Genomic DNA, 64,028 nt, shown 5'->3' with positions numbered 1-64,028 from the left:
GAACTAAACAAAAGAATGGATTGTGCTTTCTACACAAAAATCAACTACTTTTGAATATTTGTATTGAGAAAACTTTGATGTCATTTAGCTTGCATCTGTACAATTGATCAGGCACCTCTTTCTGTACGTCTTGGATAAGATTTTGGTGTGAGATAGTTGGGTCTTAGTAGACATGTCTATATTCAGGGAACTGCGACAGCATGTCATAATTTGAAGGGTATTTTTTCAAGAGACCCTAACACCAGGCTTAAAAAAAAAAAAAAATCAAAGTCTAATAGCTGCCAATAATGTCTAACTTCTCAGCTTGATGGGCACTGAAGTTTCAGATACTGTATGTTTCTGTAGTGAGCCTTTAAATGCCAGTTACAGCATATGAAAATAAAGCACATCTCCCTTTGGCATCAATCCCTGTGACATGACATATAAATCCAGCCTTATTCACTCTAGGCTTTGTTCTGCTTTTGGAACCATTATCATCCTGTATTTATTCTCCAAATAGTATTTCCTTGTTTTCATTTGTTCTGAATTTGTCTTCCTGATGTCAGATGTCATTTATATTGCAGAATGTACTTCCAACTAAATTAATCTTCCATGTTCTCTGTTACTTGGATCTTTTGTGAAACACTGGCCAACATAGCAGTACTTTCCAATGAGTTTTCAAGATTGTGGTTCATTTTTAACCTTTGCAGGAGACTTACAGTCAGCTTACAGGGTGACATATTCTATCTCTACACCAGCACCACTGCTTTGCCATGTGACTACATCATTCATGGCCTCCAGCTTGTATTAGTATATTTGGATATGAGTTCCCTAAGGTTATGAACTTTTTTGATTGATGTGGTTTTGACTACTATCTCTGTACAAAGCTTCAGCTCCTTCTGGAGGAGTGTTTCCCTGGAAAGGCCTGTTCATCATGATACCCTTCTCTGAGTCATTTCTACAGAAGAAAAAGGAGGGTTTTATCCCTGTCAGATTTGAGGAACTTATTTGCAGACTTTAATTGCTTTCTGCACAAGAGTTTGTCTCAGTACTGTAATAAACTGCAATAGAAATATCATTTTATAAGTAAACCCACAGGCTACTGCACAACACAATTGAATACACCCTTGATGAAGTTGGGTGTGATTACACTGTAGTGAGGTGGCACTTGGAAATCAGTGATGAAATACAGAAAGGGTAATCTTAATCAGTACTCATCTACTTGAATTTAATTTCCATCCGGTGCCAGTGACTGAGAAAGAGCATTGAATGTGTGCTGATCAGTAATCTAGACAATGTCTTACCTCCAAATATCTTCTGTACTAGGGATGGAGATGGACAAGCCAAGGAGTTATTTACAAATTAGCATATCTTCTCTCACTCCCTTCCACCCCACAAAGTGTTGCAGGTCAGGAATAAGATAGAAACATGGCTTTACTTGCCATTCATCTTTTTTCTTTTTTTTCTTTTTTTGTCTTCAGGTTGACAAACCTTAAGAGTCTAGTTTTTCTTCTCTCCTTTTCCTCTCACAAGAGAAAAGTAGGGCATATTCCTTACGGAACTTGAGATGCCAAAGCAGGTTTGTTTTGTTTGTTTATTTTCTGATTGTGCTGTCTCCTAATAGATGCACCAGTTCCCAGTAACTCCCTCTTCATTCGTTAGTCCTAGAAGCATTTTAATTTGGGGGTTTTGGTTATTAATGATGAAAAGTGACATCCATGTTTCATTGGTTTGTTTTGCAATTTAGTGCTACTAACCACAGCGTTTGATTTCCTTGTATGTATATTGACATGGGATGGTTTAATAGTCTGGTCTTTGACATTTCCCCCGTCTCTTTTTTCATCAGAGGACTAGAGATGACATATCTATGACACATGCCCACAAATCTGTGGTTGGTGGGAGCATGTTGCTGTGTTTGGTCTGTTTTATGCAGTTGTTTGTCTTGTTGTTGTTTGGAAGGAAGAGGAGCTACCAAAGACAGGTATGTTTTTGAAGGACTACTTCCTTGTCTTGGTCTTTCTAGAAGGAATGTCACAACACATAAACTGTCTCTGCATGGCTCAGTTTCTGAAGCTACAGCCCTTAAGCACAGTCATGTATGCTGGGTTTTTCTTAAACAAAGAAAAATTGTTGTTATTTCTAATCAACAGCTGAAAGTAAAATGGAATGTGGTGCTGAGCATACACTGACATTTGAAGTCCAGAGGGATCATGTGTTCTTGGAGTCTCTCCCTTGTACTTGAAATTTGCTCCTGCCTTCCTGACACTGGGGTTGTTGGTGTATTTGACTAATTTAATTCTTTCTCTACAAAGGTGAGTCCTTCACAAAATGTCTATCTCTATCAAAGTTCCTGTCAGTAGAGCTGTTACATCAAGAACTGACCAGTCCTGAACTCTGGTGAAGTTGTCTGCTTGTCTAGATCTGCCCTTTATTGTTAAGGGTGGATTATCATTCAGCTTTCAGGAGCTGAAGGGGAACTTTCTCTAAACCTGATTTTATTTTGACAGCTAGACTGTGGGAAGCCCAAAGGTCAATTTTAAAGTAGGAGAGGGCTAAAGTAGGAGAGGACTAGAACAAAACAACACAATTTTTGCAGTTGGTGTTAGTAAACAGAAAGCTTAAAATTGTGCAAATGAAGATGTAAGAGTAGATTTACCAGAGGGTTTTTTTTTTTTAAGAACTTAAAGTATTAGTGATAGTTCTTCATCTGGTTGGGATACAGATGAAGGTCAGGAAGGATGAACATTTTTATACAGAAGTCAAGGGAATAGACAAAAATATGAGTAATCTGGACAACTGGGATGAAGTGTCCAAATCTGTTTTATAGACATCATATAAATCGGTTGTCTTTCAAGCACAGCACATTAATGGTATATGTTGTTCAAACCTAAAGTGCTGGTGCCAAAGGAGTCTGGGCAATATGTGAGAGTACTGAGGCCCTGAATAGGAAGCAGCAGTCTGGCTAAGGATTGACTTACGAAGGCAGAATTCAGAGCAGCAGTACAAAAGTAGAAGGTTGTATTTTTGTGAGCTAAACCTTTTAATAAGCTGTAAGAAGCACCTGAGGTTGAAAAGAGCTGGGTGTTAGGCCCTTTGTGATGCACTGGCTAACTAGCACAGACTTCAAAAATGCCGGTATAGTCCTAAAATGTGTGAAAAGAAGTATTTATAGCAGAAGAGTATTTATTGATGTCATCATAAACAGCTTTACTGATACCTCATATGTGTATAATTCTGTTCAGCTATGAGAAGGGCTGTCAGAAGTGTCAGATAAACCCATTTTTTTTTAGAGAAAGCTAGGATGCTTTGACTGACATAATATGATGAGGGCTGAGAGGGGATATGATTGTGGTCATAAATGAGGTTTAACATCAGGTTTTAACTGAACTGAAGGACAATGGCTATAAATAGGCCATCCATAGTTTAAGACTGGAAAACTGTTTAAACAGTCTGAGGCCAAAAAGACCCCAAACAAAACCAAAACCAACCAACCAACCAGACAAAAAATACCCTACAAAAAAACCTGTGGTTAACTTCACAATGTAACTCACTTAGCTGATGGAAAGATGTACATACAGCAGAGAAAAGATGTTACAGGATATCATTCAATTACTCAGAATTCCTTCAGTTCCTGTGTTCCTAAACATAATGAAAGACATTTTACCTGATGATAATGGACACTAGACCTATCTCATATTTTTGACAGCTATCAAATTATGAGGATATGAGATGTTGCTCACAGCAGCCTGAACAAAGCATAGTGCCTAAAAGCTGACTGTGCAGGTCTAGGTCGTGATTTACACCACAGTTCTAGGAAGCTTTTAAAGCTGATGGGATCTCTGTGACTGATAGCAGGTCTTAGTAGATGGGACTCTGCCGCATCCTTAGAGGCTGAGGTAAAGGCAAAGTTGCTGAACTGTGTGTCCCTGTGCTCTCAATACTGTGTACAGCTCTTGCCCTTGCCTCTCACCCTGCTCCTCTCCAGCCACCTTGCCCAGCTGGAAGAGCTGCCCCAGTACACTGGAGAGGTCCTCTACAGCCAGCTCCTGGGACTTCCCTGATTCTCTCTTCTAGCTGTGCTGTCAAATAAGGGGCTCCTAACCATGATGTGCTGTCTGACTCTGTGTTTTATTTGCTTGGTCTTCTGTCAGTTACTTATTGTCTCCTAAGTTCCAGTTATTGCCTGTCCTTGCTACAGACATGTGCTCCTCCTTAATTACATTACACTGCTTTTCACTGTACTTTTGACTGCAGTTTCCCTGTGCAGAACTGACGTTATGAGTACTGGAGTCATGGTCTGTTGTAAAAGTACCTTTTAACACTTCTTGTGAGAAGGTAACATTTACCTTAGTTGTAGAGATCAATCTACATAATCATATCTCTCTTTCCCTTGAGATAACTGATATTTTCTAGGAAATACTACCTATGGTCATAAGCAAAACTAGTTAAAATGCCTAAGATTGACAATAGTTGAGAAGAGCCAAGAAAGAACACAGAGTATGTCTCGTAAGTTGTTTCAAGACCATCATGCTGTTTATTTTATAAACAAACTAAAATTCTTCTACAGACTGTGAGCATCCCTCTTTTTCTTGTCACTGTCTTTATAGAGTGTTGCTGTCTACCTAATTTTACTCTTTCCCTATAATCAGATCTGTTAATGGAAATATACTGGACGCAGTATATTTGATGGATGCAGACAACCATATGAATTAAAGTGAACAGCAGGGTTTGTAAAAGAAATACAAGCCTCATTGAATGTGGTAGAAGATAAATGCCAAATCTCAGGTTCCTATCAACATACGAATGTACTTGAGATAAATTATCAAATATTGTGGGAAAATGATGGTTCAGATTTACAAAGGCATTGTTGGGTCTTATTAATCGATGCCTTTAACTGTTTTGTATAGAAAAAAATATACCCTGAGAATATCAAGTTGAATTTAGAATTATTACACTAGGTTCCACTTAATTCTAAGAAAAATTTTGAAGATCAAGTTCCTGTTGTGAAGTTGGTGGGGCTGGTAATGGCAATAGATTATGAAGCAGTGAGAATAATTATCAAAAACATTAATTGCCCACTTTTTTTTAACTAGGATTCTATTTCAACATGTGGCATTATTTAAATGTCTTTAAAAAAGAAAAATATTTCTTTATGCTAGCTGAAATCCATGGGAGAAATTCCATCTTCATTTTTTCCACCACAATCTAGAACCCTGTGGCTTGAATCTTTAGCATCAAATGTTGTGATTTAATTTCAGAAAGATTCACTTTGTCAAACTCATCCAGTGTGGTTTAGTTGAATATATAATTGTATATTTCCTTTTTTCATATGCTGTTTATGTATTTAGTTTCATTAACACAATCACTCTTAAAAATGCTTAACTCTTGCTTCTATTAGAAGTTATAACACCGATGGATAGCACTTCAGTATGTGGCTAGAACATCTTTAATGCACCTTTTCTGTCTTTATGAAAGTTCTTGAAATGTTGTTATTTCAATACATGTAAAGTTCTTGAATGCTGTCATTTCTTACAGCAGTATTCTTAATTTAGCATGCTTCCTGCTCTCCAGAGCCTCTCATCCCAAGCACTGTCTCAGAGGTTACACTGTCTCTTTTTTGCCTCTGTCTACTTTACACACATTCAGTTGTTAATGGTAACAGTTATGAGCTGTTCTCTAACCCTTTTTCTTCTTATTATATGGATTTTTTCCCAAAATGATGTTTAATTCTTTCACAACTTCGAAACACTTCATTTTTTTCGTCTGTGACTGCTTTCCCTTGCAAAAAAAAAAAAAAAAAAAAAGAGTCCTGGTCTTGCAAATTGATTTTTGTGAACTCTTGTTCTGTTAGAATACGGTAAAATTTTCGGTTTAAGGTTTTAGACACAAAATGCTAATTTGAATAAATTATAGTATTTCATAAGATCTACTGATTTGTTAACTTCTGCAAAAACTTCTCAGAATATTTTGAAAGCTAGAAATACTGCTTTTGAAAAAAAAAAAAAGTGTCTTGAGGTTTTATTTCTTAAAATGGGACTTCAATATTTACCTGAATGTGCATATCACATTTTGCAATATTAAAAATGCAGATATATCTCTCCGCTTTGAAGGTGTCATAAATCACTCATCTTGTGATGCTTTAGCTTAAAGCAATCCATAACTGTGAAAACTTCCTTCACAAGCCTGAAGCCAGGTTAATATTTCACCAGGGAATTATCAGAGTATCTTTCACTACCAATGTGTTCAGTAAACAATGCAAGTCATGCCTCATTTGTGTTTTCACTTTCATCCTTGTTCTAGGAAAGCAATTTACTTATATAAGTGGGTTTGGGTGGATTTGTTTTGTTGGAGGGTTTTTTTTCATTTTAGGGAAGATTTTTTTTTTTTTTTGTGACTCATCTTGACTCTGTCACTGTGAAGTTGCAAACAGATTACTTATTCTTTCCTCAGATTTTGTATGTGGGTGGTTGGGGGGATGATGTTGATTTCATTATTCCTCATTCACCTTTGGATGTCTGGCCCAGCCAATTATCACAAGTCTGCAATTCAGCCTGGCAGCTGCTTTCTTTACAGTAAGTAAAGTTCCCTTGCTAGTGTTTAACTTTAGTATTCCCTGCAGGAAGTTTGCTTCTTGACTTTGTTCTGCTTACAGTAACTAATTGCAATGGTCTTAATCCGTTAGCTAACCACCTTTTTATATAATTGTGCACTAATATAGTGTCTGTCTTTTCTGTGGGTTGAATGCTTCTGGTTTTATCAACCTTTGATCACATTTGATTCTATTTTCTGCTTTCTGTTCTATTTACGTACAAGTGACGCTCAAATAACTTTTCAAACATGAAGTTGGACCACACAGCAGAGAGTGAAATAATTCCAGTTGAGAAAGCTAATCGAATATATAGAATTTCCACTCCAAAAGTATTTTCAGTGTTTAAAAGGCTGTTAGTCTTCCCAAAATTGAGATTGAAGAAATTAACATATTGAATGCATGGCCGGACTGGAAACTTCTAGAAAATATTGTTCAGAGTGTGAAAAGCTGGCCCTGAAATGTGTCACTGGAGTAAAAGGAGACTTTTCTTTGTGCCTGAATTTCACAGAATGTGCCTTAACTGTCTAAAATCAGCCCTACATGTCCAAATTAGTAAACTAGACGCGAGTAATTCAAGTGCTTTTTTAGGCCACTTTCCCATTTCTGAATTGTCTACCAGACAGATCACTTGCACTGAGTTAAAATTCGTGGTGAGCTTTAATAACACAGTAATATCAAAAAGATAGTGCCAGGAAAGCAAGTCAAGCTGTAAACAGCTCTGCCTTTGCTTCACAGCAGGCAGGACCAGTGATGACAAATGTACCCTGCTGCTGACTGAGCCTTCCCCTTTTGGCTTCTTGACTCAGAGGATAGCAAATATATATGGGCTCGCCCACATCGTTAAGGAAGATGATTCACACAGCAGATCTGAGGGGGGAACCAGTGCTCAAAGGCCTGAGATTGGGATAGAGTAATGGTGAAGTCCTCCCCTAGCTAAGATTTAGCTACAGCAGGATGCATGGCTATCCCTTCTCTGCTTTCTTCTCCTTGTTGAAATGTAACTTAGCGCTTATAAAAGTCTTTGTGTGATATATCATATTTCTTCAGGAGAAAAATGCAGATATCTGCCTAAAGAAGGTAGTTTCTAACAACTAGGATGTTCTCATTTCATAATTCAGGATGATTTTAATACCTAAATGAATCAGTGGTTAATTAAAAGAATATAAACCTCGCTATGTAGATATTAATCTGAAGACAATTTGTTGAGATTTCATCATCTCACTGAAATCATTGTAGCTATGAATGTAAAAAATTGCATCTTCTCATATAGCTTCATGTGCTTCATATAACCATATAGTTTCATACAACCTTAGCTAATGAAAAGCCTGGTTGGACCAGGCTGCTTTTTTCCTCAAAGACTGATTCTGAGGAAAATTATTTCAAAGTATTTTTATTTAGTTTTTCTTCTCAGAGGAAGAAACCCTGTGAGAGAAATAATGCATCATAGTAATTTATAATCTATAGTATTTTTACGACAAATCTAAAAGGATACTTTTGTTGCCACCCAACCTTTGTTACATTCCCAGTGGGAAAAGTTCAGGGTAATACAGTCAGTAAACTTTTCTTTGTAGCAGCCAACAGCTGGAGGGCACATTTAGTTTCTTCTAAATAGGAGGATACATAGTGTTGCTATGTTCTTATCTCTCTGAGTATTTGTTTTCCATGTTTAAATTTGTAAGAATTTGCAAGCTCAAAGGTAACCTGGGTGTGGAACCTAAGAGTCTGGTGTCTGTGGAGATGAATTGCCATTTGATTTATTTGCTTTGCATGAATGGATGATATGTTTGTATTTTAATACTTGCTTGAATGCCTGGTCTGTCCCTTTGATTCTATAACTAGACAGTTACCATCCTTTGATGGTAAGGCTGGAGCTAGCTGTAATTGCAAAAAATTTGGTGTGTTTCTGACAGATGTAAATGGTATCTGTGTAAGAGTAAGAGGAAGTGTGGTTCCCTCTGGGCCGATTATTAGAGACAGGTCAGAGGAACCTGCTTTTAGTACAGTTATGTACCACCATACCAGGCCATACAAGCAGAAATAAAATGAGTCTGAGCTGCGTGTGGGTTTGTTTTATTATTTTCATATAAAAAGAAATTATAGGTACTGACCTCCTGAGCATCTTGGTTTCTAAACTGTAATTTGATTACTCTTGGTCTCAGAACAACAACTTGCTTAACTAAATGGCTTCCAAAGCAAGCATCTCATCTGATGTGCAAACAAGAGATGCCAGATTTGCTGGAATCATTATTATACTGTTTGATTTAAGCACTTAAGCAAATTAGGCAGTCAGCTTCACTGAAACTTTAATTGAAATCCATTTATTCGTTGCATTTCTTCTACATTATACTAAAGAACTCTTTAAAGTTTTAGTATTCTAAATTCTTCTGCATTTTCTTACTATAGAATCAGATACTGAATACTTAGAATTATAATTTGATTTCTCTTTGATAAACTTTAAGAGTAGAAACTATTAAGCTTTCTCTGTAAGAACTCTTTACCGCAAGTCAGATCACTTATCTGTAATTTCTGCATCTTTCTCAGTTGCCTAGATAGTTAGAAACTGGCAGTCAGAAAACATGAAATAAGGAAATTGCATTTATGCCAAATTTTAAAAGGCTTTTGAGGAGGAATATAGTTAAAATACTAAAAGCATGCATGTTTTACAGTACATTTTGATGTGAAAGGTCTAAAGCAAGTAAATCTCAGGCTTCATGAAGTTCTTTAATAGATGCATTTCTTCATTTTTAGGACATACAATAAATCTTGCTTCTAATTATGTGTACTCAGATGCAAATGGCAAGAATGCCGTATTGTGTCCCATTTCCTTATCTCAATCAAAACTAGCTGTTCAAATACTTTGGGAAAATGGTTTACCAGTTCTCTGGTTTTAACAATGCAGAATCTAATGAAAATGGTTTAAAAGTCTGTACTAATCTATCCATGATATGAAAGTAATAGAGGCTTTTGTAACATTTCTAAAGAGAAGAAATTGGCATCCTGTTCCATTCATATGAGAACTGTAGTGTCAGCTTCATGTCAGGGACAAAAATAAAATCATTTGTCAGACGAATGCTGTAATGAAATATACCGGATAGCACAGATTTAACAAGTTGGAGACTGACAGAGGATGACAGCATTGCACACTCGTTTTCTCCACTCAGTTCTGGTTGAAAGAAGCCAAGCTTGTGGAAAGGGAGAGCTGGGGTGGGGGTAAAGCCCCTCTGCTCAAGAGCAAACACCTTTTCAGAGACAAGCTGGCAATACAGCTGTCTTCCCACTGGGCTGTATCTCCTGTGACAAGCTGAAGAATAAGCAAGCCACATCCTGAGCTGAAGCGCACCTAAGGGAAGCAGCCTGCACCCTGGTGGCGACCTGGAGGGGCAATCCAGTTGTGAAGCAAGGTCTGCAGGGAGGAATGATCTGTGACTGAGGAAAGTACATGCCCCCTGTTTCTCTGAGCTTACCAGAGACTTTGAAGCTCCATAAAAAGCTTGCTAATAAACATTGGCAGATTTAACTTCATAAACCATGGAAGTTAATTCTGTTGAAGATAATTCTCCATCACATAAGAAAGATGTTGTGAGCATTCAGTGCCATACGTGAAAGGCATATCCATCCCTTGCTCTACTTGGTCCATAAAATGCAGTGCTGCACTTCACACCCTGCTGGGTGCTGACATGGTTACAATCAGATGCCCCTTCTGCATGAGAAGGAGTAGCTTGAGAGCTATCTAGGCTGTGACCTAAAATCTAATTATGCTTATGCTTTGTCTTGACAGAGCTGACAGCAAGCTGAAGCCTTTGGCAGAGTGTTTCATTTCCATAACTATCTGCGTGCTGCTGTATGTTTCCTACTGAGTACACACAGTACCTGCCTTTCTGATGACTATAATGAGAGTGGCCAGCTGACATGTCTTCAATGTCTTCTGAGATCACTACTGGTGAACTAAACAGCCTCACATATGCCAAGCTCACTTTCTGCTTGTTTGTGCATACTAGTAGGGGTTTTCTTGCAGGCAGGAAGTTAAATTCCTAGGGTGACAAGATAATTTCTCTAGTTTACCAGCTAATATAGCATAAAAAAAAAAAAAAAAAAAAAAAGCTTTTTTTGGGTGTGGACACTTAAAAATGTAACTGGAATGAATTAGATGGGATTTATCAGCATTATTTCTAAGAAAGGGGCAGACTGGAAGACAAGATGATGTGAAGGATGCTTTTCTGAGAATTCTAGTTACTCATTCTAGCACACACTGTAGTAATGCATATAAGAAAGTAAACTCTGTTTGCAGCAGAAACACTGCAGGCTGCCATTTGATATTTTTGGGTTTTCTTAGGCACTCTTCTTGGGGGATAGGAGGCAGGGGCTGACTTTTCTCCAAATGAGCTGTTTGCAGTAAAGAACCAGACAGCCCCAAAGAATGTACAATTTAGTAAAAGCTTTCTGTTCTCTCATCAACAATCTTTGCAGGGCTTTGTTTGCTCTGAATCTTATAGGAAGAAGCAAGTGCAACCCAAGAATGGGGTGGAGGCAGTCAACCTGCAGAACTCCCTGCAACTCAAGTGATTACAGCTTGCTCTGCAAGTGTGTGGCAGTGACAGCCTAGTTACGTATTTAACAGATTTAGACTGTTTAAAAATTATCAGGCAATAGCAAAAAGGGGTACTTCTTGCTGGTTGGTAGCTGAGGCCATTCTATGTATTGCTACTTCAGTACTAGATGGAAAAACGGCAGTAGAGGCTACCCTGATACAAATGCGGTGAGAGAGACCATTTAAATGCACCATGAGGTTCATTATATTTCTCGTCGCTTCCTCTTCCTTCTTAGCAGGTCTGATCTTGCAAACTGCAGATGGCTGCATCTGATGAGCTAGCAAAAACAGGTGATCTAGTGCTTCTAAGACTGGCTGACAAAGTTATAAAGAGAGAGTGTCAATGTGTCGACACAGCTTTGATTCTCTGTAGAAGAAAGATGGAGATGATATCCCATAACTCTGTGGAGAATCAGCAGGGGTAAGTAAACTGATAAGAAATTCTAGGAAAATATTAGAAAATTCTGCCTTTTCTCAGAAAACTATTTTCTAGTTGTCTTGAGGAACTTCATGTGTAGCGTAGGCCCTTCTCCAGACCTGCACAGACAGTTGCTGTTGTTGCAGCTATCCAGAAAAGATATGAAGGTTGCCACGGCTGCTCCAAACAGCAGAAGCATCTTGTGCAAAGTGGGCAAAGTAGAGATAGGTGTTCTGGAAGTGGGAGTTGATATCTGCTTTGACTGTCCTGCTCTCTTTCTCTGCACGACAAATTACCTACTGCTGCTGCCTTTGCTTGAATCTACTCTCCCCAGGCTGTCATACTGACCACTGGGACTGTAAACCACAAGCCCCAGAGAAACCTGGGTAGAGAGGCTTTGAGGGAAGCAATCAGAAAGAGTGGCAGCAGCTAGCCAGGGATCCCACTGTTCCTGGTGCCAGAGGAGCCTGGGCTGAGACAAGCAGGTAGTCCCAGGGTGACACTGTGACCATGCCTGCAGAAGCTCCCACAAATTTGCTCCTTCCCACAGGCAGAGACCTGCCTGGGTTACTGCCATCAGTTGTATGGTAACCCAGGCTCATGAGGAGTTGCTCAAGAAGGTTGTATCAGGACACCACCAGCACACTACTCCCTCCCCTCCCTAACAAACTGTCTCTTCCCACACAGAATTGCTAGGAAGGAAGATGAGGAGTTTTGGATGATAGAGCTATCCTCATTTAAACTGGTGTTTGTAGCTGGAGATATCGGTTTTGAAGTCTGGACTATCTTTTTTCTATGCATAGGTTGTCTGCTCTTCTCTCCTCTTATCCTTGCCTTCCTGTTCTTTACTTGTTTTATTTTTTGTCCTTTGGTATTTCTCTTCTTTCTTTTATCCAAACCAGCTTCTGCACCCAGAATAAAAATCACTGAAGGGTTTAATCTGGGGAATTATGTTTACTTGGCTTGCCTGTTCAGATAAGGCATATACAGTTAAAGAATGCTTAGAGCTACTGGAAGATGCTTAACACTGAGGATTATTTCTGGGTACCTTTGAGCTGCCCTTAAATGAGGGGAAACAAAAGTATCTCATTTTACAGCTGCAAAAATTCACATGCCATCCTTAGGCTAAGAACATTCCTGGGATTACTTCTGTATGGAATATATATGCTCTGTCAAGCGAACTGCAGGTGTTGGGAGAGGGAGCAGCAGACATAGCCATCTACACTGGGAAGCAATCTATTCAGCTCACAGTGATGCTTTCTCAGAGAAAGGTAGTTGGGGGGGGGGGGGATTTTTAGGGGGTCTGGTGGGTTTGGAGGTCTTTTTGAGGGTTTTTTTGTTGTTTTGTTTTTGTTTTTTTTTTTAATAATAAAATATGCTGCCTTCCATTTTGGTAGGACACTGGTCTCAAACTCTTCCTTCTACTGTTCAGGTTAGTAAGGCTGGAGGATACAGTCTACTACTTCTAAGCAGGCATTGCAAGTCCTTTTCTGTTATGGTTGGTAAAATATGAAACGTTTCAGAAAATCAGACAGCTTACTTGACTCCTACCTGTCTCCTATTGAGTCTCCTACTCCAGTAGAGCCAGCATAAAATTTCAGTTTTAAGATGACTACCTTGACACTGGACTACAGCCTATGCCTTACAAAGGTATTCGGTTCGAATAAAAAGATTTTGAGTAATGATAAGGCCCTTGTCATAATCTGTTCTCGTGTTTATCTGCCTTCATTGTTGGAAATACTTGTCTTTTACAGTAGCAAATGTTTTAGTTTCAGCCTTGTAGCAATTGTTTTGTGTGCTAGATGGGCATCCTCTGAAGTGCAGTGTGTATCCTCCTGTACTTGTCATCATTTCATTTTGTACCTCATTCTTGAAGTCTAGTGATTAAATCCTATCTCCCATTTCAATTTCATACACTAATATTGAAAGGTTTCTTTGAGTTAGTGTAATTCTGTTTGGTCAGATGCACTATATAATAAATTTCAGGGAGCTAGGAAGACAAGCAGAATATGGGAAAGTTTTCTCAGAACAAATAAATGTGCTTCAAATTAGGTCTATATCTGTTTTGTTACCATAGCAATGTAATACCATAGCAAAACTCTCTATAGACATTGTTCCAGGTATCCTATGTTTGTGGTGTCTCACGAACACTGAAATCCACAATATTTTTCCTTATCTCCTTATACTCCTCCCCAGAGTGTGGGAGTCAGGGAGAAAGGAAATTCCACATGCGTGATGCCTTTTGGCATTCCTTCTTTATAGGTGTCTCTATTAGTAGCTTCAAATATTTTATCACAGGTCATAGATATATGCATGCTTTGATTTCATTCTACACCTATAGCTGGTACAAATATGTAAAAACATACTGAAATAAAGTAGAAGGCGTTAAAACCATGAAAGGAAACTGCTTGTATCACAGATACAAGTTCTGGGGAGCTGTGATATTATTGTAGACTGTGAAATGCCGCTAGATCGATCAAAATGTGCTAAATAAATTCAATGGAAAGTCGAAGTGCTGGCAAGGTCCAGCACTTCAAACAAAATAGGATGTCAGACACATCAGTGCAAACCTGGTTATTCACCAAAGCCAAGGTCAAAAGACAGTGATCAGCTGAAAGGTTAGGGGTATGTTGACAATCTGGGAAGACTTCTTGGAACAGGAAGAGAATGTTAAGCAAGGCTGGCTGTTGTCACAACTTGAATGAAGCAGGCCTATCGCACCATAGAGACAGAGTCACCAGCATGGGTCAGGCTGAGCTCTGGAAAAATGTACCGGTTGGATTGACTTGCTCTTGGAGAACTGTCTGTGGTGAAGTTCTGCATCAGTGAAAAGAGATGTTTATCAATGGAACTTATTGTTCTGCCAAAGGAAGAACTGCAGGGTAACATAGCTCTGTCATGATTAGAAGCCTTCAGCTGAACTTCAGAGCACCTTATGTTAGCCTGACCTTTGTTTCTGATTTGTTTTAGATGAGAATGCATAGGTGCTAGTAAGTCAGCTTATTGCAATTAAAGCATCCCAAAAAGCTCATAAATGCTAGTCTTAATATGTTGAACAGTGCATGGCTCCTTAGTAACAAACTGAGTTGTCTGTACAGCCATTTGTGTTCTTCCATTATGCTGAAAACTGGTCCTTTACCATGATGGACAAACCCTCAATTTTTTGATCTTGCAGCTCATCATTTCAGCTGTCCCCATATAAACTTACAATAAACTAGTTCTCTAGAGCTGAGTCATCTTTCACCTTCCCCTATTCCCAGCAACCAGACATCAAAATGTATACTTCAAAAAGTCATAATGGAAATTGTCTTTCTGACTTCAGTGCTGAACCTAGAGTTGCCTTTTCATTTTCTTTACCAAGCTGAGCATGTTGTTGGAATAATATTTTTTTTAACATGTTAAAATATTTGTTTTTTAAGTTTAGACATTGCATTTGTACTGATTTAAGCACTGTGTTTATATTATGACTGTGATGAGTCCCGAATCCAGTGAACTGAATCTCTTGTATCGACTTGTTTTTGTACAGCATAGTCTGCAAAGGATTTCTGTCATCATCAAGGTATGCGTGATGAAAGAGGCTGGACACTCAAACAGGCAAAGTTCATGTTCCACAAAACTTCTTATCTAAATTACCACATTGAATAGGGGATACAAATAAACGAACTTAAAATGTTCTGTGCTTGAAGTATGAGCCTACTGAAAAGTGTGCGAAAAAAGAATCTTCTCTGTTCTTTTCAGACCAAATTAGGCAGCTGGTAAGCAAGCTGTTATCATGTTCGCTTTCATAAAAATGTGAAAACAATGGTTGTTAAAGTTTCTCAATGACTACTGTAGTAGATTCACATACTTCATATTTCTTACCATCAGTCAGACAGGGCTCTTTTATTCCTATGTATCTAGACTGGTACTGAGAAGAATATGAAACTGCCACTTAAAAAAATGTTTTTGTTCTGTTTGTCTTCTAGCATTCATCTACCATTTCTTAAGAAAACAACCTACAAATGCTATCATGTCTTCATGGCAAAAGTCTCTACCAACAGAGCAACTCAGCATAGCACACTTATGTGACAATTTATGCAGCCAGAATGTTCTCAGTCCCTCATTGCTGCACTACGGGCTCAAAAGAGAAGAGCTGTGAGTACTGCAGTGCAGAGTCTTCGCCTTTCTCTTTTGAATTCATGTATGTCCTGAAAATCTTCAGTATCTAAATATGATAAGCTAAAATTTGTAAAACATCACGTAAAAGCAGCCTAAGCTTTCGTGACTCAGGGGATGTGGACGCCTTCTAAGAACATAACAACAGAACACAAGAAAAAAAAAATCACAAGAAAATGTTCATATATGAGACAGAATCTTTTGTTCTTCAATAAAAACAAATGTATATCCATTAATAGTATGAGGGGTAGATTTTCAGTCTCATCAGTTTAATGTACAGATAGCAGCTGTTCTAAGCTGGTTGTCATAAAGCTAGATGAAGAATTATTAGAGAGGGAGAGGAGAGTAAGATATATTTTCAAATGAGTTTTTAACTTGCTACCTAGTTTTAGTCTCTAAGATATACCAGCTGTGTATTTCAAATGCTTCTTCACAACCATCTTATTTGGGCAGAGAGGTGGAGAAGAAAGGGGAACCTATTCCTCCCCTCTCTTATCTCCTTTCAGAAAAAAGAGCTTCCAAGACCTGGGTCTTCTATATATTGCACAGGTGCTTGGATTTACACAGTATTTATTTCTTCTGCTTTACAAGCCATCTTCTACCCACAACTGGTAGAAAGAAACAGAAGAAAGCTTTTTGCTAGCAGAAGACAATTGGCTGCATTCGTACCTCTTCACTTGCATACTGATATAGAAGCAGTATATCTGTGGGGTATATATTTATGTATACATATATATTTCTAGAAGAAATAAACTGTGGAGGTGGTGAGGCACTGGTACAGGTTGCCCAAGGAAGTTGTGAATGCTCCATCCCTGGCAGTGTTCAAGGCCAGGTTGGACAGAGTCTTGGTTGACACCGTCTAGGGTGAGGCATCCCTGGGCATGGTAGGGAGGTTGGAACTAGATGATCTTCAGGTCCTTTCCAACTCTAACCATTCTATGATTCTGTGATTTTATATTAAAAACCTGAGCAAGACAGCATGAAAATAGTAACTTGCTTCTTGAAAATTTAGGGCAAAATATGTATTGAAGAATATTTTTTAGTTGTTTCCTTCCTTCTGGTCATCCATCTATGAACCTGACTACTTTTCCCTGCCACCTTTTCCTGCTTTGAGGTTAGCATTAATAATATTGGCTTTTGTAAGAGAAGCAGAAAATGCCAAACTTTGTTCTTTACGCTTCATGATTATAAAAAATGAGACCAACAAAAAGTCTCCATGCTAGGCTGTTACAACAAAATTTGATCTTATAATTCCCACGATGCTTAAAACGTACAGCTGCTATCAGACAGTGAAATGAATGTTTTACTTTCTGACTTATAAAAGAGAAATTGGATTGCTATTAAGACCATGAAGCTGCCATCAGCTCATCTTCCCTTTTACAAGACTGAAAGTGAGTTATACTTCTCTAATAGCATTTGGATTTTTTAACAAATGACAGTAAATATCCTGAGTTTCAGCTATAGGACCCAGTAAAAAACACGGACAAAGCCTGATTTCAAAGCTGTAGAAAACTGCAGTCAGATGCTCAGTGCAACAGCACCCTCTAGACCCTAGCGCATCTAAATACATCCCTTGCTCCGAGGTGACCTGCATTCAGGAGACAATATTGTTGATACACTTTCTGGGTATCTGCTGGCATTTTAGTCTGACCTCAGTGGAACACAAAGATTAATTACCCTTATGTCTATAATTTTATTTTAAAGGCACAGAGAACAGAGTGAAAAGGAGCATGAGTTCACGATCGGGAGGAGCCTGTTTATCTTTCCGCTGTTTCAAAAAACCAAATTATCCAGGCAAATTAATTGAGACAGTGTGATTCATGCGGAGTTCAGTAAAGGATTTGGTGTGACTATGAAAACTTAGTAGTTTATGGAAGATGAGAAATAGTACAAGTACTCGGACAAAGGGTCAAAGGAGACAAAACCATAGGTTTTGCTAAAAGGAAAATGGGATGCTGGAGGACAGTTACTTAAGGAATAAACTGTGTATGGTAGTCATTTGCAAGATACAGACAGAGGCACATGGGGGGAGGCAAATGTCATTCTAGGCTATATGATACATATTATTTCTGGGGAAATAAGGAGTGTTCAAGTGCTTTGCCCTTGTAAAAAACATTGCAAATACCTCCTCTGTCAGACAGACTATAAAGAAACAGTGCAAAACCCCATGAGGTCAGAAATACAGCAGTTTTGAAGAGACAGTTATTATTGAGAAGAACTGCTGGTAAGCCGTATGGTGCAGGACTTCGGTAACACAGTATTTGTTTGCTTATTCAATATACATAGAAGTGATTTTTTTGGTCTTCATTAATTCCTGAGTTATTTTAGAATACCATCTGTTTTTTTTTTTTAACTGAACTTTTTTAAGCTGATTGTATACACATTCTGTGTTTTGAATCCAAGCTTCAGAGTCCTTGCTCATTTTGCTACTTGTGCCCTAGGTCTGATCAGTGTGCTCCCAACTATATCTGTCTCTTTAAGAGTATTTTTAGGAGATGCTCACAAGGTGGTGCTGTATGGTTTTGCATGTCAGAGTTGAAACAACTGCTCCAGACACTTTAAATTTCAGTAGACCAGCTTCTGCCTCTGAGGCTGTTTTCCTCATCTTGTTGTTAGGGTTTGAATTGATTTTATTTTTTCTTGGAGCAGAAACCTCTTGGAATTGTTCATTGGTACAGATCTATGAGGAAAGGAATCAACTTTTTTTATAAACTCTGTAGGGATGTATATGAAAAGCTAAATCAAGTTGTGTTTGGCATATACCCAGAAATCTATGCTGATGTCTCCTCTCCTCCAGCAGACACGCCTGCTCTTAGGAAAAACAGCTTATCCAGCAACACTGGACATACAAATGTGCCTGCAGAGCACCTGTATTTCTAACAGGTTCCCCAGACATAAGGAATGCCTTCATCAGTGAGCTGCTGTGCTTTTGTCTCTTGTCTTTAAGAGAAATGCAAGCCTAGATCTGAGAAGCTTTTCCAGCAAGTTTCAGTTCCAAGAACCCTTTCTCCAAGAACTGGCATCCTCCAAAAATGGAGGGAAAAACTTTAGGCTTTAAAAGATTTTGTTTTTGTTTGGTTTTTTTTTCCTAAGTCCCGATTGATCCTAATCATGGTTTTAAATGCATCTCAAAGGTTTTAACAGAGATCAAAAAGGAGCTAGAAAACAGCAACCCATTATGATCTTGATTTCCTGTTCTCTTTCTCTATTGACTTTACTTTTTTTTTCTTGGCTGCTACATTGTTTCTTACATTAGGCTCTCTTGCTTGAGACGTTGCTCCTTCAGTCTACCTAGAGGTATAGCTGAGGAATAAAAACAGGGAACAAAGCAGAGGCAAACCCAGGGTAAATCAGCTTGCAGTCTCTTCTGGAGGCACTGCAGTTCTGTGACAATCCCTAGCTAAGCACTTCACTTTGTCTTGAATTATTAAACAGGGTAATTAAGAAAAGTAAAGAAGCCATCTTTGCTTTGGGCTGCAAGAAATAACTTTTGATTTAATTTTGTCACTCAATAAAAATAAAAGTCCCTGAAGGACTCTGGGCTCAATAAATTTTCAGAGGCAATATCCTTTTAAAAATGAATACTCAGAGAAAACTACAGTTATACTTGCAAAATGAAATCTCGAGTGCTCTTTGGAGTCAATATTACTTAGAAAAGTAGTGCCAGCTTAAAACATATAAACTACTTTTTAAACAGTGTATGAAAATGTACACCTTCCAGTACCTAAAGGGGTCCTACAAGAAAGCTGGTGAGGGACTTTTTAGAAGCCCATGTAATAATAGGACAAGGGTGAATGGCTTTAAACTGAAAAAGGGTACATTTAGATTAGATATTAAGAAAAAGTTCTTTACTATGAGAATGGTGAGGCACTGGAACAAGTTGCCCGGAGAAGTTGTGGCTGCCGCATCCCTGACTGTTCAAGGCTAAGTTAGACGGGGCTTTGAGCAACCTGGTCTGGTGGGAGGTGTCCCTGTCCATGGCAGGTGGTTGGCACTAGATGATCTTTAAGGTCCCTTCCAAACAAAACCATTCTATGATTCTGTGTTGTAGTATTAATTGGATATGTTTTCTGTAAACAACGTTGCAGAGATACCTTCATGCACTTTGAGTCTTTGTCAGTGAGGAAAACTAATGAAAACACTAGAACTGTTGACCAAAGATAAAACACATGAGAAATTATTGCAACCATTTTTTCATGTAGGGGGACAAAAATTAACTTGAGCTTTTAAAAAATGAGTAATAAAAGACAAGCTTATTTTTAAATTACTTTTTCTTTACAAATTGAGCATGATTGTCACAAAATTATTTTAACCATAACATAACTGAAACAAACAATTTTAGTTAGTATTTCAAAACAGAAGTTTATGAAACAAATTTTATTACTTTTCATTCTGACTTCTGTTATAATTTTTCTTGCATGTTTATTCTAATATCATCCCCAGAATAAGAAAAAATATATTAATTCAAGGTAAAGTCTTCTAAATTTCAATCATGATATTTAAAATAAAAAAATTATTTTAGTTTTTCAGGAAGAAAAATTAGGTGAGGAAAATTCATCCATTGTTTTTTTTTCAGTTTGGTATGGAAAAGCAAAAGCAAACAAAATAATAAAGAAAATTTATTAAAACTTGGTTTTAAAACACTTTGTTAAAAAAAGTAGTAAAAATGTAAAAATATGTTTATCTAAACATCAGAATAGTAGTTTTTCTTTACACCATCATCTTTTCATTATTCAAACTAATTGCTGCCTTACACAGCTTGGAAGACTCATTATTCTGTGAAGCCTATAGATTGCCTGACTTGTTTAGTTTCAACTGCATTTCAAAGAGTATTTTAAGCAAAAGCGTTATGGCTGTTGCTGTATTAGGAAAGTTGTTTAACTGCATAAATTACTGGGATTGAATGGAGAATATTTCTGGGTACAGCACACATTGTGTTTTCTCTCTAAGCATAAAAGATGTTTCACAATATTCCTGGGGATTTACTTTTTAAGAAAATTATAATTGGAAGTACAGCTTTATCATCCCAACAATTAGGGGGAAAAGTGTGAAATTATTTTACTTATGGAACATAGGGGCATAAGTGATTTACTTAAGATGTATACCTTTTCCTAAAAGTCTGACTACTATGAGCACCATAGGAAAATGTGCAGTTTTTCCTTGCACAAATGTTTTATTTATTAGTTGTTTCATGTATCTCTGTCTGGTGTTGCTGCTAAGTCCACATTATTATAAAGAACATTTTTTTCTTTCTATCTCACTTCTGTAAATGTGTGATTGGTGGCTTTGCCTTGTTATTTTCAGCTTCTTATGGTAGGTATGCGCTGATTGAATTGAGATAATTCATACACCAAAGAAAAAAATGATGAATACTGACATCCAGTGGGCATCCTGTTTGTAAGCAATACTAGTTTTCCAAATTACTGTGTTACCAGTGTCATTTTCCAATGGTCTTTATGAAGACCTGCTGCCTCTGTCACATCTAACTCAAGTATAGGCCAGTTACTGATTTCTATAATTTAAAACTCCAGAAATGTGTGAATCAATAGTTAAGTGCATCAATAAGAGAGCAGCTCTGTAGTATTTTCACTTCCCTGCATGATCCATAGCATCAGCTAGGGAGCTGATTTTGTGGCGAGTCAGGTTGCTCCCCAGGAACATTCTGGGAATAATAATGATTCATGGGGAAGGAGTGTACCTAAGTGCACCATCCTCTGCTGCCACCAGTAAGGAGTCTGGATAGCTTCTTTCCATTTGGAGAAACACACAAAATGAATAAAAGATAGAAAAACCCCTTGGGGTGTAAGGCTTACCTGTTGAAGCCAGTACTGCTTGTAGTTCCTAGTCTACAAACCGTAATTATTTGATTTAATACATTCGTAGTCCCTTCTTGTTATTACTAATCCACTGTTGCTTTGAAATGTCCAACGTGCATTTAGCCCTAGATGTAATCCTTCTGCATTTAAAAAAGGTTAGTTTTTTCTTTATTTCTTCTGTATACACTGGTCTTCTATTACTCAAATCTGCACCCTGTTTTGTATCTCGCCTTTTATTGATCACTTAGCCAACCAAATTTCTACTTTACTCTTTGATTACTTGGGTATGGATCTTTCTTTGATTTTTTTCCTAGATTTTTCTCTTCTTCTCCTCCTCCCATTCCGTCCCGTTTGAAAACTTTTATTCTGTTTCTGGAAAATTTCCCAGTTATTGTAACAAAGCTATTTAATTTCCAGATGAGGTAAATAGTCAAAACTACACAGGACTGATCTATCGCTCAGATGGGATGAATACTTGACTTCAGCAGAAAAATATTAAGAAATGTTCAGCATTCTCCAGAAGTTTCTTTTTTTGACAGCTTCTGGGTAGTGACTGAGTTTTATGTTATGGGCAGCAATAATTGTAGTATCCTTCCTTTTGTTTTCCATATTTCAGACTTTCACTTAATGCTTTTTATTGTTTGGTTTGGCTTTGAAGCAGATGGCTGTGGTGCAGAAATAAGAGCTCCCCTTTTATGAATTATGGAAATAGCATCTCCAGTACCAGTTCAAAAATGACTCATCTGGTTTTTATCAAGGACATAGTTATGTGAAGAGCTTTGATTATCTCATCAAAGCTTGAGGATCATATTTAAGTAATGAAAAGAGCCTTTCTATCGTCTGTTTTTTGCAATCTGCTGTTAACGGCACAGTTTTCTGGATACTAGCGTAAAAGGCAATACAGCAAGACATTTCATATAGGCTTGATCTGTAGGCATGAATCATAACTGAAACTGTATGTGTGTCACTCATATGATTTGCTAAAGATTTCAATTTTGTCTGCATTGCAGTTTGTAAATTTCAAGGCAGAAGCTGTTTTTCTGCAAACAGGCTTTGAATACTCAATTATTCTTAAGCAGCAGCAGATAAGTCCCAGATTAGATTAAAAAAAAAAAAAAACAAACCAGGAAGGTTTCTGTAGGGTTGTCAGTTAAGACAAAGAAAATAGTATGGTCTATTATGTCTGACTGCATCCATTTGTGTAGGCATTGCTTACACAAGGTGGTAAATGCAACAAGTGATGGTTTTGCAAGTGTTGTGACACCTTCCAAGGGAGACAGTTTAACAAATGAAGAGCTGAGGAAGAAACCTTGCCTGTGTACTGTCTCTGTCCTAAAAGGGAACCCATTCATGGTGTTATAACCTCCCTGTCAGCAAGAGAAACAGAAGGAGGAATGGCCAGGATTTGTGCAGTAACTTAGATCAAGCATTTGGCATGGCCTGCAGAGAGTGGTGGGACTGTGATATAATGAGAGAAATAGATGGGTGCTGTGGGTGTTACAGAGCTGGTGAGACCATGTTTCCCAGATGGAGAAGCTTGTAGATGGGCACTGGGTTAGGAGGAAGAGCAGCCAGTTTGCAGAATGGATACTGTTTGACCTTGTTAGAGGAAAAAATGAAGATTTGGTAATGCAGAAGCCTGAACCACTGCAGGCCTAAAGCAGTCCACTCCTTGGTGCCTAGTGAAAAGACAATGTAGGTGCAACTACAATAAGTTTTGCAGACCTAGAAAAAATATCTAAGCAAGGATGATTCTCCTGTGGTCAAGTAGGTCAATTTTAGGTCCTGATAGGGCATTGCAGGTAAGTAATCTAAAAAGCAAGATGAAGGGGAAAAATTAACTTCTGTAAAATAACTTTGACAAAGGTGAAGAGCCAATGCCTTCAAAAGCCCTCTTCAGTCCATTTGTTTTAGCAAATTAAGGAATGGGGTAAAGAAAGAAAAACGGCATACCCACTAATTTTCAAGCTCTTGGTAGGCTGTTTTTTTCTAGGGAGTTAGTAATTACCTCCTTGCTATCCTTGATCTATGTAAAGAGGGAACAGGGACAAGCATTTTAGAAGCTGTAAAAGCTTTATCTTTTGATTACCCTTGTTGAGAACATGGAGTGCTCAAAGGAGTTGTTTAAAAGGAAAATGTAGCTTTTACAGCTTTCAAAATTGTTGTGACAGGCTTTATTGTGGTCCTTGTCTTCTCATTTTCTGAGGAAATTGAAAGTAAGTAGATACTTTAAAAGCTTTTTTCCTGTCTTTTTCCCAGCCTCCCTCCAATGTGTTAAATGGGATGCTAGCTTTGTGCCTCAAGAATGATGTCTGATCTGAGGAGTGTTTTGAGCTAAGTGCTTTTCTCTTAACTCTCCAAGCTCCTTCTATACAAATGAATTCAGAGGGAAGAAAGCTTCTTGATGTTATTTTGCATGTCTTTCACACATGCAGGTATGCTACTGATGCATTATTCCAGTTGTAAGGATAGCAGGATCTCCTAAGCCATGAAGAAAAGGCCTTACATGGGAAGTGAATGAAAGAGAGGCTTCATCCCACTTTCAAATGATGACAGTGATGTGAGAAAAGCATATGCTTCTTTTTATGCCTGTTTCCCTTATTCTTTCTCTACTGTGAGACCAGCTGCTAACTTTACTGTGTTCTTGTCCTCAGGGGAATTCAAGGCATCTGTCTGCTTGGTGTTTTGCTTGGATGTGTAAAGAAAGGGCTGTGTAGCACCCAACACACCAGTTTAGGACCAGGTGGACTCCTGACTGTGCTGTCAGGCCTCTAGGCTGGTAAATATACTGGCTGAGAGAAGAGATGTAAATGTCATGAAAGTTAACTTTACAGACGAAAATGGTGTAAATCTTCTGGGACATTCTAGTCTGGTCTCTTGAAGTTTTGACAAATTCCAAAAGCAATGTTAAGATCCAAAATTATATTTCAAATGCAGAGATAATTAGTTGCACTGCTGATGACATAACATGTAATTTCCACTGCTGATAATCTATACAACCATTTAGCTTATAAACTTATAATTGCCAAACTAGAACTCAAAGATTTTGTAATCTAGGCATCAAAAATCTGGCACTTAATATTTCTAGGTCCTTTTCCACAGTTGCTTTAAATCCGTGTTAGTCATGTTTAAAATTAAAATTGGTATTCATAATCTGAAAGCATATGTCTTGCTGAAGAGTTGTTGGATTTTCATATGCTTTTTTCAAGGAAAGAATAATTTAAAAAATAAATGTGAAGTTCAGAAAGTCATGTTTTAATTATAACATAAAATTTATTTTAAAAGAAATGACTGAGAGCAAATTTACTAAAAGTAAAGGCTGATGGTTACATTTAAGTAAATTTTAATGGTTTTAATTTTAGATAGTCATTAAAGACAAACATTTCATCTTTAGGTATGTATACTCATTTCCTGCTAAAATTAATGGAAATTAAGCAGAGCTAGCTAACGAATGAAGTTTTAAAAAGCAAAGTCTATAAAACCTGCATGTGTGGAATACATGGTTTTGAAAATGCATGGGCAACTTCTGCCTGACAGCATACTCTTTCACTGCGCATGCAACAGGAAGCATTTATGTTTTTAGGGTTTTTTTGTTTTTTCTACAGTCATATTTTTGAACTCTCTTTAAACAGTTCCTTTCCAAGCCAACTCTAGAAGGAAAATTATTAAATTGTGCAAAAAATGTATCTGTGACACTTTCGTATGTAGGTGGCAATGGATTCCAACAGATAATATGAAGATGAAGTAAATATTTGAATGTGTGTCTGAAGATGTTGGCCTCATTTATTTTTGCATAGTGATGGAGGACCTCTTTCTTACAGTAGTAAAACCATCAGAAAAAGAATTCAGCCAACTTGCTGATCGATTAATGCAAAATATGAGGTGCTAGTTCCTTTTCATCAGTTTATGTTTTTAAAATAAGACCAAACCTAGAAGGAGGCATATCAGCAAGACTCTGGTGAAATAAATCTTGTGGCTTAATTCAGGCATTATCTGAAGGCTCTTAAGTAAGTACAATGTTGGCTGGCCCAAGGGATCCCTATGCTTTTGTCCAAATAATCTGTTTCATCCACACAGATGGTATGTATAAAGTAGTATGGCTTTTCCTGTAGAAAGCTGCTTTTCACAGAAAACCCAGATATCTTTCATCCTGAACTTGAAATGAATCCTGAAAATCCAAATCTCTTACTTTCAAAATATTATCGTGCCTCTCTGAAACTGCACTTTCCTTTCTCATCTCCCTGCAGTTGTCTGTAGGACAGGCAATGCCTGTAAATATACTTATACCGTAGACAAAGAAAAATGAGGCAGGAAAGTGATATCTTCCAGGAGCTAAAGTTAGACAAACAACCTGCACATGGAGGGGAGTGTGCAATACTTCAAGTAAAAAAAAGAAAAAAAGAAATATTATGGGGTTTAGGAAAAAGTTTACTTTAAAGTAACGTATGTATTTTCCTGAAAATTTTTAGTATGGTATGGGGAGCGAAGGCAATAAGATCAGCATGAAAAAGAGTTTGGGGATAAGCTCTGAGGCCTTGGTGTTTTGACAAGCCGTGGGGCGATGAGTTGGAAGGTTGAAGGACAGGAAAGGTAAACAAGCAAGCCTCGGGAGGATGGGCCAGGATGTAGTTGTGGCGGGAATCTCAGTTGTACGCCAGAGGATGTGGGAGTTGTGAGAGGGTCTGCAACATTGTGATTGGACTGCTTACCTGGAGAGTTTCACAGTGGCCAATGAGATTGAACATTGTATGTATGTGCAGGCTGGGAAAGTACCAAACAAGGGGATAAAAAGGGCTTGGTTATAATAAATGAAGATTTGCGTCTCTGCATCAACTTGAGTCCGTGTCGTGAAATGCCACAGTACAGGAAAAGAAGTGCTTTTCTAATCATTTGTAGTCCTTAATTATAATGGAGAAGAGAGCAAGAAAATCAAAACTGCATGAAAGAGTAATTTTGTTACTATCATCCATTCTAAAGCACAAGTGTACCTAATAAGCATTATGATACTAGCACACAGACATCTCTACAAGATAATATAATTACAGAATAAACTATTAGGATCTAAAAGCTATGATTTTGTCTGTGCATATGTTACAAGTTGCCCATCCAGGGTAGAAGTCTGCAAATTTTTCTTTCCTCTCTGTAGTGAGTTAAAAAAAAAAAAAAAAGAGAAGAAATTAATAGCATTTGACAAATCAATGGGAAAGTAAACAGAACATCTATAAAAAATCTAGAAATTAGTGAGTTGTAAATGGCAACAGACATTTTCCATTTTCTGGTGAGAAATATGGCTCACTAAAGAAGGCTGGGGGAAAAAGAAAAAAGAAGGAAAGCAAGTGAAACTTTTTTCAAGTCTCCTCTATTCTCCTTTTAATGAATAAGGAGTGAAACAGAACTGAGTGAATCAATATGGTTATTACTCTGAATTTGTGAAACACTAATCATGCACTTCAGGAGAAAGTGGCATATGTTTCTTTTGACAGCACACTATTTGCTTCTTTGCCTCATTAATGTCCAAGATTTAAGTCCTTTATTCTGCAAAAATGTTGCTGCAAAAGGTGCTCTTAATAAATTGCTGTGCCTTGTAACTGACATTCTGTTCCTATAGTTTAGTGGTAAATATGCTTCTCTTAATACCTACCTGATAATGGATCTACTGATGTCATGGGTATACTAAAAATCTTGCATGTTGAGAAAGCTATTTTTCTTTATATATAAACTCGCCAATAGGAACTCTACAAAAGTTAGATATTTCATCAGAGCCCTAAAGAATGGAAGAATTTTAAGGCTTTCAGGAGGTTTCATCTTTGGTGCTTATATAACCTTTTAATTTAGTCTTCATTATCATCACAGAACTCTGATCTCTTACCTAGATAGATCTGTACATGAATGGAGCTACTTCAGATGCTTCACTGCATTTCCAACTACTTTATTTGTTTATTCACATCTTATTTTGTCTTTTCAGTATGCCACCTGAAGTATGAAGCTTCTCTGAAGGAGTTGGCACCTGATTCAGGATTGAAAATTGCTTTTGGGAAGTCAAGTTAGTAAAAGTGAGATAATGCCATGTGAAGCATTTCCATCCCATCCAACTGACTGTGCTTGAAGTCAAAGGAGATGTACTGGCAGAACAGGAAGTTGAACAGAGGTATTTATAAACATGGGAATATTCTTCTTTGCAGAACTGGATCCCCCAAATTCCTGAACATCTTTGCCTCCTGTTAAACACATTGAGAACAGAAAGCACTTAACATTTTTTAGTTTCAGCCACAGATGACATTGCACTTTCAAATATTTGTTAAATATCACACATGAGAAGAGCTATCCTTTTTTATCTAAACATAACACATTGGGGGCAGCTGGCAAAAGAAGGGTGCTAAGGAAGCTAAGGAAGCAGGTAAAAACTGACCAGCTCTAGCCACAGTAAAAGCAAAACAAAAGCAGATTTCAGCCATCCATTTAGCTACCACCCATGACTCGAACTTGTTAGATCACCCATTAGATCAGACCCATTACATATAAAGAATATAAAAACTACATGTTGGATATCTCTTCAGACAGGTAAACCTCTCCCATTCAAAACTGTATGTGGATCCTACCATTTCGTGCTCAGCAGTCTTATCCGAAGAAGCACAGGTGTGATTGCAAGGCAGCTGCTAATAAGACAAGTAAATTTAAAGATGTCATTAAACAACATTAAATATTTAGTATTAAAGACTATTTAAAAGTGATCACAATCATTTGTGCCACTCAAGTCAAGTAGGAAGAACATTGAAACTTATTGTTACTTTTGAACATGACTTAAGCTGTGTGTATCTGTATGATGGGTCTCTCACCCTATTAAGTTAATAGGAAGAATCCAAACAACTCTTTTGAACTGAGTTCTTTCTTTCTAATACAGTAAAGTGATACAGATTTATGTGAAAATCTGGGGTTTACCAAATGTGTGAAATTTATTTTATGGCAATTCTATACTTCCAGTAATGTTAATAATGCTCTGAAAAGGTGTTTCATTTAGGGGTCTCTGCATGGCCAGTGGAAAAAAAAAAGCTTCTAAATTGGGTACTCTAAGTATTGCTTCCTTGCTTAGATGATAAAGTTTGATATGTATCTATAAATGCAGGAAGAAAATGCCCCACTTACTCCCTCATTAGTGATAATGTTATTTGAAACAGTAATGCTTTTGCCAGATTGGATTGGTTTTTGCATTGTTTCATTTTCCCTCTCTTCATTAAGGCATTTCTTATGGCATGCTTGGCTGACTTCCATGTCCATTTTTTTTCCTCTATATCTTTAGCTAACTTGTTTGCTGTATTTACAGAAGCGTTAAGTAAAGCACAGTCCTTAACTCAGCACAGTCCAGGAAGCAGCAGAAAGATGTAAACCCATTTGCTTTTGTTCAGATGTTCAGGGTCATAGAGACTTCTAGCTCTAAAGAAAATAGGTTGCTTCTAAGCACCTGGCAAAGTGAATAACTTCAGCAAACATTTATCCATCATATTGATGTAAAATTTAAATTTAGTTGATAAAATTAATTTTATTTTTCAATGGTGCCCTAAAACTTTCTAGTGATATCCATGATAATGATCTATAAATCTAAATATCTAGATCATAGATAATGATCTAGTGATATCCATGGGATATCTAGTGATATCCCATGATCTTTTATTCAGGGATGTCTGTCTTTCCCAACATTACCATGAAACATGCTCTTTCTTGTGTCTCATATCAATTTCCGTATCCTTTTAACTAATCACAAATGATAATAGAGACTGTACTGAGAATACTATATATGACAGAATCTGGTTTACTCACCTAACATTTTAGGACATCCTCACTACTTCAGTCAACTTTCTAACAACATTGACATCATTGCTTTATCTGGGAATGGCTCACAGCTACAGCAAATACTGACATCTATGTTACCATAAATACCAGCCTTTTATAGCAAGTGAAATTATAGCAATTACTCCTCTATCTTGACCATTAGGTGCAGATTAACCCATGGCGTGGTCATACATTTGTTTCTTAACAGTGGTGGACAGCATCTGTTCAAAGCATTCCTTTCTTGACTATATTCCCACTTCTCCCTTTGTCAGCAAGGGGAATGACAAAACAGCACAGGACAGACCTCAGCCCTGCCAGCACAGGGCAGCCAGCCTTAGCTGAGAGCCTTAGTCAAGAGCAGCAGCTTCTGAAAGCACTTCCCATTCACTTCCTACAGGATGCTTGCTCAGGCTGCTGGCAGAACACTTGTAGACAGTTTCATTAAAATACTAATCTCTTACATTTTGCTTAATAGAAACTAATCTTACATGTTAGACAGGTATGCTACCCAGAAGAATTACTGTGTGCCTTTGCAAATACACTGAATTAAAATCTGCTGTTGATGCAGATAAAAACTTCTAATATCTCTGTGCTCTGCCCTGTGAAACTGTAGGTGCAGGGCTAAGACATAAGGAATTAATATTTTCAGGATGTTTGACCAGGACTGGATATCTGTGTGAAAGATTTTATTGACTGGAGAGCATTGATAGACCCAAATAGGAGGGAACATAGCAGGTTCAGCAAAGGGCAAACTGACCTCCTGACATAACTTTCCTCAAGAAATCTCCTAAGAAATCTAAACTACAGTGTGTATGTAACTGGTTGTGCTGTATTTTTGTACTCTCAAAATCTTCATTTAGTGGATTCCCTGTAAAACTGCCGTATAAGTATGGCTATACATAGATGTGTGTGTATATAGGTATACATACAACCCCACCTTCCCCAAAAGAAAACATTTTTGTAATTGTAATATTAGCTGCTGTTTTATCAGAATGATATTTTTGGCATAAGGCTTGTTAGGTATTTGCTCTTAACCAATTTTCTTCGTGTTTTGTTGTTGTTTGTTTGTTTTGGGTTTTTTTTATCTCCATGAAATAATAATGAATAAAAGGCAGGCTTTTGTCAAAGGTATTTTGATAGGTCTCAGGACCAAAATGCCAGTTTTTCAGATGTGGGGAATGGGTAAGAATAGAGGAGTGTCCTAGAGAGCATTAGCAAATATGTTCTTGCAGCGAATAAATAGTGCCAAGAGGTTGGACTAATACAAAGGAGAAAAAGAGCAACGTGTGTTTATGTAAGAAATTCCAGGGTTAATGAGAAGTACTTCCACTGTTGCTAAGGGAAACAGAAGAAAGAACTGATGGTTGCAGGCTTAGCTCTGGTACCATCAGGAAATTATGTCCCTCCTGGAATTAGGTCTTAGGTTCTTGGACATGTAACTCAAGAGAGGTCATTAATATATTGCAGTGGAAGACAATGTGTGTACTCACTTTCCTGTGAGGAAAGATTTTGTGTTTGGGTTTTTTTCTTGTTTTAATTACTTTTGGAGATGCTGGAATAAAATTTTATATTTACGGAAGTAACCGGTGTTTTTAAGGCTTTGATAAACAATGCTCCTGCCTCTTTTTCCCAATCAAAATATCCTCTTAGCTCTTCAGTATGTGTACAAAAAAGAAAAGGAACAAAATAGAGAAATCTGAGTATTATGGTATACACGATTCTCTTTGGAAAGGGTAGGTGGAGAAAGAAGTATGCAGAGTGTGTGTATGTGATAACATTTTTATCTTCCTTAAGGCTGTTGATGTGGTTATTTTTAATTAGCAATGTTAAGCTGTCCTATGCACTTTGAAAGGGTTTTGAGGCTTCTCATCTATACCGCAGTTCTTGATTAGTATCAGATGGGGTCCATAGACCAAGTCTGCTAGTTTTATTCCATCATAGATTTGAACATGTAAGTATTCCTCCTTCTGTGTTGAACTACCTTCATTTGTATAGGGAACTTTTTTTCAAGAATGGACTGAAAAAGTCTCTCAGTCCCCACTCACAGGCTATAGTGTAATTGCAGGGGAAAATAAAGAGAGGCCGGTGTCATAAAGGGCATGAGCCACCATTTTTCATTCCTGATGCTTTCAATTAAATTAAGCATGCATTTGGCTTCATTGGTGATAGCAAAGCCATTGTTTATAATTAATTTAAACATCATTCTGACAACCTGGCATGCAAAGATTGTCAAATTGCTTAATAGCCTAAATTTCTGCAATCTAGGCTGAATTGGCCATATGGAAAAAAAAATTGCACAGAAAGAATGCTAAAGAGCCACGTAGAATTCTGCCTAAAGGTTTTGGGGGGGGTTGGGTTTTTGGGGATTTTTGGGGGTTTGTTTTTTTCTTTTACATTCTGAGCTAAATTTATAGGACTGTGGTGTTACAGACTCTGGCTTAACTGGAAAATAACAGTACTTCAGTGTCATGTTTAGTGAGTCTGTATTGAATAAATTTATTATATCGAGTTGGTTGTAGTCACATATTTTAAAATAATTGAAAGGCAGAAAGTTTATAGGAAGGCTTAATTAAAGAAAAAGCAGAAAACATTCCCTTGAGCTGTACTACCAGGCAATAGTGCAAAACTATACCTTATAAGTACCCCTCACAAATCTGTTTTCAGGTAAAAATCTAAAAACAAACAAACAAAAAACCAACCAAAAAACAAAAGCTTATAAAATCAGCTTTGTTGCCTAATAGAATAGTGTAAGCTAAGTAAAGCAGGTTTCAGTTGCATGCAAGTCATCAGATAGTGCAGCATTTTTGCATGTTACTGGATTCACTTTTTCCAAACAATGTGTCGTCCTCTTCATCACAGCTGACAGAAGACAGCCCACAAGTCTTTTGCCAAGCCCATGTGAATACTTGTTACTGGTTAGGAGTTGTGTCTATCTTCAGACTTGTTTGGAGTTGCGTAGTGAAGTGAGCTGGGTACTACATGATAACGTCCTAAATGGACTTTATTAAACAGTATTGGTTTACTGAATGTCTAACAGGTCAATTCTGGTTAAAGGATTTTAAACTCCCTCTACCACATGTGTCAGGTAGCTGTCAAGCACCCTTGCTCTACAGAGCATAAATTGACTGTTCTGTAATTTTACCTTAAATCAGTCCTTGATGCTTTGGGGTTTTTGTAGTTCCCCAACACCACTACAGACCCCACAGAGAATGCCTCAAATGATGGTATCGTACAAAGACTGTGTTACACAGTCAGTGTAACTTTTCAACAAAAATAACTTTGAAATGTTGGAATATTTCCGTCTAGCAAGCCATAGTTCACAGCTCATAAATTAAGTAATTTCTGTAGCAAAAAACTGCATGTAAACTATAGTTCTTAGAAGCAGTAGATGCAACGGCAGGCTGTACAGTGATCCCTTAACACGTCTGTCTACCAGAAACACAGCATCTTTCTCTACAGAAAGGCAAATATTAGTGCATTTGGACTTGCTAGATCAAAGCCTCCATTTGATCATGTTTCTCCTGCATTATGAAACACTAAATTAGCTGCCATTTTTGTTAAACAAAAAAATTTACATAAGAATTGGCTCCTGTGTTCACTAGCATGAAGTAGATTTTTCTGGAATAAAAAAAAAAATAAAAAAAATGCATGAACTGATGGGACAGAGGGAATTTTAAGCAGATGGCATATTTTCTCCAAGCAAGTAGAGCAAGGTGATTAAACCTATTTATGGGTCATTTCAGCCAGTGAAGTCTTTTAACACCACTGAACTGGGAAAGACTGTACTTAGATCAAGCTTTAGAGAAGGATGAATTTCAGAGACAGTAAAAGCTTGCGGTGAGATAGTAATTTTAATTTTAATCTAGAAGCAAGCAGCAATGTAACTGTTTTGAAGGCAGGTAACTACAATTATATATTTTTAAAATACCGTTTTATAAGTTCAACACAAAAATTGTCATGTAGTCTAGAAATCCCTGTTACCTGAAGGCAAACCCCTGAATTCAGCCTCTTTTCCTGCCTGCTACTGCATGGAAGGAGCAATAATATCTTGCTGACCTGTATTAGCAAATTAGCCTCAAGGGCATATAGTGATTTTATTTTACTTTATTATTTTTTTTTTATTTTTTTTTTACCTAATCAGTGTAATTTTGGCTGTTTTAAAGAGTAGGGGACAAGATGGTAATTTATCAGCCAAACCCAAATATGTCTACTTTCTTTACAAATTAGAGTATCAGTCTTCAGTTTGAATCAAACATTTCATTTCAATAAAAAAATACTTCTAGTTTTTCTTTTACAGTACAAAGACCTAAAGACATTTAAAAGAAAAATCATTTACAGCTGAAAGAGCTGCATATGCAATATGAATATCAGAATTAAGTGCAGGGGTGTTCTTTTCAGGATTTTCTCCTGGCTGATAATAAATAACTTCCAAAACTCACAATTGTTCATGAACCCTGTGGTATCACTAAGGTATCACTAAGTCTTTTTTTTTTTTTTTTTTTTTTTAATTTGTTCTTTTAAATTTGAAAAGGAAAAATAGCCTTTGTTCTGATTAGGTAGCTAGAGAAGCTCTCAGTCTTTTGTTACAGAGAAGCATGGAGAGCACAGCTCACCTGTACCAGGGGCAAAGATGAGTGAGTATGCAACCAGACTGCTTCTACTCATAGCCCTGTGGTACAAAGTACTGGTAATGTACACAGAGGGCATCTGGGTGACACTGCTCTGCCCCGCAGCCACTGTGGCTAAGCCAGAGTGCTTGTCTTGTCTTGCTGCTGCAAGTAACTTTGAAAGAGCTGTAGTGTGCACTGAAAACAGTTTCTTTTGAAGGATGTGTTGCTGCTCCTGCTGAAGGCACAAACCAGCAGAATGCTGGTGAAGTTTAATAGGGCTCCTCTTTAATGCTCTCATTATAATGGAACTGAGTCATGCACAGCGTAGTTCTTCAGGACAGAAAGAATGAAGAGGAGCATATACCATAAGTGAATATATATGTATGTATATACAGCATTTATGTTTCATATATGTACAAATATACTTGCAGCTCCCTCAAACTTTATGTTCTTTATATTTAAGAGCTTATATTCACTGAAGAAAGCAGACGCGTTTCTTAGCGTTGGGACAGATAACGTAATTGCAGTGAAGTGTGATAAAAGCTAAGACATGCCAAGCCTATCAAGATTGTTTTGTTGCGCTTAACTTCCTCTGAGGCAGAGTGCCTTTGGTTCTGTTTCCTAGTGGGAATCCATTTTATAAAATGAACTCTTACTGTCTTGAACAAATTCACCGTCCATAAAAACAGGGTTTAGTTTCACAAGTTTCTTTTTTGTAGGTCTATATTCAAGTCTTACCCTCTGCATTTAAGTAAAAAGTGGCTGTTGTGCCTGAGGAAAAAATGGAGTAAAAGGTATTGGACTCTCCTAGATATATTCCACAATCTCATTGCTTATTTGCCTCTAGGAGATGGTGCTTTTTGCTGTAAGTCACAGTGGCACAAACTGTTTCTGTTGGAGAATGGGATTGGGTATTCTTGCTATGATCTGCGCAAAGAGCAACCTATTGCTCACTCATTTCAGGAAGTGTGGGAAGAAAGTTGATGTGGGATAAGATAGACTCCTCCTTTCTCAAGGCAGCCTTTCCAGGGATGTGCTAATTTTGCAGGTGCTCCTGCCTGTAATACATTAGTTACAATGGGACAGTAGCAGCCCAGGAGGTTGAGGCAGGGTTGGAGGCCCTTGCCCATATCAGAATGTCTCCTTGTGGCACAGGCAGGAGTGTAAAAGACCTGCCTTTACTTTCCAAACAAAAGGATTTGCCCAAAGGGGTTTGGGTACACTGAAACAGATGGTGGGGAATCGTCCTCTTAAACTATGTCAGCCTTGTCTAGAGTCTAACTTCTGAGCTTCTGTCCAAGCACCCACTACCGTTTTCAGTCTGTCTGAATTACTTTCACTTCAGACCTCTACTGTTTTACTGTTTCGTTTAAAAGGTTGTGGGTTTTTCTTTTAATTCTCACTGGAATGTGCCCTTCTGTTCTCTGCATAAGGCTAGAGGAACAGATGTAATAGCAGTTTCAAGGAGAGATTAACAGACACCTGTTTTCTATTAATTTTTCTTGTAATATGTGCAGGGGTTTGGGGCACATCTCTTTAGTTCTGTATCAGGCTTCTTCTTGTTAAAAGAGTATTTATGTTGCATTTAACTGGGAAAAAAAAAAAAACAAACAACAAATCAGGCAACAAAACAATACCCAAATCACTAATACTGAACTATGACTTCCTGTCCCTGTCAAAATTAAAACTGGGAGTCTTGCAGAGGTGAAACCCCTATCCTTGCTCTCTTTACGAACTGTGTGATGTCCAATTTGCTCTCAAATTCTGGTGAGAAGCAATATGAAACAAAATTAGAGGGTAGGATGAGGGGAGGTCTGTTTGTTTCTGAGATCTTGCATAATAGATGAGAAATGAGTGTTTGTGTTTAAACTTTGATACCTTTCTTCACATTTTCTTCTTTGCTTAATGCAGCATCTTATGAAAGCTACATAGAGCTCAAGTTTGTAGTATCTGTATATAAAAAGCAGCATTCTTTTCTGTGGAGCTTTCTGTTTCAAGGTTTATCCTTTCCTGCACAACCAGGTCGAGATGTCCTAGATGTTTAAGAGGGCAGCTCCCACTCAACACATACATACATACTCCCACACCACCTCCCCTCCTCCCAAATCCCAGAAGCTCAAGGCATTGGTGGAGGTTTTCCTTATCTCCTCGACCCCATTCATTTCTGAGAGAGCAGAGCAAACTGAAGCATTTCCAGATGTTGTATTTCTCTATGTTTTGCTGCTCTGCAACATGGAGGATGGTCACAGCTGCATGACATATGATCATATCATGTAACATAACAATGAGATTGAGCGGACAAAGAAAATTCAGCTGAGAGTGAGTGATGTTGATTCTGTTCATGAAAGTGTGAGGTGAAGGGGTATAAGTATCACTAAGATGTCTGGAAAAAAAATGCAGCATTCCTTGTAGTGTTTTATTTTAATATTGCTGTCTATCATTATTCTTATATTTGAAAGATAACAAATATATGATGATTCCACTCCCTATTGCCTCTATTGACTCAGTCTCTTCACTTTTTATGAAAATTTAGGTAGCTCTTGGGTGAAAAGAGGCTGAGGAAGATGTACTTGGGAAACAGTTCTTCCTCTAGAGCTGTTTTTTGTCTTTCTCCACAGTTTTGATGATGACATGCAACTATGGCTGGTAAACTTTGAAGATGACATGAACTTATCATGGTGAATGATAAGGAGCACTGAATGATCTTAAAAGTTGATACCTGATTTCTTGTATATTTACAGAAGAATTTTTTTTTCTTTTCCTATTTTTTTTTTTTTTTTTGTTAAATATTTCACACTGGGAAAATAATTCCAGCAGATTTGGAGTTTGTAATACTGAAAATCAAAAGGCAGGTTGTTGTTTTGACTCTCATTTTTAATGTTAATGTGGGCTTAAACCTGACAATGCTATCTGAGGTCTGACAGCTTTAACTTGCCTATAATTGTTGTTGATACTGATTGTAAAAGGCAGAGCAAGATATACATTTATTCCCCCTCACCTCCAGGAAATAATAAAATAGCTGAAAAATCTAGTTTTGAAGAGAATGAGAACTGTCTGTTAATTTGTGTCAAATTCTGACCTGCTGTTTCAGCCAGTTTTCTCCAAATGGAGGAAAATTTGAAATGCTTCGCTTTGATATATTTTTAAGTAAAACACGTTGACTCAGTGTTGACTCACAGATAAGTTATTTTAAAAGTAACTTAAAATTAATGTGTTACTTGATGCTTAAATATTTAATTTCAGACTGATCTGAAATGGGAACTCTTTTTACTCCTATTGTTCAATTGCTTTTCACAGCTGCTTATGTGTTTGAGGGAAGAGCCAGGAAAGTTCAGCTACATTACCACCACAGCAGGAACAGGATCTAGATTTGCGAAAGTGTTTAAGAGCTTGTAGGGTCTTTGGACAGCTTCAGATTGAAAGTGATAGAAATTTTCTGGCGGACAGCAATACTTTGATTATGTTTTGTGATGGATATATAAGATTGTTTCATGCACAAATAGAAGTCCTACAGATAAAGTGCCATTATATTTTGGGATTTTTTGGAATTTTTTTGCTGGTTTGTTTTTTTTTTTTTTGTTTTTTTTTAAATATGATCTTGTCATGGTTTAAACCCAACCACAAACCTCGTTCACTCACTCCCCCCACTTCTTTCCCTCCCCCTGCTCCTGGAGGGACAGAGAGGAGAATCAAAAAGAATGCAACTCCCACGGGTTGAGATAAGAACAGTTTAGTAACTAAGGTATAACACAAACCACTGCTGCTACCACCAATAATAATAACGATAAAGAAAAATAACAAGAAGAAAGAATACAACACCTCAACACCAGCCGACCAGTAACTCGCCCCACTCCCCCCAGCCGAACACCGACCGATACCTTGTCCAACCCTGCAGTCCCCAGCCCTTCCGGGTAACTCCCAGTTACATCCTGGGCATGACGTGCTGTGGTATGGAATACCTCTTTGGTCAGTTTGGGCCAGGTGTCCTGTCTCTGCTTCCTCCCGGCCTCCCCTCCTCCCTGGCAGAGCATGAGGCTCAGAAAGTCCTTGGCCAGACCAAACATTTGAGCAGCAACTGAAAACATCGGCGTTACCAGCGCTGTTCCCAGACCAAAAAATAAAAACACAGCACTGCACTAGCTACTAAGGAGAAAAATGACTGCTACTGCTGAACCCAGGACAGATCTCCACATATTGTCTTCTACTCTCATACTCAGTGTTCTTTGTAAATGTAATAATGTACTTTGTTTTTGTTATTTCTTCTTTAATTGAAGCAGGTAAATATCACAGAGTCTTGCTGAGGGTCCTTATGGTAAGATGTATTTTTGAAGAAACAAATATTTGTAACCCTTCTTCCTGTTATTCAACAGTCATTGCTGGCTTTGCAACTAAGAGTAGCAAATGAGGTTAGAACTATTTTTAGTGCTCGGCTGGGAGAAGGTAATTGACTAAGGGCAAGAAAGGTGTTGGGCCTGCATTATTCAGTCAGCCTGGAGGTTATTAAGGCATTTAGCAGCAATTCTCAATATTTTAATCTCTTTTGTTTGCTTGAGTGTAACCGGGATTCAAACATCAGTGTTCAACTGATGTGCAAAGAGTAACAGTGTCAGAAGTAGAAGTGGACAAATCCAAAGACAAATTAAATAAAACCTCACACATGTATAGTTCAAATTAAATCATAAAAATATTTTTTGGAAGTTTGTGATAGTGGAGGGGTTACAGGAGTAACACTATTCTGAATGTATGTTACGCCAGCATTAATGAAATTGTGGTGTGTTAACACAACTACAGTCCTCTCTGACCTTTGACCTTTGTCTTATGTTGCAATCTGAATGACTCAGCCCTGCTGAGTCTCTACCACTATCCTGGATACCAGGATGGTCATAATGATGCCCTTTCCGCCGCGGCACACACGAGGTGTTACCGCTTGGTGCCTGTGCCTCTGCTGCCACCCCAGCGAGATGCAGAACGACGCCGGGGAGTTTGTGGACCTCTACGTCCCTCAGAAGTGCTCTGCTAGCAACCGAATAATTGGTGCTAAGGATCATGCTTCTATTCAGATAAATATTTCGGAGGTTGACAAGGTAATGGGCAGAGTAAACGGCCAGTTCAAAACATACGACATCTGTGGACCAATTCATCGAATGGGTGAATCAGATGATTCCATCCTGCATCTGGCAAAAAATGATGGAATTGTTTCCAAGAACTTCTTGGGATTCTGTGATTCTGTGAATGAGTTTTTCCGCCCGCAGTGAGCTACAAGTGAGAGACTAAAGGCAATTTACCATCACTTTCTGTGGTGTTTTGGTGGGACCAGGAAGAGAGAAGGATATAGCTTCTGCATTCATAGGATTAGGAGGGGACTGCAAGACCAAGCAGAGAAGTGAGGGAGAAACGACTGTACTTGAGTAGGTGACTGCAGTGGGGTAGGATAGCATTCCCATGTCTGTAGTGTCTCCATTGTTTGTTTAGCCATTATTCTTGGGTTTTGGAACTATCTGATAAGGAAATAAAGAGTAATCAGATTAGTCATACTACTGTAATATTAAAATATGACTACTGAAAGCATTAGTCACATCAAATACTCATCAGATAATCCCCAGAATGAAACACATTAATCCTTTATCAAATGATTTCAAACCCAGGAGCTCACTGTCTCTCCTTGTTTTCAATTTACTTCTTCCCGCACCACTGTTCCCAGTTGTAGTTTTTTTACACAGAATTTTTTCTGGCTTCAGTAAAGGCCATATGACATTTGAAACTATTCAATCAAAATAATACATTGCTCTCTTCCTTCCGAGAAATTCTTTCTTCAGTAAGACACACTCCTGTGAAACATTTTGATCTGTCTCGAACAGCACATTATCTTGCGAAGCCCATGTATAAAGCAAGGGAGAAAGAAGCTTTCTTATTTGATTTTTTTTTTTTTTTTTTCCAGGAAGGCTGTTAACCACATCTTGTATGCAGATTGCTCCCAAGATCAAAGCACAGGTGACAGAAGATGGAATGGTGCTGGTTAGCTACCAGCCACAAGGTGACAAAGGCAATTTATTCAGGTTTTTCCCCAACCCAGCTAACAGGAAACTAGATGTTGACTTCTTCCTGGAATAAATTGAAAGATGTGGTAAAGAATTGTGATAATTAATCTCTTAACCTTATAATACAGGAGAAATTCTCTACTTTGTGTTAGACGGACATGGTATTAATCATTCTAGGGCTGAAAATAAGCTGTCGTTGTGCATTGGCATGCACTAGAAGAAGCACAGAGGGTTTTGTAGCTTATAAATGAATTATTTTAGTACTTCAGAAAGCCTGAAGTTCAGCCTGTATGATGCTTCCTCAGCTGGGGACAGGGGTTCACTATTTTCAGGGTGTGTTTGAGCAAACTTTAATTATTGTGAATTGGTGTAAATCTTACTTTCTCTTTGGGGCTGATATTTACTTTCTTGTTTGGTTTGGGTCTGAGCATTATAAATTAAAAAAAAAAAAATTCCCTTTTTCATCAGCAGAGTAGAATAGAAAGTCATAGCTTGAGAGACCTTAAGTTGCATTTCTTTATAGCCAAGGTAAAATTTTGAAGCTGTGTTTGGCTGTCTGTTTTAGAGTACTCTTGGATGCTTTCTGCTGCACTGCATCACATCTTTGTAGGAAATATTGCATCTCTTAGTTTGAATACTTCTGTTCTACTATGTTTTGTGATGTACCTAGTCTGCGTTTTGTTCTCATGTGCAATTTATTTCTGCAATGCTGACGGAGTCTTGTAACTTGTATGTCTGTGTTCCAGCTTAAGAAAGCTTAAGAATTTTCTCCATGATTATCCAAACAATTATTTCTTTTCGCTGGTCAGTCCTTGCTCTATCTACTATGTAGATGAGCAGAGGTATGTCAGTTAAAAACTACTAAGGGGTGGGGAAGAACTCACTGCACAGGGATTAGAGAGATTATTTTTCTCTTTATGTAGCATTAGAAATGCCTCAGAGCTTCATGTTGAGTTTCATGTCCACTTCTGGATATTTCCTATAAAGAAGGTGTGGGCAACCTGGAGGCAAACGAATGAAGTCCTGAGAACAGTCGGACATACAGGTTATCAGAAAACATTGAAATAATTTGAGTTCTTTAGGAAAAATAAAACTGGAAAGAGGCACTATGATGATATTGAAATAACCAAAAAGCTTTTGCAAATGATGTAGAGCATATTCTCTTCTTATTCGTAGTGGATAGGACAAAAAATAATAAGCTTATACTTCACTCAAGGAGGTTTTAGGTTCAAAATAAAGAAGCAGCTTCATGATGGTAGGGACAACTGAGTATTAGAACAGATGAGTTAATGAAAAAAACAGAATTACCATTTCTATTTGAGGTTTTTAAAACCAGATTAGCTAACATTTTCCAATAATTTCATAGATATACTTGATCTTGCCCAGGGGCAAGTAAGCACATTAGTTGTCATCTTGAGGTTTCTCTACCCTTATGTTGCATACACGTTCACCATTATCAAGCAAGGAAAAGAAAGGAGGAGTGACCAGGTTGCTGAAATTGAGGGAAGCTTCCTTGAGTGGACCACAGTCACCAACAAAGACCTGGAATAGTGACTGTGTCACTACTCACACAAAAGTCAGAGCATAGAGTTGTGCAGATAGACAGTAACTTGGAAATTATATGTAAAAACAAAATTGCCCCCATCCACTGTACATTTAAAGTGGTGCTGATAGATCAGTTCAGATCAGTGTGTGTATCCTTTGACAATTACTGGAAGAATTGCTATAAAATATCCTATAGAAATGTATCTTACAGTTTTCCAATATGTGGACTAATTGACCTAAAATGTATGTTCTTCTTTCGTGTATTCATTAAATTACGACACTGGAAGCAAATTGAGTCCAATTCATTTTACAAGTCAATAAGATTGAATTAGATAATTTCTAAAGTTAGGGGAGTTTTTTCTCTCCTGTTTAAATATTTTCCCATTGTAATGGTTTAATGCCTGTAGGGTTTGTAAAACACCTACATAATTTTATATTATACTAAATTACTCTCTCTTCTCTGAGCCTTGAGCATTTTGTGTACATGTAGACAAAAGGTAATCTAATAAATGGTGAAGCACATCAGAAAAATCGTATCTGTATCTGAAATACTTCTGTATCTCAGTTTCACACTTTAGCTCATTAAGCAAAAATTGTAAAAACAATTTTCTGCAATTATAAAGTTTTTTTGTGGTATGTCCTGTCTGCTGCAACTTTGTTATGGCAAAACAAAACATCGAGTAGAAAAACTACCCATGTGTTTGCCAAAAGAGACTACTGCAGCAAGTGACAATTAGCTCCTCATTTTTCCTGCACCACTGAAAAAGATGAAGCCTTTTCTGAGAAATTCAGAACTGTAGCAGCTGGGAGAGTTGCTATGACTCCTTTTCCAGCTCAAAGACCATCCCCAGGAATGAGACAGCTGAATGATTCCCTTCTCTTAACAGGAGGAAGCTTTCAGTCTAAACTGTTCTTGTTGCTTTTTCACTACCTGCTGGTAGGGAGACGCCAGTACGTTGTTGTGACTGATACCTCACGAATGAGTCAGTTTCAAAGATTGTTATGTTTCAATTTGTTAAATCTTACAGACATGAATTTTCAAAGGAAACTTATGTACTAGTCCCATAAATGTAACACGTATTTATTAATTGCCAGGTAACTATTGGCAAAAAAAATAGCTCTCAGTTTCTCCCACCTGATAAAACTGTATGCTGTTCTGCTTCAGGATCAAAAAGCTGAAGAAGCAGGGACATGATGGTGCTTTAAAAAGGTGACTGATCAAGTGTCAAATGAATATCTAAAGAAGAGAAATATCAGAATACGCGCATTAGAACTTGTGCTTGTTCTTACTGGAGCCTTAAGTGGCTTTGAGTTATGACAAGAAAACTAGAAATAAATTAGATTCCCTATTTTTTTTTTTTTTTTAGTATATTTCTCTTGACACGCTTTTGTTCTGAAATGCACGTCAATAGGCTTTGCAGTGACCTGCTGGTGACTGATTTGCTCACAGCAAATGTGAAAAATAAAATTATGCTTCCTACAGAGCCTACAGCAAACTGATTCTAGTTGAGAAAGAACTACTTTCCTCCTCTTCCATGAGTCCTACGGAGATCTGAGACTCTAGTAGGTCACTCTGAGGCAGACATGGCAGGAAAGCATTGGGAGGGCAAGGTTATTCTTACCCTAATGCTATAACAAAATATAAAGCAGGCATGACAATATGGCTAGCATTAATTCCTTTTCTATCTTCTCAGTCTCCACCCTGCTCAAAATGAGAACCATTTATATATTTCAAGAAAATGGATTTACAGGGCTGCTCATGTTCCCTCTCATAGTTGGACTTATATTGTCAGAATTGGTTCAAGGCTTCCTAGCAGTATGGAAAAAATCAAACTTTGCTAATCCAAGACTGAAAGCAAAGTATTGGAGGTTTTGCGGGTGGGTGGAGGGGTGGGGTGTGCGTGAAGAGGTGCTTTTCCTCTCTATCTTCACCTGGACAAAATTCATTAGGGTGACAGGAGCAGCCGTAGCTGCAGAAAGAGAAGCAAGAAAAAGAGATATTTGGTAAATTTACTAGTTCAGAGAAGACCCACACGCAGCTGCTCCATAGCTTTCTTGGTTTTCCAATTAATTTCCAACATAACAGTGACACCAGTGCTTTGCTGCCCCCGAGAACCCAGCCTCCTTCAGGTCTACCCATTGTTCATTCCTAGTCTCTCTTCAGAGTATCTTCTGCAAAACTTACGAACGTTAGCTGTCTTTTACACAATACAAGCAAAGTTATCTGCAAGGAAAACTGTCTTTGCTCTATTTCTCCTGCAATATAAACACAAATATTTCTCCTCAAGTTCATGTTTCCCTGCTGCAGGCTCATCTGAGGACAGTGTAGCAGCAGCTTTGTAGGACAGTCTGTATTTCCAATACTGACCCACTGAGGAGTTGGAAAGCCTTGTCATTTCCATGATATTTGGCAGAAAGATATTCAAGTACAGCTCTTTCTTCGTAGAATGATATGGCTGTTGGATTGCTTCATGTAAATATTGAAGTTACTAGGACTGCCATTGTTTCTATTTTGGACTGTTACTTGCCATCCTCTTAAGCAGAAGTACATGCATGATATGCAGCATGCAGTCACAGTTAGTTTAAGTTACAAAATTTGTGTTGTAAGGAGAAAACAGTAGAACTGAATCATAGAAACTAATGTTAACTGAATTATGACCTGCAATGACCTACTTCATCCCCTGAGCACTCTTTAAATAAGCTTTCCAGGCTCATTTCATTTTATTTCATCAATATAATTTCAACAGCACCCTTTGGGACACAATACCAGCATGATATAATTCTCACACCTTAGGTGCTGTTTTTTCCTGATCTTCTTCCTATGGTCAGTTCAATTCCTTGTACTACTCCTATCATCTTTTTACTAACCTAGTTACTTGTGCTTTAACAGCAAGAGAGCAAATTCAATTTACCAAAATAGGTATAGAAAACAAACCTTGTGTTTTAACAGCTAATTTGATTTAGATTCTTAATAGCAGATGCTCGAAAGATCAAGGGGACAGATCACTCAGGGCCTGGAAAAAAACTTACCACATCTCTTAAAATAAGCCTACAAACAATAAATCATTTTTGCACTGGTTTCCAAGTAAAGGTTGTGGGGTTTTTTCCATGTTGTTAACTCCATGATTCTCTTAACTCAGATACATTTCCCAGCAAAATGCTGTTTCTTGTTAAAGAGTCAAAGGTCTTTAAGGGGTCATTTCAATTTCTACAGGACCACTTACTGGTTACTATGTGCATTTAGAATACAAAAGACAATACTGTTCATATGATATGGGTTAGCAAGAGTAATGAAAGAGGGTGAGGTTCCTTTAAAACTGCTGACTCTTTTCTAAAAATGTGTAATGATTTGTGAAAATTGCATTAAGGGGTAATATTAAGCAAAGTCATTCAAGCAGACTCTCATCGTCATTCTTAGGCACCAGTGAAAACCCTGTTTACCCTTTTGCTTTCAGTCTGAATCTCCACCTGACTTTTTAAAGATGTTGATATAAGTGGTTCTGGTACTGCTCTGAAGCCCATCAGGCTACATCTCTCTCACACTGAAGTTGTTCAAGCTGCAGTAGTGAACAGTAAACATGAAATAAGAGAAGCTTTACAGCCCTACAGCAATTTTAAATACAGCTTGCATACAGAATCATATGAGCTTTAAATGTCACTTGTGTCTTGACCCAGCTTCATCTCTGTCAGGATGCTATCAGATTCCCTTCTCTTTCATCAGTCTGCATCTGCCCCTCAGCACCACTCTTTCCATCCCTCTCTGTCTCCAGTTTATGTCCTTTCTCTCCCATCTTTTCCATCTAATGCATGTGTCCATGATTCAGTTAAACCTCAGCACCCCTCTCTTTGCAATCAGGGAAGGCAAACCGAGGTTGCCCAGTAACTAACTGGAGTAGAGAAATATCCTCTTATTTCACTTACTGCATGGTCAAGGTGATCTCCTGTCAGGCACCCTCATGGTCTGGGAGAAGGTCGCCATTTTGAAGGGTGCTTGTTTTACTCTGCAAATGCAGCAACAAAAAGAGATATAATGGAGCCATCCAAAAAACAAGTAGCCAGCGCCAGAGCAGGTCAGGGGACACCACTCTTGGAGCAGTAGTTTTAGGGGCTTGAACCTCATCAGGTTGTCCAGTGTATTCACATTCTTGCTCATACTGTAGGTGTTGGACTGCTAAGACTCCTGGAGTAACTGAATAGCATGGGTCTTTCTCCAGACAAAAGAAATCTTTCTGGTTGTTAAGACTGGTCAGAAAAAAGCAGACTTTGACAGAGAAATCGTTTTGGTAGTTACACAACTGCCTAGTCCAGAGGTCAGGCAGAAGAATAACCCTCTTCTGACCACAGCCAAATTCTTTAAAATCTTGTCAATGTGACCTTGTTACTTCGGCCCTTTCTTTTGTTTGGTTTGGTTTTTTAACTGATATTTTTTCTTCCTTAGTTGAGTGCTCATTTGTATTCTGCCTTCTAGAAGCTTTTTAAATGCTGTTAAGCCCCACCATACTCTAAGTCTGAGACTCTTCTGAACAATTTTAGTCAGCACTGTTTGGTATCCTGGAATACACAAGACAAAATTAGCCATTCAAAAAGCTACCCAATGAACCCTGTCATCATCATAAAGTATTTTATTACTGTACATCATTAAGATGTGAGAAAAGCTGGCAAACCACTACGTTACTGGAATTAGCATCCAAGAAGATTTCATTTGCTCCTAAATGCCAGTTGTAAAAAAAAAAAGTGGATTCCTTCTCCTCTCTGCCTGTAACTAGGATCATTAATCTCAGCAGGGTAAGACGATGGAAAAGCCTGTTCCAAACCATCATACATGCTATTAAAAACATGTGAAAGATTTTTTTCTACCCACTGGAAGTCTTAATGTGATATTCCTTCTGGTCGTTTATGAGAAATGTTACAATTCTACTTTTGAGCAAACTAATTAAGCTCTTCTGTAATTCAACACATCAAATCCAAAATGTTTGTGGGTTTTATTGTTTGCTTAATTTTTCACAGAATCACAGAATCACAGAATGGTTAGGGTTGGAAAGGACCTCAAGATCATCTAGTTCCAACCCCCCTGCCATGGACAGAGACACCTCTCACTAAACCATCCAACACAAGGCTTCATCCAACCTGGCCTTGAACACCGCCAGGGATGGAGCACTCACAACCTCCCTGGGCAACCAATTCCAGAGTCTCACCACCCTAACAGGAAAGAATTTCCTCCTTGTATCCAATCTAAACTTCCCCTGTTTAAGTTTTAACTCATTACCCCTTGTCCTGTCACTATAGTCCCTGACAAAGAGTCCCTCCCCAGCATCCCTATAGGCCCCCTTCAGATACTGGAAGGCTGCTATGAGGTCTCCACGCAGCCTTCTCTTCCCCAGGCTGAACAGCCCCAACTTCCTCAGCCTGTCTTCATACAGGAGGTGCTCCAGTCCCCTGATCATCCTCATGACCCTCCTCTGGACTTGTTCCAACAGTTCCATGTCCTTTTTATGTTGAGGACACCAGAACTGCACACAATACTCCAGGTGAGGTCTCACAAGAGCAGAGTAGAGGGGCAGGATCACCTCCTTCGACCTGCTGGTCACGCTCCTTTTGATGCAGCCCAGGATACTGTTGGCTTTCTGGGCTGCGAGCGCACACTGAAGCCAGCTCATGTTCATTTTCTCATCGACCAGCACCCCCAAGTCCTTCTCTGCAGGGCCGCTCTGAATCTCTTCTTTGCCCAGTCTGTAGCTGTGCCTGAGATTGCTCCAACCCAGGTGTAGGATCCTGCACTTGTCATGGTTGAACTTCATAAGGTTGGCATCAGCCCACCTCACAAGCGTGTCAAGGTCCCTCTTGATGGCATCCCTTCCCTCCAGCGTATCAACCAAACCACACAGCTTGGTGTCATCGGCAAACTTGCTGAGGGCACACTCAATCCCACTGTCCATGTCAGCGATGAAGATGTTAAACAAGACCGGTCCCAACACCGATCCCTGAGGGACACCACTCGTTACCGGTCTCCAGCCTGACATCGAGCCTTTGACCACAACTCTTTGTGTGCGGCGTCACACAAAAAAACAAATTTTTGTTTGTTTGTTTTGGGGTTTGGTGGGTTGCTTTTTTTGTAAGTATGGTTTGTTTTGTTTTACCCCACAAAAAAAACCCTGCATTTTCAGTAAAATAGTTAATTTACAGTATGACCTTTTCCTCAGTTAAATTATTCCAACAGAGACACTTCTGTGCTCAAACACCAAAAGTAGTCATAAAACTAGATTTCATCTCAGATTTCAAAAATCAGTGTTAGATTTGGGTACTTCTGATTTTGGAGGTGCTGGAAGCTCTGGGGCCTTTTTAGTAATGGGGTGTAGAAATCTAAGTTGCTGCAGTATTTCTGAAAATCCCACTTATAGTCACTAGTAAAAAAAAAAAAACCCCAAAAAACCAACAAAAAACAACTAACCAAAAAAATATCTTGAACAAATAGTTAGTGAGCTATACTTGGAATTTTAATCTAGGAACACAATTCTCACTGGTATTGCAGAAGTATTTAAGGAACTATTTCTAGTGAGTGGTTTAATTTTGCTGGCTTGCTCATCAATAACAGAGTTCAGTGCTTTCACACTGTTGATTTTACCATCTGATAGTAATTAAACAGTTCTACATTACAGTCTTCAAGATGTTACAATACTACTCTCAGAGGCTGAAACAAGGCAGTTCTGGAATAAAATTATAACTCTGACATAAAACATTAATGGAGGCAGAGAGCTTTTCTCTTATGTTTCTCATACATCTCTGGAAAACCTTGGATCACCAAATGAAAACTAAGTTGTTAGTGAGCTTGTTTAACTTTCATTGAGTCTATTTTAGTAGATGTGTTTAAATAATAATAAAAATACAATGTGATAAGATTCCCTAGCATTAAACCTCATCTACTTTATTTCATTCTTGCTAGAATTATCTTTAAAAGAAAATATGCAGCACTCTCAACTCCCAAGTCTATTTATGTATGTGCAGATGTTATTTTACAGCCGTTATTTAGCAGCTGCTACTTCTGCCACAGTCCCACCTCATTTAAGGCAAGACTGGGCCATTAAAGTGGTGTTTGTGACAACCGCTGTTTCTTCCAGAAACACCACATTTGAGAGATTACATGTGATATCTTGCATTATGTCTCCATCTACTTTGTAGAACAACATAGGAGAGATGAAGAGTCCTTCCCTGTTTGGTGTACCCAAATTACTTGGTGCACAAGGGAATAAAAAAAAAAAACCAACAACCAAACAATTAAAAATGTGGTGCAATGGTGGGATAAAATTGAGGCCAATCACCAGCAGATGCTATGATATGATGTATGCTCGCAAGTTTGACATGATGTTGCCCACTCCTCTGTCTCCTCACAATGCTCCTGCAGAAGCTGGTGTGTTTGGGGTGAGCAAGGGTGTTAGGGATGGCCCTGGCATGGTGATCATGCTCTTCCCAGGGATGTGGGGAATAGAGTGACTAAAGTAGAGGTGGTCTCTGGCATTTTGACAGAAAAGAGAACATGAGGGGAGCTCTCTATGCTCTTTCCCTCACCCTGTGCTAGGCTCTTACTAGCAATGTAAGCTGAGACTGAGCACTCTTGGCTCCCATCAATTCCAGCAGGACAAAGCTGGGCTGCAAGATGTGCAGCCAAGAGTCAGGGTCTTTTGTGCTGAATAGCATGGGCCCAAATCTCTGCAGTGATAAAGTAGCAGTGACACTTTGCATGGAGCTGGAGCTTGGGCCATGGCAGCAAACATTCATAGGCAGAGGGCCTAAGGACCCTTTTGGCTTCTGCTGTAGACAGCAAGGATAAAAGAGGTAATAGATGGCTGTTGTGCCATAGGCAACCAGTTTCTGATTGCCTTGTATCAGCATATTGAGGTATGGCACTGAGTCTGACTTGGTTTGCTCAGCTCTGTGCAAGCGCAGGCTGGGAGATTGTCTTTCCCCCATGTGGTTTTCAAACTAAGTAGGTAATAAAAAGGGTTGGATGCAAAACCAGAATCAGTCTTTGGCTGATCAAGGGGTAAAATCTGGATCCTACTGCCTTCTAACTCAGGGCACCAGGCACCAGAGCTCCTGTGCCTCCAGGGTCTCATAATGTTGTAGTTGCTGTGGGAACTGTGGCTGAATTTCCCATGGCACTCACTGACTTGGACAACTTAAGTTCATACTGGAAAATGTATAGGAACTCAACGCTTCGAGAGGTTCAGTTTTCTCTGCAAGGTGCTTACAGCCGTTAACTCCCACCGCTGACCTTTTTTCCCTACAGCATGGGAAGAAGAGGGAAGTGTAATGTCAGTTTTCTAGATTCATTTTCAATTATGGTCTCCATGTCCGTGTGTACTTAATCAGATATCCTCAAATGCCACCTGGAAAATGCTGAGTGAGGACATAAAGGTTAGCCAGATAAAGATGGGCTATTGCATAAGAAGTCAAACTAAGAAGACGTTTAAGAGTATTATTTAAATGTCATCCAAGTTAAGTAAGGTGAAATGACAGCTACAATATAGTGACATTTGCGCACCTCTCAACTTTGGTGAAATACACATAATTCAGACAAGGAGAATGATCTTATTATTTCAACGATAATCAGATTAAATTTTACAGGACCTCATTCACCCTAGGTCTGGATACAATTGGATCAAAGTGTTTGCCCTTGGTTCATGCTGGAAAACTTCAGGACAATAACACTGTCTCTCATTCACTTTCTCTTATCTTCCTCAGGTCCAGGTTGGGAATCAAAGACTTCATCAACATCAGACAATTCTGTCAATAGTCTTTAACCTTTGACCTTCCTGGGAAGCCACTGGTGTCCTATTAGTAGATATTGCAATTTACAGTTCTTCCCATAGGGAGCTGAGAAGATGTTATAACCGATTTTCTTTCTCATGAGTGTAAGGAGCAGTATATAAAAATATATATTCATTTATATATGTATAGATTTGTATATTTGCATATATAATATATAAATATAAAGAACTATGAGCAATAATTAACACAACTAGGTATTGTTTTCCCTCTGGTTTAGATAATCACAGGAGTCTTTGTGAAGGGCTTGAGATCTTTGCTTATTCTAAGGCATAAAAATGGTCTGCATTTTGAATGAGCTAAAGGAGAGAAAAAAAAGAACTGAATGGAAATAAACAACGGTAATACTAACATGCACACAGTTCCTTTTTACATCCACTTCTTTTCCAACTAGCTCCACTGCTGAGTATATGATAGGTGCAGAAACCTTTCTGACATCTTAAACAAACATGTGGCAATGAAGTCTTTTTGGAATGGTATTCATGACAAACTCTCTCCTTTTAAATTATGTGTTAGCACTGCTTAGGTAAGTTGCATTTCCATAATGGTGTGTAGGAAATAGGTGGCTGAAAGGGTTCCCAGCATATTCAGCGCCAAGATGCTCTTTCCTTGTTTTGCATGAGTATTTTAGACTTTACAAAATTCATTTTTTTTTAGTGTTTGTATTTTCTTTCGGTAACTCTGACTACATCTAGTCTCTGAATGGTTTAAAAATGTATGCTGATGGTCCTGAGGTTGCCTGCAACTGCCTGCACCAAAACACAGATGCTTTCCCAGCAACTAAACCGTTTTAATGAATGCGTTTGAGCAGCGTCTGCTGACAGTTTCTCCTTCACCATTTAAAGTTATGAGATTTTTATTGGAGAAACTCTCCTTGCTGTTCATTAGTCAATGGTGATTTATAAAGGATGTGAATGTTTGTGACAAATAAACAGATTACAAGTGCCACAAAGATTATGTATACTGAAATTTAGGAGTTTTCTGAATTTGGCAATGTACTTTTTTTACTCTAATCAATCAGCAAATAAAGCTAAAGAGATTAAGCTTCTTTGACTGTGTGTCATTTGGGGTGTTTCCTTGCAGGCAGCCGGGCTGGCAGAGAGTTGCAATACAGGCCAGGTTATTTTAAAGGAAAGCTCTGGTGAGAGAATGCTGGTTGCAGGTTGCAGGTTACAGGGCGCTCCTGCACTTCCTGCAAACTCCCACTTGATGGCAGAGGTAGTTCACGCTAACAAATGTCTTCATCAGCAGGTGGAAGAAAACCTGGCAATTTTAAACCTGTAAACGTCCCACTAACTAGCTACGGGATTACGGAAGGCGTGTAGGGGTGTTGTCTTTAAATAACTTCCTCTCTGTGTCTTCTGGACACTCCAGCTTCTCCCTGCAGGTACATAATGGCAATGCTAGTTTTCTTTAGGTAAATATGGTTTAAAACTTTAAATGTTAGTGCTGCTTTCTGTGCAGCACCAAATTTTCCTTTCTCCTGTTAAAGTTTTTAAACCTTATCTGTTTTCTTGCAGTTTCCTTTGTTGCTCTGTGAATAGTGTCTGCAAGCAGCCTGGAGAAGAAGTGAAAGAAACTTCTGTAAGTTTCTAGGAAAGGAAGATAAAATTTATATCTAATTCCTTAAATTCTGGGATGTAGGGAAGTCACGAATGCATTGAATGTAGCCTCAAAAGACCTCACATCAACAGGAGCTGGCATTGACTCACTCCTTCGCAATGTTGCTGTGTACTAATGCTATGATACAAATAAACATTGCACGCTGCCAGTACTGCATGCTGAGTATATTTCATTGATATGTTTGCAGCCATCCCTCAATGGTAAAGGTCTTGAGGCTTGAGAATATATAAATTCATTGTCTGTATCTTTATCAGCAACAGGAAAAGAAGGATTGGTGTACAGAAAAAGGTGAGTCACTAAGAAATAAAACTGGAACTCCTAAGAGAGTTTTTCTTGGACTTTATGATCTTAAACCACAGGCCTAGTTTCCACCCACAAGGACAGTTTGAGAATAGGTTGTCGAATTCATGACATTTTTCTTGTGCTGCAAAAACGAGTCAGTAAAAGAAGACAGAAAATTTCTGCATATCCTTGGGGTGGGAAACGCCTCATCCTTTTCCTGCATCTACTCTTCTCTCTGTAGTCCTTACCTTAAAGACATAAGCATTAGTCTGTGTCTTGCCCAGGAAGATCTTGACTTCTAGTACATTTATGAGGGAAGAAGGTCTGGTCTTGCTTTTGGGTTCTTCTCTACACCTGTGAAGTCACCAAGACCAGAATCTCAACCTGGTAGGGGTTTTGTACCAGTTTCAGTCTGTAATGCCCCACCCTATCTCACCCTCAAAAGAAGGATGTGCTAATACTCCTGCCTCCTTGCTCCTGCTACTTGTCCCTCCATCAGAAAGACGGGGATACTTTTCCATCCATCCTACTGAGCCCACTGCCACACAGGCCGTTAGGAGAGTCATCCTTGTTTCACATGGTGGCGATGATAGAGGGAAAAGACTGAGGAGAACAGAGATGGTGAGAGAGGGCAAAGAAAAAAGATCAAACATTTCAACAAAAATGAGTACAAAAAGGTAAAGTACAAAAAGAAAAAAACCAAACCCCACCATCAAAGCAATACTGTGACAAAACAGAGAAGCTAAGGGGAAATCTTTGTTCTTGCTAGATGTTTGTCTCCTTTGTGTGGTTTCATTTCACATGAAATATTCATGTGTCTAATCTAATATGATGTACTGGTTGCTAAGGAGCTATTTTTTCCATCTAGGAGAGTCTTTTAAGGGTTAAGAACTTGAAAAAGTTTCTAAACTGCTAATAAAAATATTAAATATTAAAAAGTTGAATCAATGAAACTGTTCTGATTTTGAAATACTTTTTCATTGCTCTCCTTCTCCCCCCAGTATTAATGTGCTAAAACATCTAGACAAATAGTCATATGTGAATAAAATATTGCCTTTTAAAACTGGGACACATAAACTCTGGGTGTGGGTTTCTGTTGGTTTTGTTGTTGTTGTTATTTTTTAAAAATCTTTGTATAATGTAGAGACTCATTAAAAGTCATCTTTTCCCATCACCAATTCTGTCAACTCTATTAAAATGTTTTGGCAACAATCACCTGACCAAATCTACTTAACACCATGAGTCAATTTAAGATTACCATGTATTTCTGATGTCCATAGAACCTTGAAAAGTGTGGTTATATCTGACAGCTGTCTGACTGTGGTGTGAAGCACCTTCAGAGTATCCTACTCTGTTGAACACTTTGCTACCAAGAAGGAATCACAACTTACCTGGACTTGTATGCTGGGTTTTGTTTGCTTGGCTGGCAGGCCGATGGGTGATATCTTTTCATCTACAGTACATGTCTGCTTTATAAAGACATATTAGTATTTGATAAATGTTGAAGTGCTTGGACTCAGATATAGAGAGCAGCTGACCAGAGAGGAAGTGTGTTTTAACAACCATTTAACAAATGTAATTTAATGAACATTGGGCGTTAGAGCCACTGCTGAATATGATCAAGCAAATATAGGAAAAGTCACTGTGAACTTCTTGCACTGAGTTAAGAATAGCCAGCTGGTTGTTATATCCTCTTTTATATATACATATTTTATCTTCTCAGGGAATGTCTTTGCTGATATTGTAGTCTCACTGTGCCCAATGTAGGTATCCCAGGTTGAAGGGGCAGAAAGAGCCCCTTTGCCCAAACTAAGGCTTAATAAAAATCTTACTCCTTGAACTCTCATGGGGGCAGGTTTGTCTCAAAAAAGGGAAGTGAGGAAACATCTTTGTGACTTAGTGGGGGTGGAACCAGGTGATCTTTAAGGTCCCTTCCAACCCAAACCAGTCTATGTTTGTATGATTCTATGACTTTCTGCACTGGACAGCCAGCCATGCCTGCTGTTCTGGGGAAGAACACCATCATCTTTACTAAAGCAAAACCTGCCTTAATCTAAAGCCTTGGGATACATTTTTCCCCTTTATGTAAAATCACACAGGAGGTAACAGCCCTGTTCCTTCCCAAGTTGTGGGAGAATATGAATACTGACACTAGTGTTAATGCTTCTAATTATTTGAGAGGCACTAAAGTGACACACTGTTTGGCTGAATTAATACCTAAATGGCATTAAATCATAAATTTCTGTACTTATATAAATTCTGGTGGTTACAACCAGAAATGTAATATAGGTAAGCAGAGGGCATTAAAATTTGTTTCAAAAGGCTAGGTCAAAACCTGATGCAAGCTGCCACCGCTAGTCAAAGACATGTGGACAGTGTTAAACCCCTGCCTGTCCAGCCCAAGGACCTGGACTCTCCTCCCAGGTCAATTATCTTCTCGGTCCAGAAGAGAGATGTGCTTATCACCCTGGTACAACTGCTCAGAAAGCCTTTATTTCAAAGGAAATAGTGGAAAAATTCAACTGGAGCAGAGTGAAGAGCTTTGTCTGATAAGTGTGGAACAGATTTCCAGAACAGATTTCCACCATCAAAACAACCCATTCAAACCCAGTCTCTGAAGCGACCTTGCAGAGGTGTGCTGCTATAAGCCTGCTGCAAACATTACCGTTCTCCACTGATGTCTGAGGCAACATCTCTGCACTGAAATTACAGCACCCAGTGTATGACAATCCATCCTGAGGGAAATTTCATGGGATATGTTGTAACAATACACAGTAAATTTTAATCCACCTGTTATTGTGGAAATTAATGCAGAGATTATAAAACCTGCATAACTAAAGTGCGTTAACTTGAATCATTTCTATCATGAATTCATGCCCACTCTACTGAACAAACTCAATGGCAGTGGAGCTCCATTGTGCCCTGTGAAAAAAAAAGCAAAAATCAAATCCCACAATAAATCTCGGTATTAAATAGCTGGAAGTTTTAATGGTAAAGAGAATAGTAAGCATGTAAGTATATAATTGCAGCCTCTAGTGCGTCTACATGTACCACTTGAAACGTCTTGAATTACCATTGTGGTGAATGTAGCTGTGAGAGTTAAGATAATATTGTTTGGTTTGGAGTCTTTATGACAGAGGTATAGGCAGAATCACCCTACCTATGTATTCATATTTCATGTCATATAATCATTTAAAAGACCATGGCGAGTTCCAGATATCAAGAAGATGAAAATAATTTATGATGTAATTCTTCTTAATTAACTTTAAAAAGTGCAAAGTCATTTTAAAGAGAAAAGTACCTTCAGATTAAAAATATACATAAATCTCTGCAACTTTTAATACTTGATTAATGAAAAGCACACAAAGGTAACTTTCTTCTGAACTGAGGTACCCAAGACCCTGGCTACGTGCCCTGGGTGGGATCTGACACCACACATGAATGAGCTGAGTAATCTCCAAAATGCCTCCCCATGGGAAAGAGGGCCAGGTACATGGACGAGGAGGGCTCCAGAGTGCTCAGCTGTCAGATGCCTGATCTAAATGACTTGACTTACAGATCAATAGCCAGTCTTTATATTTGGACTCATTCTCTTAATACCACTGTGACACCACACAGAGGTTATTAGTGGTGGAAAGTCTACCACTGGCATAAGACAGTAAAATTTTGTTTTAATCTGATTTTATATTGTACAATGTGCAATATTCAAGGCTGCAGATTTATTTATTTAAATGAAATACATGGACCAACTTATACTGATTGCCAGGAAGCCAGTGTAACCCACAGATTGGTGTTACAGCTTAAAGGTAGTTTTGGTTATTTAAAGAGAAAAAGACTTGAAAGGTCTCAACCTTTATTTGACACCTTCAAAAGGAAATTTGGGAAATGTATGTGTAGAAGCAGTGGAGGTAAAAAAGGGGGAAAGATCATTAAGACACCTAAAAACTTGTATGTATAGTGAAATTAAATGGTTCAACTGATTTGAACTCTCTTCCCATTCAGCAGATGGGAGATTTAAGTGGTTTAGCTGATAAGAACTCCTTTTCTTGAGTGAGTGGGTAGGAAAACTGGTCAAAGAACTAAAAAAATCTATTCTGCTTCCACAACTTTAGCTATTGTGAATGCTGCCAGTCTTCTTGATGGAAAGATGGAAATGATCAAGTACAAGGTATTTTGCATACATATAGATAATGCTATGTTGTACTCAGGCTTTAACATGTACCTTAAAATATGCTCCGTCACTTGACAGGAGATATCAACAGCAAATATTAAAGAGTACCTAAATGCTGAAATTTTCTTTCAGGCAACTGTAAAGACAGATATTTAAGAATTTGCTTAAATCTTAAGCACAGACTTAAATCTAACCTTACAGGTTAATGCAAAAAAGCTAAAAGTTTTACAGCTCATATGTAATCTAGGTTTGTGCAAAACCTGTCATCTTACTGCTTTAGAGGAAATAGCTACAAAGTGGCAAGAATTAGAAAGTTCACTTGAAAATAGAAATTACTGCTTGTGCAGGGAAAAGTCTTTTGAGAGTACTATGTTCCTTTAAGAAAGAAAATAAACTATTAATAAACTCAGTTTAAATTTGATGTCTAGTTGCAATGAGAAGAAAATTTTAAAAAGTTTGGAAAATGTGCAATTTTAATTTAAACTGAGTTTAAAGGTCAAATTCAGCTAAATTTAACACAGACAAATTACAGCAGAAAAATATCTTTCCTGTTACATTCAACTTAAATAGTACTATGCATGTTCATGGTTTAGTAAAAATTCAGTCCTTTTGGGGAGGAAAGGGGTATCCTGAATTCCTGCAGAATTCCTTTTTTTTGAAGAAAGTGAGTTAAAACTCATTTACTGATAGGGCCACAAGAAGGCAAATTAATTTGGTGTAGAGGTTCATTTCAGAGAGGGAAAAAAGGAAGGCCTTATCCCTGGAAGTGATCAAGGCCAGGATGGATAGAGCTTTGAGCAAGTAGGTCCAGTGGAAGGTGTCCCTGCCCATGGCAGGGGGGTTGGAACTGGATTAGTTTAAGATCCCTTCCAATCCAAACCATTCTGTGATTCTATGAAGTTAAAAATTTAAAAATATGAGGTGATAGAGGAAGAAAAGGGTTTAAAAGAAAAAAGTAAATTGTTATGCTTTTGATTTGTTTCATGCTCACTACTATTTATATGTCTCTGACGGTACTTTTTACATTGCTATTTTCTTCATTATAGGCATTGCTGTGCCTCAGAAAAAGATGTCAACTTTTGTACAGTGAAAGAAGAAATGGGTAGAACCAAAAGGCAATATAATGCAAGTGTAAAATGACCTTGTTCTGCATAACGAATTGTAGTTTGAACACATTGACTGATTATTTTCAAGTGGTACGTGGCCACCACCTAGATGCCACCTAGAGAGACAGAAATTTAATAGCATCTGCCATTTTCTGTGTGCTTTCATGTGTAGGTGTAGAACTGAAATTACAATTCTGAAAGCCTTGCTCACCTGGGATAATCTAGGAATCTGCAGTTTAAATATTTATATGTAATCAAACTGCTTATTCTGCATGAAAAGTAATTTAAAATATTTAGAAAGGAACTATGTCACTATTCTGATATAAACCTAAGCAGTTTGAGAACTGGTGAAAGTTCTTATTCACAACAGGAAAACATGGAAAATAATAGGTAGATAATATGTAAAATACCAAGTTCCTGATTATTATGGACTTACTAACTCAAAAATAGTTGTAAAACTATTTCTACTACGCATATTTATAGTACTGTGTAGTCTTTTACACTCACCCCCGGACCCATGAAGTTCTACGTATGATTTCTGAAAATTAACTGTTACTTTTACAATGCCTTTTCTATTGTCTAAATGAATAGAAGCTTTAGTCATTTCACTCAATAACTGGTTTCACAGTATGGCTGTAACATTAATGCCAGTTATTTCACAAAATAGCTCAATAATGTAGGCATTCCTTGCAATGACCAGATAAAGAAGTCAAACGGTATAATAGAATACTTGTGTCAGCCAAGTGAATTATACTCAATCATTTTGCAGAGCAACAGGTTACACATGATGAGTATTTAACCTCACCCCTTTGCAGTTTGAATCTCAGGGTGTATCCCCCATAGCTTATGGTTGCTTAAGGCCAGACTGATGAACCCTGCCCCAGTTGCATGGTTCTATTCCCATACCCCTAACATTTTCAAGAACACATGGAGAGAGGGAAGCTCTTCCATCTGCATCCTACACCCACCGCATCAATTGGTTAGTTTTCAGCTGGATTAGCTCCCTTACCCAGTTCATCTGTACAAGTTCAAGTGCCAGGCAAGGAGGGAGGGGATGCAAACAAGGCGAAGAGGAATTGAAGCCTTCAAGTACGGTCAGGCTGCCAGGAATCTATCCAAAGGGAAGTTTCAAACATCTGAGAAAACAATGATCAGTCTAGATGAAACATCCAGGGACGAGTGGACCTTTACGGCTTGGCCACCTGTCTGGAATAAAAAACACGGTCCAGACCTTCTGGGCTGTTGTACAAAAACTATCCAAACTGTTTGATCATGTCTATTTGCAGTGTAAAGTTCTGGTTTTGTTCGTGTGGCAAACATATAGTAGAAATAATATCTGGAACAGAAATGGATGGTTGCAAAAAACAGATCTTGCTTTTCACAAACGGCTTAGGTTTTTGTTTGGTCAGTTCTGCATGAAATAACCAACAAAAACCATTTACCACTTTATTATTTTCCTCCATCTACTAATTATATGGAAGCATCAGCACTCTATTTAGTCTTTAATTAGCATAATCCAAGTAGAAAATTCAGCCCGGGCAAGGACACAAGGATATTGATTATCTGTCCTTTCCACCAGAATCAAAAATCACTTCTGTGCTGCGTTTATTAATATATGTTCATAGCTATGGCACTGAAATCTATCACTGTGATCGACCTTTATTTTCAGGCAGTCAATAGCCATTGACCCATGCAGATAAATTACCACAGTGAATTTGCAGTTGCTTGCTCAGACTCTTATATCAATAGTTGACCTACTGAAGGCTTAATTTTTTTTATTTTTTTTTTTTACCCTTATGCCTACCAGCCATATAAAACCCATGCATACAGATTCAAACAAATATATAAATAAGAAGCAGGTCACAAATCACTTTGCTGTTCTCTGCTTGCACAGGGACACATGGTACCTTTCTTACTTCTACCTTTTGGTGTCAGCAAAACACCCATCTTGCTAAATTGAAAGGGAGAGGGCAAGAATAGTGTTTCAAATAGATGGCATTTCAGATAAGGAATATGTTATCCTGTGGCTACAAAAGATGTCTTTCAGATTTTGTACACCCCAGTAAAATCTTCCTGAGTGATCATAGACTGGACTGCGATGACCATTCTTGGTTTGAATCTCAACATATCGATGTTTAGATATGATGATATTAGATTGCTCTCTATGTCCTACTGAAGACCTAAAGACCTCCCCAAAACATTGGGTCTGAATCTGGCCTTTCCTATAGATTTTGAGAATTCAGGAAAAAAAAAAAAAAATCTTAGCTTGACCCAGTTCTAATAGTTTAAAGAAATTAAATTGCCAAAGTAGAACTTAATATAAAAATATGAAACTTTGTTTACATCCTTTATGTATTTGATTTGAGAAGAGCATAAGTTTTAGGCAGCTTCAAAACTGTTTCCTGCTGTTTCAGGAGAGAAAAAAGGAGTCTTAGCAAGCTGATGGCCTGGTTGTTACTGTAATGAGTAACCTGTACATTTAGGAATGCAATTTCAATACATGTCTTGTGCCATTGAGCTGGAAAATCTCTAAGATTTGGTTTTAGCCCGTACCCCTCAGAGTTGGTTTGGAGGCAGAACTCAAGTTCAGTAGGTAAGTATCATGCCTGTTGTGTCTGATGGGGTTATTATTAAATGACATGATTCTATAGAGGGTTTTATGAGTTATTCACATCTTTTTTCAGTTCCACATGAAAGTAATAGATAAAGGCTAAAAGATTTTTTTTGTCAGAGATGCAAGGCAGTGTGACTACACTGTTTTGCCCTCCATTTATACTTAGCTCTCATCCTTGATATCCACAGTTGCTGTATTTACATTAGTGAGGATTTTTAAAGCAGTAATATGGTTTTGAAGCTAGGCCTCTGTTTGTCAGAGCCCTGAGGTTACTAATAGAACTTAGGTCCTGATCAGCCTCACCCAGGGCCTCTACCCACTTCCGCACCTGAGCCTAGGAGCCCTATTTCAGCTCAGCCAAGGGCTAGCAGCCCTGGTCTAAGCTACAGTGTAGGTGTACCTGTCTTTGTGTCCTAGATAGATTTTGGACTTGCCACCCGGTTGCCAGTCCTGTCTTCAGCCTTTCTCCTGCTGATGCTAGCAAAAGGATAAAATAAAAAGTTTTGTCCAGAGTTTCTCCAGAGGCAGAGGAGTTGGTGGGGGAGTCAGAAGGCTGATAATCTTGTGATTGATGAGGAATGCAAGAAGGTTTGGTGGACAATGCTAGGAACTCAAGGATGTGAAGATCAGGCTTCTAGAGGGCTGTGACACATCTTACTTATGTGAGACTCAGTAGGTCTCTCTAACAGATATTTAGATGGAAATATACCACCAAGCCCACCAGATGCTTGGATACCATGGAACCCAGGACTTCTCTGTTTGACAGTTTAGAGGAGCTTGCATGTGCTGATGACTTTTTAAAATCTCCATTCTGTGACTTGGTGAAAGAACCATATGCAGATACATGCAGAGATCTATCCTTCTGTTCCTTTTCCCACTCAACAGTGGGAGCTTCCTATGGGTATGTCCTATGCTGCCATCCTGGTAGGTGCAATGCTGTTCTTTAAATGCTTTCATGGGGGAAAGGAAGAATGTGTGTGAGACTTCTTGTGTCATTAGGGCATTTGACTTGGAAGAGGGATGATACATACTCCTGGTCTGCTAACTGCGAGTGCTGTTACACTTTCTAAAGCTAGTCCCCTGAGGTTCTGAGAGGTCTCCTGCATGGTTATTAACCAAGTCAAAAGCTACCCACACCAATTTCCACCCTGTAATCTAACTTAATCCCAGTTGCACATGCAGTTATGCCATGTTGGTAGATCCCTCACAGGCTTTTTTGCTGCAATTCATCCCTTCTCCCTTTCCCCAGTGCAGTAGTTAATGAGCTGATGGTGTGGTCATCACGCTCCACAAAACAGTACTGCAGATCCCATCTCTGGCCATCAAGCAAGAAGAGTGACAAGGTAGTAAGACGCAAGGCAGACAGTGACTGAAAGGGTGGCCTCAATGATAAGAGACAGGAGACATGGGGCTGCACAGGACAACAGCCATTCTCTTAAATGCAGGTAGGTGCTCCTGAAACTTCACAAGAGGGTGGCAAAGTCAGGGGCTTGCCACACACAGCTGTGGGTGCAAAATTTTCTCTCATCCCAGGGACTCCACTCCATCTTCTGGATTCAAAAAACTGTCTGATGGACATCACCTCATCAACAAGGACTCACAGAGGGTCATGCTTTTTTTTTTTTCCTTTTTCCTCGGAGAAAAATGAGGCATTGGAGGTCAGACACTGCTTCATTGAAAGTGTCTTGTAATAGTTATTGTAGCCATGGGATTAAGGCCACCTCGTTGCCTCTAAAGCACCTTGCATCCAACATAGTCCTAAATCAGAGTGAGGAGGTGGAAATATTTCCCAAATGAAGAGAACAACAACAGTGTTGTGGTTTTGAAATGGGTTTTCTTTATTCTAAATAAGTAAAAGGTAGAGTGGAAACTTCAAACCCTGGCATCTTTTGTCATATACAAGAGATAGAGAAGAAAATATCTGTAAATTTGGATCATTTCTACCTCACCTTTTCTGAGATTATAACTGTAGGCTTGGAAGCTGGTAATTCAACAGGCAGTAGCTATTTGGAAACCTGCTCCCTTATTTGCACAAAAAGGTAAAAATTAGAAAAGGGGAAAAAAATCTAAAAATAGAGTGTTGATTCAGTTAAACAATTCTGATAAGATGACAAAGACTAACAAGGTGAAAAAAGGTTTTCATGTCTATTATTGCACAAAACCATGGTATGATTATATAGAATCCTAAAGATTTTTTTTTTTTTGAGGTTTATGTTTGTCAGTGGGACTGTAAAAGAGGATAATTGTACTTTCGGTAGTTGAGGCAATAAATAGTAACACATTGTTTTACTTAGGCTTCTTTTTTTTTTTTTTAATGCTGCAAGCCACAATATTTTAGCACTTTGCAGAAATCAATGGAAACTTTCTCAGTGACCTTTAATAGATTCTGTTACTTCTTTGGGGAATAAACTCTCTGCTTGATCTCTTGTTTTCCTTATCTGCCGTCCCCTATCTCATATCCCACAGTGTTCAGTGTAAGAAGCAATTATATCATAAATTTAATTTTTTCCACTTTGGAATGAACATGAACACAGTATTTTAGGGCCTTTGTCATGCAAAATATCTTAGTGAATTATTCTTGTTGTATGGATTGGTTGCAGATTACCCACCTGTGTAAGTCACAGTTCGTGACATACCAATCCATTAAATAAATCATGAAATGCTATTATTCTTGTCTGTGCGGCTCAGATAGTTAAGTATCACAGCCTTTTAGAAATTAGCATAATGGAGACTTTTTCCCCTTTGGCAAAAGTCAAGGGAAAATTGTCCTTTCAGTGGTAGGAAATTGTCTTATTTGTGGTATGAAAGGACCATGTTTGTATGAAGTAAATGTGATATGATCAATGGCACAATAGAAGTCGCAGTTTATTTTATACTTCAGTCAAATATTTGTGGAGGAAGTAGATCTGCTATTTGCTTAGCCTAGCAGCTAAGAAATCCTGGTAGGATATCAGCAAACGCTGCTATCCATTTCAAATGTACTGTGCCATCTCAAGAGACTGCAAGTGATCAGGACCTCCATTTGTGCTTCACCTGAAAGACTGGTTTTAGTAGTCAAGTACATTTGTGTGCAAAATATTGACTCAAAGCAGGTCCAAAAGGCAGAGTAAAAGAGAACCAATTTAGAAGAGAGAGCACTTCCTACAGGTTCACCACTGTGCCAATTGCTCTTGTCTGTACTAGGTTTTCTTTGGAGATCTTCTGTAAAAGAAATAAACAAAGTTCATTCTCACCACTAACTTAATATAATTCAAGATGTATTTATTTCAAAGAGTATAAAGTACAATTGAGTGTTCTAATCATAGTAAGTACTGTATAATTAGTCTTCCAAATGAATGTTTCCACTCATCAGGATGACTAAACTTGTTGAATAAAATTCTTAATTTACATAACTAAAAGCCAATAACAGCTTCATCTCCCTTCATCTGATTGTATTCTGGTTTTGTATCTACATTTCATTGGCCACCTGCCACTCTGTAAAGAATAGCATGTAATTAGAGCCAGTGATAGTGCACTGTTATACTTTTTACAGCACAGATGCAGTTGGGTGCTATTATCATATCTACTACAATTTTGTGGATATTATTATGTCTCTGCTGCCCATAAATTTAATTGGAAATATGAATCAATTGAAAATGCATTTTAATCTCTGCATCGTAATACATTCTGCTTAACATAATGCTACTTCAAAGTTTTAACAAAATATGTCACACTGTGTGCAGACAGTAAATCCTATATTTCCTCTAACTGTTCTGTGTATACATATACTTGCACAGAATTTTTTTAATGGTAAAATAACCTACTGTACAAAGTATTATGAATGTATACTGAAACAAAGAAAATT

General features: G+C 38.2%; 1 protein-coding gene and 1 long non-coding RNA gene across 2 annotated transcripts; both read left to right on the top strand.

Moving 5' to 3' along the window:
- Positions 1–11,415: 11,415 nt before the first annotated feature.
- Positions 11,416–41,785, top strand: LOC136009267 (uncharacterized). Its single transcript, XR_010610449.1, has 5 exons — positions 11,416–11,577; positions 15,101–15,133; positions 15,540–15,708; positions 27,511–27,693; positions 39,921–41,785. It is a non-coding gene; the product is annotated as an uncharacterized LOC136009267 (long non-coding RNA).
- On the top strand, positions 38,854–39,252 carry LOC136009266 (small ribosomal subunit protein eS21-like). The gene has a single exon (XM_065669297.1). It carries the CDS (start codon positions 38,860–38,862, stop codon positions 39,235–39,237), a length of 378 nt encoding a protein of 125 aa, XP_065525369.1. The 5' UTR covers positions 38,854–38,859; the 3' UTR covers positions 39,238–39,252.
- Positions 41,786–64,028: the final 22,243 nt, after the last annotated feature.

The sequence above is a fragment of the Lathamus discolor genome, chromosome 2 (assembly GCF_037157495.1).
Source record: "Lathamus discolor isolate bLatDis1 chromosome 2, bLatDis1.hap1, whole genome shotgun sequence".
Lineage (NCBI taxonomy): Eukaryota > Metazoa > Chordata > Aves > Psittaciformes > Psittacidae > Lathamus > Lathamus discolor.
This window is presented reverse-complemented; position numbering and strand designations above follow the sequence as displayed.

Coding starts and splice junctions, on each gene's coding strand:
- LOC136009266 (XM_065669297.1), top strand. CDS start 38,860: ATGGTCATAATGATGCCCTTTCCGCCGCGGCACACACGAGGTGTTACC.